The sequence below is a fragment of the Mauremys mutica genome, chromosome 1, assembly GCF_020497125.1.
Source record: "Mauremys mutica isolate MM-2020 ecotype Southern chromosome 1, ASM2049712v1, whole genome shotgun sequence".
Taxonomy (NCBI): domain Eukaryota; kingdom Metazoa; phylum Chordata; order Testudines; family Geoemydidae; genus Mauremys; species Mauremys mutica.
The window spans coordinates 78511790-78583878 of record NC_059072.1 but is presented as its reverse complement, the minus strand read 5'-3'; the positions used below and the strand labels follow the sequence as shown (position 1 = coordinate 78583878).

At 41.0% G+C, this 72089-nt stretch overlaps 1 long non-coding RNA gene across 2 annotated transcripts; it reads right to left on the bottom strand.

The window, feature by feature from the left end:
* Positions 1-15649: 15649 nt before the first annotated feature.
* Positions 15650-70730, bottom strand: LOC123355573. 2 transcript variants are annotated; one of them, XR_006575154.1, is made up of 4 exons: positions 70634-70730; positions 58322-58423; positions 44720-44826; positions 15650-15798 (listed from the first exon to the last, which is right to left on the bottom strand). It is a non-coding gene; the product is annotated as an uncharacterized LOC123355573 (long non-coding RNA). The 2 variants fall into 2 exon arrangements; XR_006575164.1 differs by lacking the exon at positions 15650-15798 and adding an exon at positions 25988-26177.
* Between the last annotated feature and the right edge of the window lie 1359 nt (positions 70731-72089).

Here is a 72089-nt window from a genome sequence, read left to right as displayed (position 1 = left end):
ACCCTGGAGGATAAAGATACAAAGGACTTACAGGAGTGTGAGGAAAGTGAGGGAGGGTCAGAGCTGTTTGTTTTTCCATAGATCTGTATTCCTCTTGTGCGTCATCTATGAGTAAAGGTTGATTAATTTAGAAATTATTTTTCAAAGCCTCTGTGCCTTCTAATTTTAATTGTCAAAGAGTTAAATGATAAAGCAGGGTACTCATGAAGGTGAAGCTCTGGAGAAGACATGTGTGAGCTACTGAGAAGACTTGGTGGGTCCACACTGACCTTGAGGCACAGGGCAGCTGGACTTTAGGGGGGCTCAGATCCCAAGAATGAGTACCGGGTACTAGCTTTGCAATCTATACGCCAAATGTGTGTGTGAAATGTTGGACTTAGTAAGCTTAAACATATAGAATCTAACGACTGGGTCCCATACAGTGGCCTGGTGACTGACCAGAGAGGGGAGCTCATCCAGGTTCTTTTTCCTGCAAATTAGTCATCAAACCCACCTTCTGTGCTTCTTTTCACAAAGAGGCTTAAGATTCCACAGTGAGGTTTGATGTTTTCTTGGACAGTGTGTTGTATGGTGCTACAGACCTTGGGATTGTGCATCTGGGCTTTGCATTTAAGCAAGTTGGTGAGATTTAGGATGGAGACTTTGGGATCTGAGCAGCAAAATGGAGACAGGCTAGTGGCAGTTCAGTGTGGCTTCTGTTTTCGTCCTTCAGTGTGTCTGGAATAGGTTGTCTTTAGGAGTTGTTTTATTTGGTGATGAGCTGTAGTGTTGTGTCCACTTAGACAAAATGTAATGCTGGCATCCATCCTTATTGGCACCTGCCATTCATAAATATTAGTTCTAGTCCTGATGTACATTTCAAATGTGCTTTGATGTCTGGTGCTGTAGCTTTTTTTCCTTATGAATGGAAAGTGTATTTTTGACCAACATTCACACTTTCAGGTGTTCTACAGAAGAGGGAACAATGGAAGCCATCAAATTAATAATGTGTTATCACCTGGTAACATGAAATAGGTGTTGCGTTTTTAACAGCAAAGACTAGATTAATGTAATTTCAGCCACAAAAAGCTTGGAATCAATTTCAATGCTAATCAGTGGTTGAAAGAATAGATTAGTAGTGCAATGAATGCCATTAACCTTTCAAGCACTGCCATTATATGAAGCTTCCTGCAGAGGCATATAGTAATGTGGAAATGTTATACAACCAGGCAAAATACTGTAGAAACAAATGTTGCCTACAAAATTTTACAGATGGCATTAAAGTAAGATACTCCTAATAATTCTTGTTTTGCAAATCGGAATAACAATCATCCTGACAATAAAAAAATTACATTTTCTTTAAAGAAATAAAGACATAAATTTTTATGGCACTTGAACATTCTCAGGTATGGACCACCACTTAATCTAAACACTTGGTTTAAATTGGATGATTCCTATAATTTTGCAGTTTGCTTTTTATACAAATATCATTTTTAAGAATTTAATTTTTAATAGTGCATGTTGCAAAATGCATACTGCCCTTTGAAGCCCTTAAGTTGACATGATTGCTGGGAGATATTATTCTAACACAATATTGATATATTTGTTCTTCTGCGTTAATGAAGGAATTCTGATCAGTATACATTATTCACAATATTCTTCTAGATGACATATTTGATAGAAAAGCATTATGGCCCTGAAGCTAAAATCAGATTCCTGTTGTATAGACTCCTGAGTTCCACTGTCTTCACCAGTGATGGGTTTTAGGGGGGTTATATTCTGACCTTACACTACAGGAATAGACAAAGGCCCAGATCCTCCAAGGTATTTAGGCTCCTAACTTACATTGTCCTTAATTCTTTACACAATTGGAAAGGGGAAATATCAAGCTCAAAATCAGCTCAGGAAGGTCCCATGGTATTTGGCCTTAAATTGTGATTTGCTTAGGTTTGGAAAAGCTGTTTTCCATTTTTTTGTCCAGTGTAACTTTATAAAAACTCTTTTGCTCCACCTAGATAACCATGAACATTTTGAAGCTGCTGTTCATTGATGAATTTTGAGTTTGAAATGTGTTACTGGAAAAATTCATGAGACAAATCACATGGTGTTTTCCAATATGTTCATTGGTCCAAGTTCCTGTTCTAGGAAAACCTATGCAAAAAAATGTCCATAAACTACTTCTGACACACAAAATTTGAAGCAAACCTAGAAACATTTGCATACCTCCATTTAGACTCATTTGCGAAAATTCTTCACTGATAGAAATGGGTGCAACTCCATAGAAGTTATTAGCATTGTGTCCTTGTGAATCAGTGGACTGATTTTTTAGACTGATTTAAATCATGATTTTTTCAAGCATTCTAAATAATTATCACAGGTTTTTAAATGTAGCACTGTACTAGCACTTTATTTTTAATCCATAAAAATGTAGATTCACAGAAGTGTTTTGCAAGAACATATATTTTGTGAGCAAGAAAAATGTTGTGACCTTGTTCAAAACATTTGGGAATAGAACCTTTAATTGCTGCTATTCTTTTATTCTTTTTTAAATGTTCAATCAAATTTCTGAGATGATGATGCATGATCCCCAAGTTGTTTTAGTCCTGATATTCCATCATTTTGGAAACATTGTTGTTACAATCGATGATGATAAATGATTCATGTCACTTAATTAGGCTGAGGAAGAAGTGAGATTTCATACAAAATGGTTAAAGAAATTTTTGATGTCCATAGCTTTCTAGTTTTGTGCATTCTGGGCTATATTTGCTTTTTCTTCTATCTTGATCCCCATAAGGGTGGATGTACTAATAATAGGTATCCTTAAGGAAAAAGACTAAGGTTCTAAACTACAAATTATTTCATTCCATTTCACAACATAGACATTAGGTGAACAAACGCTACATTCTTTCATCTGCAGCTAGAAATAAAAAAACACATTTGCTATGTCAGGAAATATTATACACAGATATGATTGTATATGCTCTTTATTCATTCTTGTTAAGCATCCTATATATTCAATAAATCATGTTTTAGTCATATAGATTCTCATAACCCATCCCTCACAGTGTCAAAGTTAGTATGAATAAGCATTTGGAGATATTTGCATTTAGGAGAAAAAATATTATTTTAATATATATTAAAAGGTCCTTTAAGATGTTATATTCAGATACAAACAGGACACTAGTTTCTTTTGACAGTCAAATATGAATAAATTATTAGATGCCAACCACAGTACTGCAGCAGGTTATATACGGAATGGATCCCTTACTTAACGGCAGTACTGCCAGTTCTGCACCATTATAAATTTAATGCATTTTATAGCTGTCTACTATTACTGGAAGATTATAAACTTCAAGAAGGGAGAGAAACTGTTAGGTGATACAAATGGGTGTAGCAAGGAATAATTTGATTAAATTAAGCAATTGAAAATGTAGACTGAATTCCTAATAATCATATATATTGGGCCCTTTTCTGCACTCCCTACTAATACTTTACTCAGGAAAAACTCTCATTTCACTGAGTTTAACAGAAGTATGGAGTGCTGAGTAAAGCCCTTGGAATGTGAAATGTAAACCCTACAAGGAATCTTGTAATTTTACACTAATCTTGGAGAGGAAGAACAAGCATGTATTTAAGGCACTGGACTGGGATTCTGGGTCAATTGCCAGTTCTGCCATGTACTTCTGTGTGAATGCAGACAAATCATTTGATTTGTCTATGCCTTCATTTTCTCATCCGTAAAATGGGGCTATTAATATTCATTCCTCCTACCCTTTGTTTTGTCTGTTTAGATGGTAAACTCTTTGGGGCAGGAACTGTCTCTTACTATGTGTATGTACAGCACCCTGATCTTGGTTGGGGCTTCTGGATGCTGTTGTAATACAAAGTCATGTCTTCTCCTGAGACATTTTAAATCAGCTGAATAAAGCACAATAAAAATATATATATTTTTATAGAAAGCTTAGGGTGAAAGGGATGAACTAAATGCCCTAGGTAAAGGTCTTGAAAGATTTAGGTGGCCTTCCCTTCTTTCCAACCCCTGCTACTGCCACATGACTTTCTGCACAAAATGTCCTGGTCTCGCCAACCTTTACATGTTTTCAGGCTAGCGACCATATACTGGGGCATGTGACCAGGGAGTCATAACTCTTTGAAGGCACTTCCTTTCCTTGCACTGAGTGAATTTCAGCCACAGAAGAGAATCTGGTTCACAGTTTCCAAAGAAAATAAATAATAGTGTAGCTAATAAAACTGTAAAGAAACAGCTAAAACAATGCTTGCTTTGTATTCAGACCATGAAAATAGTGCAGATAGCTGTTATAACTTATTTTGAAAACTAGTATTGCTTTGTATATTTCTGAACAGTAACGGTAGGTATACTGCCTATGGTAAGATCAGAATCTGGTTAACCATTAAGTTAGTTAAAGACGTGTTGCTGTAAATGCCATAAAACTGCATACATTAAGCTTAGAGGAGCATACAGGGAGAAATCTCAGATGCTATCCTAGGTGAGCATCCTCTGGAGAGAATAACACATTAAGATAGACAAATCAATCACTTCAATTATCCATCCCCCAAGAGGAATTCTACTTTCCCCTCAACAGATAAAGAAAGATCTTACCTTTGATGATTTCAAAAAGCTAAGAGTTATTGAAACGTTGGTGCAAACTCCGACTGTTAGTTCAGTAGCTGTAATATAAAAGCCAAATAAAATATGGATATGCACAGATCCCAAGATTTCAGTAAAACCCTAAGGCATGAAAACATCCCATGAAAACTGTTGAAGTAGAAGCTAAGCTTTCAGAAGCAAAAAATATTCTCAATATTAAATGCAAGACATGCATTTTGGTTGGAGGAGTCAAGCTATGTTAGGATTTTTAATGCACCATCTGAATGTTAAAAGTACAAGTGAATCAGTTCTCTTCCTAAGATATTGAAATGAATAGTGTCAAATATTTAAGACATTATAACATGCAGAGGTTATAATGCAGAATGTTTCCTTTTTCAATAGGGATGTTTGTTGTGACAATGGAATAACCTACTGCCATCTTAAAGACATATAGTGAAAAACTTGTGAACATTTTATAGAGAACAAGAGAAAGACCACTTACACTGAACTTAAATAAGATTGGTATAATAGCAATGATCTATATTGGACATAAATTAAGAGAAGATGACTTAATTCCTGATTAACATAAAATAAAAGCAATAGTTGAAATGCCCACTTCACAATGTAAACTAGATCCTCAGAGATTTAAAATGACAAAAATCTATTTGACAAAATTCATTGTAAATCTAACTATGATCATGAGGCTCTTAAGAGAATTGCTGGAAAATGACATTTCCTGGCATGAGAGGAAGGATGATCTTGTTAAGATATGAAAGTAGATCTCAAGAGATCTGTGTTCAGTTTCTGGCTATACCTAAAACTTGCTGTGTGACCTTCAGTGAATCATGTAATCTCTCAGTGCCTTGGTTCCAAATCAATAAAATGGAGATAATAGAGCCCTGCCAATCCCTGGATATCTGTTTTATATCCATGGATATCTGCCTCTGTGGATGTGGATGCAGTCATATCCTTTACCATCTTTGTGAATTGGATGCGGATCCAAACTTTTGTATCTGCACAGGTCTCTGACAGCGAGATACGGTGCTGGTGTGGGTGCACATGCAGACACATATAAAAAATGGAGTGCAGATTGAGGATCTCATACAAGTTAATCAAACTGCAGGTTGGATGCATATCCACATTTTTGGATCTGCACAGGGTTCTAATAATAGTACTTCCTTTGTCTGTCTTGTCAATTTAGATTGTAAATTCTTTAGGGCGGGGACTGTATTTATACTGTGCCTAGCACAATGGGGCCCTGATTCCAGCTGAGGCCAATAGACAGTAAAATAATACAAATAACTTAAAAGACTATTGCCAAAAACAGGCATCAGAGCAATTAATTTATCAGTTATAAAATATTATGCTTTAACTAAGCCTACTGCGATACCAGTACCTATTCTAATGAGGTAGGATCCTGATTCAAAATCTACTTAAATCAGTGGCAGTCTTAATGTTGATTTAAGGGGGCCTTGGATCATGAGCTGGGTGCCCACCTTATGCAGGAAGAGAAGTCAGATGCATCCATGACTGGATTTTCTGAACAAGGCAGAAAGAAACTGCGATGTGTTAGAATATCTTAGATTCCATCAATATAGAGATAGGAGAGAAAAAAAATACAGAGGCCCTTTTCGCCAACCACTAGAAAGTTATTTGCTTGAGTCAAAGTAGCTATGTCAGTTTACACCAGCTGAAGATCTGGCCTTTTAACTTTTAATGGCTAGTACTATACCTTAAAGATTTGTATTATAAGGAGTGTATAAAATCTAACCTTTATATTAACTTGTAGTAAGTATCTTGTAAGAGTTCTATTAAACTAAGCAGAACACTAGAACACTTTCGTTAACTATCTGAATGTCCTCCTAAAGAGTGTTTGTGGTCTATCTGGGAGTCTGAATGCTTTCATATCTGCAGTGCTACTCAGAAACTTTGAATCCACTCTAAAAAGTTTTGTAGACAATTTAATCTCATTTGCTCCAAAAATAAGGAATAATGGAAAGATCTTAAACTACAGCATTTTAACAACTGGCTCAAAGACATGTGTGCAGTAGTTAGAGTTAATGGCTGCAGGAAAGAAAGTCTACATTAAATGGTTTGATAATGGTCTTGTATTTCAGAACACTTTAAGTTGCACACTACTCATATATGGAGCAAATGTATTCTACTACTATCTAAGGCCTGGTCTACACTACGGGGGGGGCGGGGGGGTGTCGAACAAAGGTACGCGACTTCAGTTACGCGAATAGCGTAGCTGAAGTCGAACTACCTTAGTTCGACTGACTTACCCGTCCAGACGCCATGGGGTCGAACTCCGCGGCTCCAAGGTTGACTCCGCCACCGCCGTTCACGGTGGTGGAGTTCCAGAGTTGACCAGAGCGCGTGGGGAATTCGAACTATCGCGTCTTGATTAGACGCGATAGTTCGAACTCCGAGAAGTCGAACTCTCCGCGTCAACCCGCGCGGTAAGTATGGACCTACCCTAAGTCATTATACAGCATTCTAAACTCTTCTAAAGAAAAAGCTGGAAAATGTATGTGGTTTCTGATATACTGTACTTCTTGTTGCCTTTAGTCCATCCATTCCAGCCATGTCTGCTATATTTTTTTTCTCTACAAAGCTTTTAGTTACTTGTATAAGAATTTGATAAAATGCATGAACAGACCAAAATAAATAAAAATGATGCAGGCTACCCTGGGCCTGGAGAATCAGAGGAGGTAGGGAAGGACCAGTGTAGGAGTTATGATGATCAGCGAGAACCTTTAGAAGGTTTTAATTTTTAACTCATTTTTCACTGTTGTAATCATAACTGCAGTTTGGGTTCAGGATTCCATTGCCAACAATTTGGTTGTGTGTGTTTTATACCAAGCAAGAAATTACACACTCAAAAAGAAAAATAGTTGTTGTTTAAAGATTTTGGGTGAGATCCTCACCTTTTGTGATAGCCATTTACAGCTGACAAAAGGGCTTTAGTGGCAAACAGAGGTCCTAAAAACCCTGGATCTAAGCATGGGGAGGGCTCCCTGGTGGAGGCAGTATAGAGATAGTTGCAAGACTGTCCTCTGACAACCACTTTGCAAGCCTTTCATAGGGAGCATGCCATAAGAGGGGCTGAGGGAAAGAGCCATGTTAGGTGAAGAGCTGCAACACCTAGCGCTGCAGATATTCTGAGCAGTGCTGCAGCCCATACGACAGCCCCACTGTAACTTAAATAGGGCCCTAGCATTCTCTAAGTTAGTGATTCTCAACCTTTCCAGACTACTGTACCCCTTTCAGGAGTCTGTGATTTGTCTTGTGTGCCTCCAATTTCACCTCACTTAAAATCTACTTCCTTACAAAATCAGACATAAAAATACAAAAGTGTCACAGCACATTACTACTGAAAAAATTGCTTACGTTCTCATTTTTACCATAAAATAAATCGATTGGAATATAAATATTGTACTTACATTTCAGTGTGATACTTGAGCCTGTTTTTCACTTGTGAGCCTTGTCATTCTGGCAACAGAAACAGTTAATTTTTTCTCCACATTGAGTTTATTTCTAGTTTTTGTCTTGATGGCAGTCATAGCAGAAAATGAGACTTCACAAAGATATGTTGACCCAAAAGGTAACCGAATATCCAAAGCACGGTTCCCAAGGTCAGTGTACTCTTTCTGTACTAAACACCAGAATTGGGTTAGCATGGAGTCATTAAACTTAATTGGCAGATCATGGTCTGAGGACAGCTCAAGAAGATTTTCTTGCTGACTGGCAGAGAGGTTACTGCTGCTAATATCTGACAAAATGAATGGGTTTCTTATCCGGCTGAGCTGAGTTGAGTTGTGTTGAATGTTGGGGGAATATGACTTGAACTCAGATGTCAAGTGGGCCAAATGATCTACATATGAAACTTCAAGTGCTTTTGTAGAAATAGCTGAAGCTTTTTTTCATTTTAACCTGGCAAGTCTGGAACTCAGAAACCTTTCTTTGAAAAAAAAATCTACTGGTTTAGCCTCATGCACAAGGCGTTTTGTTTTCAAATGTTGTTGCAAATACGCTGGCTTTATACTGTTATTTGATAGTTTTCCAGCAAAGGAAACACAAAGCTTGAGGTGGATCACTATTTGTAGATGTGAATCCAAAAGCAATATATTTCTCACAGAACTGACTGCTTTTTCAGTCATTTTCAATTTCTTACAATTTTTACTATCACCACTATCACCACTTCCAGCTCCTTCTTTTAAAAATCTATTCATTTTTACAACACAACCAGACACACAGCATGATAACTTCAACATCATTAACATGTTTGCATGCAGCAGTAAATGACATAAAATGCATGTGTAATACAGTGTGCATATGCATGTTGTTTCCATATAATATATAGAGCAATAGAAACAAGTCATTCTTTGTATGAAACTTTAGTTTATACTGACTTCGCTAGTGCTTTTTTGTAACCTGTTGTAAAACTAAGCAAATCTCTAGATAAGTTGATTAAGACCTCTGCGTACCCCCAGAGGTACATATACTGCTAGCTGAGAACCACTGCTGTAAGTAATACTGGGGGTCTGTCCAGTCCCTGTAACAGTCAAGGATTGGGATGAGGCAAAGATGTTCTAAAGTTACCTTAACCCCAGCCCTTCTTCTGGGCTGAGAGTTCTGTGCTATGCCCCTTAGAGGCAAAGCACATACTTTCACCCTTAAAACTTAAAATGAAAAACAGAAAAACAAGAAAAGGCCAGTCTACTTTTAACAAATGTCACTAGACAAGTCACTTCACTTATGTCACTCAGTTTCCCCATCTTAGTAAGGAGGATGTTGGATATTATCATGAAATCTAGTAATCTGGCTGTACAATTTATGAATTCTGGTTGACATTATGGAGTTATTGGGAAATGTTACTCTGAAAACTGCCGTATCACAAATGCCTCTGTGTGCGTATCCACCATGTCTTACCAGCCTAATCAGCTAAAAGGAAATGAACTCCTTAGCAGATCAGAAACAGTGACCGGATAAATGGCTTGGAAAAGGACTTTAAAAGGAGGGGAATAGAGGGGGAGGTTGGAGACTCCTATGATTGGTACGGAAGGGAGCCAACCCCCCTTTCTTATTGCCCAAGAGAGAGGGGGTGGATGGTAAGGTCCCAACAATGGATTGGCTGGGAGCACGTGGATGGAAAAAAGAGGGGGACCTAGCAGAAGCACCCCCAGGGTAATTATGGAATGAACATGGGGTTACCTGCATTGTACACTTTAATCTGTTGGGTAGCCCCCAACATCTAATAATAAAGTTGTAGCTTGATTAAACCCATATCAAATGTCTTTTGTCCTTCTTTTAGTATAACCGGACAAGCAGCTTTTATGTGAAACTTCATGCTTTTGAGATTTCCAGGAAAGGTGGGATCCAGGCAAGTTTTAACACTTATTTCCTAGGTTGTTACTTGTAAGTGAAGAGAGAATATTGGAAAGAGAGACGTTGTTTTATGTATTCTCCATACATATACATTCTCATATATACTCATTTTGAAAAAAGATCTCTGTGCCACATATTTATATATAAAGACACACACACACACACACACACACACACTTTGCTTAAGATTTTTAGCAACATGAGTTTGCAATGTTCATTTACACAGGAAGGGACAATGCCCTCCAATCCCCCCTAAAAAAAGTTATAGCTCAGCAGGGTTGAAATTCTCACCAGGGTAGGGTTGAAATTCTCCTCTGCCCCCTTTAGAGTATGTCTACACTACAGCTGGAGGTGTAATTTATATCTTGGCTAGATATTACCAGATGTCCTGATATTATCGGGAATGTCACAACATTCAGGGCTTTGTCTTACACCCCTCTACCTCCAAAAAAGAAAGAATCCCGATTTTTTACACTTGCTATCTGGTCACTCTGATAAATGAACATGTGCTAGCTTTGATTTGAGCTAGCATGCTAAAAATAGGAAGGTAGCTGCAGTGATTCGGATGGTGGGATGAGCTAGCCGCCAAAGTATAATCATGTCCAGGACCCTGGGTAAGTACTTTGTTGCCTAGCCCATGCTGCCGCTGCAAGTACACTGATACTTCAAAGCTACCATGTGTATATCTACCCTAGCTGGAAATTATGCCTCCAGCTGTAGTGTAGTCTTAGTTGTAGAGAGACAGCATAGAAGTCACATCCCAGGGGCTGAAGGTTAAAGGTAATTTTAAGCATCACTATGCTCTCTGGCCCAGCACACTCTCACCATGATGCTACCCAACAACACATCCCCACATTGAGGCTTGCATGACAATCCTAGAAAAACAGCCTATGACTGTTCATCAGTCCCTGCCTCTGGAGATTCGCTAATAGCCAGAGCTGGAGAACTTAGAGCCACTTTACACTCCGGCAGCCATTTTACACCGCATACAGGAGCTGCAACATGGCTGAGAATCTCACTCCAGATGTCCTAGTTACCATGAGTTTGGGTGTGCAGGGATGAGAGGGAATCACAAAACTTTTGGAAAGACTAAGGCTTTGTCTACATTAGCACTTTTGTCAGCAAAATTTTTGTCGGTCAGGGGTGTGAAAAAACATCCCCGTAACATTGTACGTTTCACCAACAAAAGTGGCGATATGGACAGGGCTATGTTGGTGGGAGAGCTGACACAGCTACCGCCGCTTGTTGCCATCATAGACTCGCTACACAGACCTTAGAGTAATGCAGCTGTACTATGCTGCTGTAAGATCCATAGAGTAGAAAGAGCCTAAATGTAGAAAAAATGGTCATGATGATGTTCACTGGGTTACCCCCAGAGTATTATGGGATAGACCTATGCATCACCCCTCCCTTAGTTCCTGTTTAATCAGTGGGAGTTTCCCTTCCTCCAGCACCACACTGTTGTGATGCAGTGAAATAAAGCAGTAAGTACCCAGCTGGCAGTTCTGTAAGTAGACATATTTTTGTTGAACTGAGTGGTCCCTTTAAAACAGTAAAAATAGCTTTTTGATACCTAAAAATGTGAGATATTCCAAGGGGAAAATGGATAGTGGGCATAGTTCCTGATAACTGCAGATGCATATTAACTTTTATTTCCCCTAAGGTTCTGCTATTGAATTTATGTCTATCACCACCACACTTATAACTAGATGTGTGGGTGTATTTATGTAGCCAAAAATACATATCTGGTCAGCTGCAATGTACTAAGTTGCACACAGAGTGTACATTTGATTACCTCTTCTAACACTGACCACTAATCCACAGCACCAAAACTATTCTAACATCTAACCCCTCTACATAGCCCAAACAGCCACAATTCTAAAAACAAAAATATCCCTCAGTCTGACAGAGGAATGTTCCTTTATCTTCCCTCCCACCTGCCCATCCCAGCCCACATCAATGCAAGGGAATAATTTACTTGTCCTGGGCCTCAGACTAGTCGAATTATTGAAATATCAGTCCTGGACTGATGACATGCAAAGAATCTAATAGCTCATGATTCATGGGGGCTTTATATTATTAAAAAGCCAGCAATCCCCCACTGCCATCTACAGTGTTGAGACATTTGTTGCTAGCTCTGTTAGACAAAAACATCTCTGACCATAACATTCTGATGTTATAATGTATTGAACAGATGTATTAGGTAAATATTATAATTTTTCTGCCTCTGATGCCTGGATATTGGGACTCATGGTGCAAAGGGATCCTAGCTTTACAGGATGATGGAAAACAAAATCAGAAAGCACCACCAGCGAATGTCTAAATCTCTACAACATTTCTAAAATAGCTTTTCTGTAAAATGTGGCATATATGAAGTGCATGATCATGAGGGATTGTATAAAATTTGGCTTTATTGACATACATTTGGAATTGCTTTCATCAGCTATGGTACTGCTATCCCAAATTCATACCGATAAAACATTTCTACCACAACATATTGCTTAAGGGCTTTCCCCTTTCTCGGGTTCAATAATGTACCACTTAGGCACAGGCCTGTGTCGGATGCAGTGCAGCGGGAGCTAGAGGAGGGAATGAACACCAGAAAGAGGTAATCATCTCTGAGCTCCCACATGGACCTGAGAAGTGCACAGGATGCATCACTCATTAGGATGTACCACCACCAATTGCCTCATTCCCTTTGGAGTGATTTATGCATAGGAAAGCACATACAGGGAACAGACCTTGCATTCCCTGGAGCATGGGTATACAATTGTATACAACAAGGGGTGTGGGAAGGGTTCTTACACCCTTCTCCCCTTTCCCTTCCTCTGCACAATGCCAAAAATCTAGCCCTTTCTGGTTATTTAGATTAAAAAGAATTGTGTGTAACACACTAAAGCAAGATTTACATTAATCTGTATCAATGATTGCAATTTCTGGACTTCTTGTTAATTTAGGTTTCTCAGATGTAGACCTAACTGGGGCTAGAACATGTGGATCTTGCTTCAGAAAATGAGTCCGTCTTCATTTATGTTATAATATTATAATTTCTTGAATTTTCAGTCTCTGCTAGATGTGAAAGCAGGACAGCCTAGACATTCATAACAAAGGAAATTAATTGAAAACATGCAAAGATTTAACAGGAAAACAATTTTTATCTCCAATTTTATGTATTGAGGTCATCATTTTCAAAAACGATCAGGAGTAATGCTATGCATTTGTGTGCTGGAATTCTAGCCTTTAACTTGCAAATCTCTCTCCCAGAATATTCATTGTATTTAATTTGCTGATCTTATTTCCAGTCTGAAAACCCTGACTTATTTTTAAAGAATGATCTAGTCTCATTAAAAATTCAGAATAAGTTCTTTCTTGATTTACCTAATTTTCTTTTAAAAATATAAATGACTAACTCAACTATAACACGTGTTTGACAGAAATAATTTGAAAGTAATTATACAGAGCCAAGCATTTGGACTCATGGGTAATTTGAATGCAACTTCTTTCACCCTTTTATAATTATATACCCTTTGGTGTTGTGCTATTGAATGAACATCATCCTTTAAAAAAAATGGAGAAAAAGATGTGACTATTCAGTATTCACCCCACAGTTCAAAACTTCAAGTTATCATTGTGCAGAAGAAAAGTGCAGCATAAAGAAAGCCCTTCAACGAGTCCTGTGTCATCTCCATTAGGAGCTTAAAATCCTAGCAAAAGTTATGTAAAGATGCTTTTTTCTTCCCTCTCTTATTCAAATACATTTCAACCCTTGGATAGGGAACTGCATAAAAAAACGTGAAACCAGTTACCAATGAATGAGATAGCTATCACCATATTATTACTTGCTTTTGTTAACACTACCTAGATTCTGATCCTTGCTAAATTATTTAACCCAGAGTTGTCTCAGAAGTCAGTGGATTTACACCCAACATGAGATCAGAATCTGGATCTATTCCAGTCTCTTTCAGATGAGATTTCAGTATGGCACAGAGACCGCATTAGTCTCATTGGTTGAACTGAGATAGTCTCTGAGATAGTCTCACTGTACAGTCTGCAGCACCATCAGAATGCAGATTACATGCAACTCAGCCTGATTTTTCATCTCACCCAGAAGAGGTTGGGTGTCTTTTTTCCTAGTGTCTAATTGAGAATGGGATTTGGTGGAGGGCAAGGTGGTTGAAGCTTAATCCCCAACAAGATGGAGGTGAAGTTAGTGGGTTAGGGGAAGGATCTATAGGGAAAGACAGTTGTGATGGTGGCAGCACTTTCTCTGCCCCATTAGTGAGGGGATCCATCCCTCCCTTCTGCCAAGAGCTGTGCCATATGGGTGTGCTTCTGGGTCCCTACTTGGTACTGAATTATAAGTGGCATCAGTGCCCAAAAGTGCTGGGGTTTTCTTGTGATAGCTACATTTGACTGGCTGCTGGTGCCCTTTTCTTTCTCACTGTTGCCATCTGACTTCTAGACTAATCTATTGCAACCCAGTCCACAGTATGTGGAGCAACCTGAAGACAACATGGGAACAACAGCTGGTGCAAAATACAGATGCTCATTTTGGTTAGAGAAGTTAATCATGGGGGAAAATATTATTTCCGTTCTCCAATAATTTCATCAACTCCCCATTTCTTTCTGGGTGCTAGTCAAGATGTTGATTTTGATTTAAAAAGCCCTACAGGGCATAGATCATGGCTGTGTGACAGACCGTCCCTCTCCCTGTGAGGTGCCAAAGCAGGTATTGAGGTACACTACTGTGCCCAAGGAAATAGGCCTCAGATTTAAATGTTTGAATAATTTCTGAAGTTCACTTCCTAATTGCATCAACACAGACAGAATTTGTTAATCTCTAGGACAAAATTTGGGTCCATCTAATCTGGTATCATGATGTCTCCAACAATGGTAGGTACCAGATACTTCAGATGAAAGTGCAAGAAACCCAATAGTGAGCAATTTTGGAATAACAATTCCAATATGAAGATTTTACTCTAATACCCACCACATACATCACCATTAGAATGTGGCTCAGACCCTGAAGTGTCAGTGAGTATTCCACGTTTTAAACAAATCCTATCCATCACAACTGTGAATGTTCTTGTTACTCAGATACATGGCTAGTCCCTGTTGAATGCTGCTACACCCTTGGACTCAATGATACCTTATGCCAGTGAGTTCCACAGAATATCTGAAGCCTGACATTTGGAAGTCCGAATTCTGTTCTTGGATCTATGCAGGCATGTTTGTGACCTTTGAGTATATCATTTACCCTCTCTATAGATCAGTTTCTCCATCTAGAAAATAAGGTTTATATATCCCTACATCACAGAGGTGTTGTGAGGCTTAGTTCACTAATATTTATAAATTGGTTTGCATGTATATAAGTGCCTTACTTTTGAAGATCTCAAAGTATTGTTACTGGATGATAGTGAATTTTGTGGCTGATATCCCTAGTTTAAACTGAAATTTAAATAGTGCAGCAAAGAGGGATCAATGAGAATGTGCTAAAATTCCTATTTCTGTGAAAACTCATCTTTAATTGCAAAGGGAAATGAAAGGAAAACTGAGCCATCTTCCTCTCCAGCTCCTGGAGCTGAGGGGGGAGTGGGGTAGGCAGGAAGGCTGAGTGTCCCAAGCTCTGTCTCTCAGCCCCAGAGCAGGGAAGAGGAGTAGGGATGCTGAGTGACCATGGTCTCTGCTGCCTGGAGATGGGAGTGGGGATTCTGAGCAAGCAGGCTGGCAGCTCTTATGAGTTTCACAGATGGGCTCCTGAGAAGCCAAAAACTTGTGTTTTGCCTCTCCCAAACCAGAATCTTTCTTGGGGACCCTTCCTGTGGAAAAACAAAACAAGAACACATTTTAAATGTTGAAACAGTCTAATTACGATTTGTGTTAACAGGTGGAGCTCTCAAGTCAATTAAGATACTGTACTGGGAATAACCCTTTGTCTGAATTCATAGGAACAAAAACAATCACACAGATGAGGCCTTCAGGATGAACATTTGTTTTTTCAGAAATGAAATTTTTCACGGGAAGGGATTTCCATTTCTGGGCCAGTTCTAGCACTGAGGAAGGATGGTCTTGCAGTCAAGACACTGGCCTGGTACTAAGTAGATCTGGTTTAATATGTTCAGCTCTGCCACAAACTGTCAGTGTGACTTTGGGCGAGTTGCTCTTTTTTGTGCTTGAGGTTCCCCATCTGTAAAATGGGAATAATACTTTCTTTCTCCTATCTTGTCCATTTAGAATGTAAGAAACATTCCCTGGCATGAAAAGCTTACAATGTGTTTTCTACAGCACCTCGCACAATGGGGTGTTGATCTCACATGGACCTTTAGGTGCCACTGGAATACAGATGATCATAGAACAGAACGGAGTCATGGAGCTACTGAAGGGCCACAGAGTATGAAAATAAATCTGGGGGAAAGAGACAATGGGTAGATAGAAAGGATTTAGGGAGGGAATGAGCATGGTAAGAAGGAAAGTAAAATTTATCCTAAACTGAAACAAGGTTTGAGTGAAGGGGATGTACTCATCTGTCTGATTTTCATTTTCCTAAAATAAGTGTGTCCCTCCCTAATTCAGGGTTTCAGATGGTAACTGTTTAACAAAGGAATTGCCCTTTCCCCTTGTGCTCTGTATAGCATATTGAACAACTTATGTTAACATGGGGAACTGTCAAGCTCCTCATGAAACCTTTTCTTGATTACTATTTGTTTGTAGTGAGACTGCTGATGGACAGTAATGGAACGAGGCAATCCAGTGGAAGTGAAATGTACAGGGGATTTTAATTGGAAGACAGCAATACTGGAGAAAACATTCTGGTTTTGTTCCCTTGAATTCAGACAATCATATAGATGAAACCTCTGCCCCTTCAAATTAAAATTTTGGCTTCAGGACAGGCTGCACTATATTGTCTACACTAACAAGTTGCATTATTGTAGCTGTGGTAGCATGGCGTAAAAAGTATTTTTGTTCATTGTTTCAAGACTATTGGAATAAAAGGAAGAGTGAATCTAGGAATTTAAATATGTAAGGAAAGAAGGAAGGTCACAGACGTGATATGCCTTAATACGTTCCAACAGAATGCCCTGGCAATGCATGTATTAATCCTCTACAGTACAGTTGCCTTAATTATTACTGTTTCTGTAACTTGAGATGGTAAAATAAGTCTGAATAACAAAACTTTATTCTTCTGTAGCAATCTTCACCCAAGAATTGCAAAGCGTTCAAAAAAACTAAATCTCACCTATTTTATGCCCATTACACAGATGGTAAGTTGAGACAGTCTATTAAAATTTGTGTCAGTAGCTAGAGCTCTCCAGTCAATTATGATGTTGTACTGAGATTAGGGCTTGTTGTTCCCACTCTTATATGCTGATAAAGCCAACTCTCTCCCCCACAAATTGGTCTAGAATTTATATGAAAACATGTTTCTGCTCCTGAAAAGCCACTAGTTGCAACATGGGATTCATACTGTCTCAGTGGTTTCTGTTTCAAACGTGCTGTGGCTATGAAGCAAAGCAGATGGACCTCAATTATACCTATGGTACACACAGTTTGATCAGAGTTATGTGGTGTTCCCATCCCAGGCTGACAGCTAGGAAAGACAACAGGTGAAATCCTGTCCACAGTGCAATAAGTGGTGTAATTCCTATTGATTCCATGAGGTGAGGATTTCACCAAACACCACATTTTTATTGTTATGGATCTCTGTTGAAATCAATGGGGAATTTTGCCATTAATTTCAAGAAGAGCAGCACTAAGCTCAAACTGAGCAAGTTTGCTCTGGAAGTTATTGACAGACAAACATGGAACTCCATAATCCCACTTTCAGAATAGGGATTTTATGTCTAAAATAGTTTTTTAGAACTACAATTTAAAAAAAAGTACATCCTGTTACTCTAAGTATCCACACATGACTGATATAACAGCTTAATACACTCATCCCTGGGATAGGGAAAACTCTTCAATCTTCCAAAGGACTGTTAACACAAATCTCCAACAAGGCTAAGTAGTATTTCTTGGAGTGAATATACATTAACTCGTCTATTGTCCCTATTCATAGGCCTTACTTCAGTGGTATGCATTATCCAGTGCAAGTTTTTATTGTCACAAAAATGATCAGCCAATACTTGTCAAGCTGCTAACCCATCAGGCAACCTGGGGTTGAATTTGACCTGCTAATCCAAGTTAAATGCTGAGTTGCTGGGTCTTCAGCTGCTATTTTAACCCATGTTAGCTAACCCAAGTTAAGAAAACAGCATTTTTTGGTGTTGTGCCATACCCTTAGAATAGGCCTTAGATGCACTACCCCACGTATACAAAGACCTTATCATCCTTTAGGTCCAAGGAGGTTTGGGGCACCTGCATGTCTTCTGTTCAGGAACTTGCCACCACTGATAGGCAACAGCCTTCTAAAAGCAAAGTATCATAGAATCATAGAATCATAGAATTCAAGATCAGAAGGGACCATTATGATCATCTAGTCTGACCTCCTGCAAGATGCAGGCCACATAAGCCGATCTACCCACTCCTTTAGCAAGCGACCCCTGCCCCATGCTTCGGAGGAAGGCGAAAAACCTCCAGGGCCACTGCCAATCTACCCTGGAGGAAAATTCCTTCCCGACCCCAAATATGGCGGTCAGCTGAACCCCGAGCATGCGGGCAAGACTCTCCAGCCATACCCTCTGGAAAAAGGTTAAGAATATCATATCATTGATCCATTGTACTATTTACCAGTGTGGCACTTAATTGACCTATTGACTAAGCCCGTTATCCTATCATACCATCTCCTCCATAAACTTATCTAGCTTAATCTTAAAGTCATGGAGGTCCTTCGCCCCTACTGTTTCCCTCGGTAGGCTGTTCCAGTATTGCACTCCCCTGATGGTTAGAAACCTTCGTCTAATTTCAAGCCTAAATTTCCTGACTGACAATTTATATCCGTTTGTCCTCGTGTCTACATTAGCACTGAGCTGAAATAATTCCTCTCCTTCCCTGGTATTTATCCCTCTGATATATTTAAAGAGTGCAATCATATCTCCTCTTATCCTTCTTTTGGTTAAGGAAAACAAACCGAGCTCCTCAAGTCTCCTTTCATACGACAGGCCTTCCATTCCTAGGATCATTCTAGTGGCCCTTCTTTGTACCCGTTCCAGTTTTAATTCATCCTTCTTAAACATGGGAGACCAAAACTGCACACAATACTCCAAATGAGGTCTCACCAACGCCTTATATAACGGGACTAGCACTTCCTTATCCCTACTAGAAATACCTCGCCTAATGCAACCCAAGACCGCATTAGCTTTTTTAACGGCCACATCACATTGCCTACTCATAGTCATCCTACGATCAACCAGGACTCCCAGGTCCTTCTCCTCCTCCGTTACTTCCAACTGGTGCGTCCCTAGCTTATAACTAAAATTCTTGTTAGTCATCCCTAAATGCATAACCTTACACTTCTCACTATTGAATTTCATCCTGTTACTAATACTCCAGTTTACAAGGTCATCCAAATCTCCCTGGAGGATATCCCGATCCTTCTCCGAATTGGCAATACCTCCCAACTTGGTGTCATCCGCAAACTTTATCAGCCCACTCCTACTCTTGGTTCCCAGGTCAGCAATAAATAGATTGAATAAAATAGGACCCAAAGCCGAACCTTGAGGAACTCCACTGGTAACCCCCCTCCAACCCGACAGTTCCCCTTTCAGTACTACCCTCTGCAGTCTCCTCTTTAACCAGCTCCTTATCCACCTCTGGATTTTCATTTCGATCCCCATCTTTTCCAATTTAACCAATAATTCCTCATGCGGTACCGTATCAAACGCCTTACTGAAATCCAGATATATTAGATCCACCGCATTTCCCTTGTCTAAAAAATCTGTTACTTTCTCAAAGAAGGAGATCAGATTGGTTTGGCACGATCTACCTTTCGTAAATCCATGCTGTAATCTATCCCAGTTGCCATCGGCCTCCTGCTCCGTAACCACTCTCTCTTTTAAAAATTTTTCCATTACTTTGCATACTACAGATGTTAAACTAACAGGCCTGTAGTTACCCGGGTCACTTTTTTTCCCCTTCTTGAATATAGGAACTACATTGGCTAATCTCCAGTCAAACGGTACAATCCCCGAATTTAGAGATTTATTAAAAATCATCACTAACGGGCTAGCAATATCACTCGCCAATTCCCTTAATATTCTAGGATGAAGATTATCCGGGCCCCCCGATTTACTTCCGTTAAGCTGTTCAAGTTTGGCCTCCACCTCAGATACCGTAATGTCTACCCCCATATCTTCATTCCCATCGGTCCCTCTATCACTATTCCTTAGCCCTTCATTAGCCTCATTAAAGACCGAGGCAAAATATTCATTCAGATATTGTGCCATTCCAAGATTATCCCTAATCTCCACTCCGTTTAAAGTTTTAAGCGGTCCCACTTCTTCCTTCTTGGTTTTCTTCCTATTTATATGGCTAAAAAACCTTTTGCTATTGGTTTTAATCCCCTTCGCTAGGTCCATCTCCACCCGTCGCTTTGCCTTTCTCACTGCATCCCTACACCCTCTGACCTCAATAAGGTAGGTTTCTTTGCTGATCCCTCCCATTTTCCACTCCTGGTATGCTTTCTGTTTTTTCTTAATGACCCCTCTAAGACGCTTGGTCATCCAGCTCGGTCTAAAACTGCTACCTACGAGCCGTTTTCCCTTTCTCGGGATACATGCCTCTGACAACTCCTGCAATTTCAACCTGAAGTAACCCCAGGCGTCATCTGCCTTTAGATTCCTAAATATGTTGGTCCAGTCCACTTCCCTAACTAGTCGCCTTAATTTAGTAAAGTTAGCCCTTTTGAAATCGTAAACCCTAGTCTCAGATGCAATATTGATTATCCTCTCATTAATTTTGAAACGAATTAGCTCATGATCACTCGAGCCAAGGTTGTCCCCTACAACTATTTCCTCAACAAGGTCCTCATTACTCACCAAAATCAGATCTAAAATGGCATCCCCCCTCGTCGGTTCAGCAACTACTTGATGGAGGAATTCATCAGCTATTACCTCTAGGAAAAGCTGAGCCCTATTGTTATTACTAGCATTTGTTTCCCAATCTATATCTGGGAAGTTAAAGTCTCCCATGATCAAGCAGTTCCTATTAGTGTTTACCTCCTTAAAAACATTAAAGAGCTCTCTATCCGTCTCCAAGCTAGATCCCGGCGGTCTATAGCACACCCCAATCACTATCCCGGGTGAGGCTCTGGTAGTTTTCTTCCCCAATGTGACCATTGCCCACACAGACTCCGTATTATCCATTGCATTGCTAGTTATTTCATTACATTTCACCTCATTATTGATATACAATGCTACTCCCCCACCTTTACCTTTGCATCGGTCTTTTCTAAACAGCACATACCCTTCCATACCTGTACTCCAGTGTATCTTTATTTAGCAGTTGGAATAAACTATTAGTGAAAAGGGGATTTTAAAACGGATGGCCTACATGCATATTTGGTCTTATTTCATCTTATACTTCTCTATAAGATAAATTAGGAACACAACAGAACCAAATAACATTCTCCTTGCGAGCCCAGATCCTCCTGTGTATCACTTGGTATGTCTTCACTGAAGAGTTAGCTGGGTCTCTTACTTGTTTGTTGCCCCTAATCCCCCTTCCATCTACACACACACACACACACACCTTTCACCTGAGTTTAGTGGTACATTGAACCTGGGCTAGTTGGTATGGCTGGGGAAAGAGTTAGGGTTTGGCTACACTTGCAGGTGTGCAGTGCTGGGAGTTAAAGCTGTCTTTGTACAGCTGTGTAGGGAAAACGCTGGAGTGTGGCCACATTTGCAGAATTTGCAGCGGTGTTGGGAGTGGTGCATTATGGGCAGCTATCCCACAGAGCACCTCGTCCCAATTTGGCACCATGGGTTGTGGGAAGGGGGCGGAGGGTGCGGGTCATTCTGCTTCCTGTCCCAACGCCCCGTGATGCATTGCTTCACATCCCAGCAATCCCTGTTTTTCCGTCCACGTTCGGTGCCATCTTGACTCTCTGAATGGTTTCTGTGCAGCGCAATTTCTGTGGGAAATGGAGCCCGAACTGCTGATGAGTATGCTGATGAGTCTCGCCAGCAGATCACGTTTGGCAGTTGAGCTATTCCTTAAGATCCAAAGTGATGAGGAGTCCGACAATGACAGCGAGTCGCCTGACGCGTATGACACGAAATTGCTTCTGGCATTCACGGAAATGCTCAGCACCGTGGAATGGCGCTTTTGGGCTCGGGAAACAAGCACTGCATGGTGGGATCACATCGTCATGGAAGTCTGGGATGACGAGCAGTGGCTGCAGAACTTTCAGATGAGGAAAGCCACTTTCATGGGACTGTGTGCTGAGCTCGCCCCCACCCTGTGGCGCAAGGACATGAGATTGAGAGCTGCCCTGCCGGTGGAGAAGCGGGTGGCTATTGCAATCTGGAAGCTGGCAACTCCAGACAGCTACCGATCGGTCGGGAACCAGTTTGGAGTGGGGAAAGTCGACCGTTGGAATCGTGTTGATGCAAGTTTGCAGGGCCATTAATCGCATCCTGCTAAGAAGAACCGTGACTCTGGGGAACGTGCAGGACATTGTGGATGGCTTTGCACAAATGGGTTTCCCTAACTGTGGAGGGACGATAGATGGGATGCATATTCCTATTCTGGCACCACCCCACCTAGCATCAGAGTACGTTAATTGGAAGGGGTATTTCTCTATGGTTCTCCAGGCACTTGTGGATCACTGTGGGCGTTTCATTGACATTAACACAGGCTGGCCTGGAAAGGTGCATGACGCAAGCATCTTTCGGAACATTGGCCTGTTCAGGAAGCTGCAGGCAGGAACTTTTTTCCCAGACCAGAAGATCACAGTAGGGGACGTCGAAATGCTTCAGGGCTGTACTGTCCTCGGGGTTTCTGTGCATTGGGGAAAGCAAACAGCTGCAGGGGGCTCCTACACTGAACACTCTCCCAACATTTTCCACAAGAGTTGATCCTGGAAGATATCTCGCTGCTGCGGGTCACCTGGGAAGAGAGGGAAGGTCTTCTACAGCAATGCAGATTCCGCCCTGGCCCCTATGCAGCTTGCCTGTTTCTTGAAATGGTCCCTCCACCCCTCGCGGCACAGTGGCACGGACGCGTTAACCTGACTGGGACAAGGACCACAGTGGCTCTCCCAATAAACTTGTGCAAGCGCATTGCCCACGCTATTCCACATCTAGGCATGCATGCAGCCCTAACCCTCCCTCCTCTCCCGAAAAATTTCCATCCTGAAAATAAAAGCCGCTTACTGGGAACCCGCTCCTCTGTTTGTCCTCCACCAAGTACCGGCTGCTGCGAATGGCTACCTTCCTCCTGGCTTGAGAAAAGCTCCTGGCTGCATGCCTCCAGGGACTCTGGGGTGTCTCCCCCCACCCCAGTACCCTCACTCTCGGTTTCCTCCTCCCGCCTCCTCCTCTTCCCACCCCTCGCTCTGAAGTGTCTATCGTGGTCCTCGGATTGGTGGTGGGGTCACCCCCAAGTATCGCGTCCAGCTCTTTGTAAAAACGGCAGGTCGTGGGTGCAGCACTGAAGCGGCGGTTTCCCTTGCGGGCTTTGCAATAGGCACTCCGCAGCTCCTTCACTTTAACCCTGCACTGCAGCGCGTCCCGGTCATAGCCCCTTTCCAGCATGGCCCTTAATATCTGCCCATAGGTATCGTAATTCCTATGGCTGGAGCGCAGCTGGGACTGCACAGCTTCCTCCCCCCAAACACTGATGAGGTCCAGCAACTCACCATTGCTCCATGCTGGGGCTCGTTTGGCACATGGAGCCATGGTCACCTGGAAAGATTCACTGATTGCACTCCACACCTGGCTGAGCAAACAGGAAGGGGATTTTTAAAATTTCCGGGGCATTTAAAGGGCGGGTCACCTGAGGCCAGGGCAGTAGAGTTCGAACTGATGCGCAGAGTGGCTGAACAGGCATTCTGGGATACCTCCGAATACCTCTGGAGGCCAATAACAGCGCTTTTGGTGGCCACACTGGCGGAGCAGCGCTGCATCAGCAGCACTATAGTCGTTATTCCCCAGGCCGAGGTAGAGTACAACCAGCGCTGTAGCCAGGGAGATACAGTGCTGTATGTGCCTTGCAAGTGTGGATGGTGAGTGAGTTGCAGCGCTGTAAAGCCACTACCAGCGCTGCAACTCTCCAGTGTAGCCAAGCCCTTAGAGCCTGGGTTCCACCTCCACTTCGGCTTGTAACTCTCCCACTTTAGACTGGGCACTCTTTCTATAAAATATGATGTAGGAGGCGTTTTTTGGGGAAAGTAGATAAACATGATATCTTCCATAACTTGAATGCACTGAATCTGGGGGCGGGGGGGAAATTACCAATCTGAATTTTGAATATTTCACCTCCTAAATTGGAGTTCAAAATGTAAGAAAACTTTAATAAAATAGTAAGTGTCTATGGTTTTTATTCTACTACAAATAGTTACTATTTGTCCTGCATGCTGTTTAGACAAGCATAATTTAACAGTTCCTACATGTGCCGATACCCCACTTGCATTTACCAGTCCCATGCATGCCAATGTGGCGTTTCTGCAGCTAAAGCATTGTGATTTTCAGTTGCTCCTGCCAAATATTTCTGCATTCAGCAGAGCTCCCTGAATGGCTTCATCAACATAACCATGCACCTTTTGTGCTGGTGTGGATTCATTGCACATCATTCAGTCATCCAGTCCAAGACTGAACAATTTTCTGGTTTGGGCTGCAATTTGATCAAGTAGATTATAGGAGATAGCCCATCTGCTGAGTGCTGAGGCCTTTGTTTTTATACCTATAATTCCTCCTCTTTTTACCAGTGGCATTGAGCCACTCTTGGAAGTGGTCTTGATCTACCTGATTGGATCTGTAGTTGGAACATTTCACAACCCAATTGCCTCTATGGAACTCTTCAAGTAACACCAGAGGGAATTGGTTCATTTTTGCTAAGCACACAGATCCCATTTAACATAATTTGTGTGGTCATATCGGTGAAAGAAAGAGGCATTCTTTTGAAGACATACAGATGTAGCTCCCAAATTCCATCCCGTTGAACTCCAGTGAAAAGTATGAAGAAACACACCACATCCATGTTCTGCCACCAAATGTTTATCTGTGTTGTTCAAAACAAATTATGCCCCCGGTCATGAAAATTTGCCAATTGTAATTTTCTCCAGCATCAGAGTTTGCAAACACTGAGAGCAATTCATCTTCCAGCTCAGTCTTGTAAACTGGAATGGTTGGTAAATTTTCTTCTCCTGCACTGACAAACAATTTAGAGAAAGGTATGTGACAGAATTCTCTCTCCAAAGGAGGTTGATCACATAAAACAATGAACTCATAAGCACCATCAAGATGTAGAATAAGTATTTATTGAAGGTTGCCATACCATTCTCTAATGAAACTGGGGGAGATGTTTCACGTTCATTTGTGAGAAAACAATGACTGTGAAAGTTCCAAAACACTGACTTCTTCTGCACAATGTTTAACTCATTACTAAGCCAGACTTAGTAATGTCAAGTCAGTACTACTATGAGTGGTTTCATGCTTAGTTTTTGTTCCTTTTCTCAAGAAATATTTATAATGATTAATGTTATTTCTCTTCTGAGGCTATACAGTCACTTACACCAGCTACACGTACACTAAGCTCATGTTCATATTTTGTTGTCTCGAGTATTTGTTCATTGTGAATGTTGTTACTGAAGAAAGTACTTGTCTGAAACTTCCATTCTGGCAGAAAATGAAAAGACTCTAGTTCACTGTGGGGACCTTGCTCCAAAACACTGTTGAGATTTTGGCGACTGTAACACAAGACTGGGTTTGGAGTTCCCCCTTACCAGTTGATTAAAGTTCCTTCAAATCAATTTATGAATTCTGCTAATTTTACCTTTATCTGTGTACATTGCATAACAGTTTTTATATCAAAGTAATGGTTGTCTACATTCAGATTGAAGAGCTGTTAGAATTCTTTTATCGATTGCATTCATATTTTGGAAATCCCTGTTTCTGTCTTGTGTTGTAGCCAGTCCTTGTTAACTGGAAGCAAAAATGGTGTCCTTTTTCATTTGTTAGCAAATAATGCATTGTTCATAACATACTGTTGGGAGAATCTTCAAGTGCAAGACTGCCTCCATGTTTTGTCTGTGGAATACCTGACAATAACAATAAATATTAACTACCACATGAATATTGAATAAATAACAAATATTTATTGGTATGTAGCTTATGCCATGGAACAGGTATCCAAATAAATACTCAAATTGCTGACATTATAAGTAAAAGTTAGCTTTAGGTTAGGTTAGTGATTAAGTCTAATAACCAGCTAATAATTTATATTTTTGAAAGAGGAGAACTTATGGAAATCAACTATATTCTATTATATTGTATATTATACTTTGTGTAATGCATAATAGTGCATTTAACTCCTTCACATATCAAAAATACCTGAAAAATACTTTGTTTACTGAATTTTAAATGTCATCCTTACTGCAAAACCAACAAAATTCAAGTACATATCCTCATGTGACTAGAGGAAGCAGAGAGTTTGATCTTGAACAAGAATTGCTCCCTGCATTTTCTGATAGCCCAGTATCTCAAATTAGGGATATATTCCATATGTTTCTCTCCTTTATTTTTATTTATTTTTAAAGTTACAAATGATAGCCATTTTCTTTTTTTTTTATTTAAAGTTCAAAATTCCGCTTAGTAAACACCATTTTCAGATTCAGCACGTTCAAATTATGAAAAAAACCCACCCATTTATGAACTTTTTCCAGAAATGCTTTCTGTTTCATTAATATGAACATATCTGGGAATTTTGGCCTACTCTATGTTGCTATGAGGACACGAGCTAAATTATCCAAGTGCTGACAGACCTCCAATGCCTCCCCATAATTACTCTTATGTGCCCTGAAAGACAGACAAATTCTCCCAGAAATCACTGGGAAAGAACCATAGATCAACTCTGCTTACTGCAGCACAAAGAAGCCTTTGATATGCCATAACTTGGGTAGGGTTTTGTAGTGTAGCTGCTCACACATGGGCATTGATTACCTAGGCTAACACTGGTGTGCTGGTACCACTGCCTATCATGTTGACTAGTATTGGCCCATTGTTTCCTTTTACTCCCCATCTGCCGACCTGTATCCATCTGTTGTCTCTTGTCTTAGACTGTAAGGTTTTTGGGGCAGAGACTGTCTTTGTTCTGTGTTTTGTACAGAGCCTAGCACAATGGGGTCCTGATCTATAACTAGGGCTCCCAGGCTCCATGGGTCTCTCAGACTACTTCACTGGAAATGCTACAGTAGTGCCACAGTGTAGATACTTGCTACAGCAATGGGAGAGTTCTTCTCTTGCTGTACTTAATCCACATCTCAAGGTGGTGGTAACTAGGTTGACAGAAGAATTCTTCCATTGATCTAGTGATGTCTATACTGGGAGTTAGTTTGGCTTAATTACATGATTCAGGGGTGTGGATTTTTTACACCCTTGAGTGACATAGCTAACTTGACTTAACTTTTTAGTGTAGATCTGGCCTCAGCGTGGCTCCCTTTGACCATTCTGTGGTGATCCCCTGTAACTGTAGTGACCACCACAAGCTACAGCCATTAAGGCTATGGTCTTTGGCATAGTCATTTAATGACCCTTAAGTGACCCTGGTAGGTGACTAGTAGAAAGGCCTCCTCCCTCTTTCCCTAGTGGGACTGATCTCCAGAGTGAAATATCCACCAACACTTGAAACACAGCTTGTAGCAGAAGACCCAAATGCTATATTCATGATCACCAAAGAGCAGCCCACACATCTCACAGACACTGTTCTCTCTTTCCCCCTTCCCTTCCATCCCAGTAGGTAAATCAAATCATATAGAGCATAGCATAATATCTGCCTTTTAAAGGGACACCTTCATGCAGAAAGATTCCTTGAATAGCCCATGCTGTTATTTTCAAAAGATTATATAGTCTACAACGTACGGATAAAAGTGGACTGAAAACTTGACCAACAATCTTCAATAGTTGCTTAGTCTGTCATTAAATGGCTAGTAATAATCAAGCCCAAACAACTTCCAGATAAAGGCTGAATAGCCATGAATATGGCAACTTTTAAAATAACTACTGTATTAGGAAATGTAACTTTGTAAAAACTCAGACGTAATTGCATTTACTTACAATCTAATTACTGTCACTTAATCTTGCACTATTGACAGTTTTTGGTTATGGGCCTTATTAACAGAGGCAGTATAATTTAGCAGCTACAGCACTGCTTACAGTACAGTAGTTATTGTTTTTGGCTTCAGAATGTAGTTGCGAGAGCATTTAGTCAGTCAGCGTGTAAATAAATTAACAGGATTAATATGTGACTTAATGCCCCCGGACATCTCTGCCATCATACAATATGACCTTGTAGGTTATAAGTAATTACTAGTTGAATGTTAATGTAATGATTATTGTGTTGGTGAAATAATTACATAGGGTGAAATGAAAGGCAGCACATTCAAATTTCAATTAATTTTTCAAGCTTTGAAGAAAAATCCTGTTACATAAAAGTACAGTCTGTTTTACATTAAGATTTTAACTGACCCTCTGAAAAAGTTACAACAATTCCTCTGGTGCACAAAAGAAAAGACTGTTTGAGATTCACAAAGTGGGATTTTAAATGGGGGTGAGAAAGGAGTACACTGAAATACTTTTTTTAACAGGGTGGTCTGTCCCCTTTAAAGGGTCAGCCTACCTCTGTTCCATGGCATGGCTCTATAAAGTCTGGGGAATTTTGAGATACACAAGGGCCCAGGAAATAGCACAGGCAGATACGAGTGGAGAGGAAGTGATCCCAGGGAATAATTAGTGTGTGTGTGGAAACTCATCCTACTGTTCCATTAGAATATGTCCATCCAGCAATTAAACACCTACAATTAGCCCTGGTCAGCAGATTCTGGCTCACAAGGCTCAGGCTTCATGGCTGTAAAATTTCAGTGTAGACATTCGGGCCTGGGCTGGAGCCGGACTATGGGACTCTTCCCACTTGGGCCCTGTGAGTAGGAAGTTTTCCAGAATCCTGGCTCCACCCAAGCCCAAACATCTACACAGCAATTTTATAGCCCTGTGAGCCTGAGTCAGCTGACCAGGGCCAGTTGCAGATGTTAATTGCTTGGTAGACATAGACCTGGGACCAGGACCTTTGTAGGGCAGGTTGGGGCAAAGCTCCCCTGTCTCCCTGCCAACCATGATGAGCCCTGGGAAGGAAGGCTGTATATGCTGCCTTCTCCCTCATAAAAAGAAGATACTAGCAGCAGGAACAATGCTTGCTTCCCTCTATTGGCCCAGAAACAAAAGGATTGAGTTAAGAGGGGACAGTCTGGTAGTAAATTACTGTAATGAACCAAGAGGGAACTGAGGGTAGCCTGCCTGCATGGTCGCTGTACCAGAAGGTAGTGTGCTTTTAAGACAGCACCTGGTCACATTCCTGTATAAAAATTACATTATATCCTCCTCCCCTCCCCCCATCATGCTGAAACATAATACACTTTTCCCCTTAAGACAGATTGCTGTTATCTCAGAGAAGATCAAGACATGGAGGTGACAAATGAAGATTTAAATAAGGTGCTGACAGAGAATAAACTGATGGGCACAGCTGATACCAATTCATTGACTGGTATCCTTTTCCGTAGCGACTGTCCAGTTTGGATAAATGGACACAAATCAGGTATTAGGAATGGCAATATACAAAAACCTGTAGGAGAACACTTCAACCTCCCTGGACACACAATAGCAGATTTAAAGGTAGCCATCCTGCAGCAAAAAAACTTCAGGACCAGACTTCAAAGAGAAACTGCTGAGCTTCAGTTCATCTGCAAATTTGACACCATCAGCTCAGGATTAAACAAAGACTGTGAATGGCTAGCCAACTACAAAAGCAGTTTCTCCTCCCTTGGTTTTCACACTTCAACTGCTAGAAGAGGGCCTCATCCTCCTTGATTGAACTAACCTCGTTATCTCTAGCCTGCTTCTTGCTTGCATATATATACCTGCCCCTGGAAATTTCCACTACATGCATCCGACGAAGTGAGTATTCACCCACGAAAGCTCATGCTCCAATACGTCTGTTAGTCTATAAGGTGCCACAGGACTCTTTGCTGCTTTTACAGATCCAGACTAACATGGCCACCCCTCTGATACTTTTCTCCTCTGGATCTTGTTTGGGTGACTGCTTTTTTTAATCTGCTTCACTGAAGATATTTTGCTTGCCGGGGACTCTTCTGCTGCTTTTAACAGTCAACTACCTACTTCTCCTTGAGATACTCTCTTCCTCAGGCTTCTGAGACTGCCCTTTCTTAATACTTAATCCCATTCACATGATTTGATGCTGCTTTTTTCTCTCCCTCCCACTCTGTTATCCCAGGGGGTGGTTCTTGATTTTTTTTTAAAACCTTCCATAATCATCCTCCAAGTGACCTCATTCATTTGCTTGGTCTCTAACTCTGATTCTCAAATCTACCTATTCTCTCCTTATCTCTGTAGTGAAAATTTAACTGACCAAAATTAGAGATGACTAATCTTTTCCTACTGGACATTTTATCCATCTTCCTGCCAATGCAGCATGGAGCACCCTTCCTGTGCAATAAAATCTGTTTATGTTGCTAAAGAACTGTAGTGCATAATTTTATTTATTTTATACTTTGCTGTCAAAGGTACAGAACTTAATCAAATCAAGATCACAACTGGTTCATTAGTCACCTGGTTAATCATTTTAACAATCTAAGAAACTGTGCCTAAAAATGTTAAATACAAAAAAAGCTTAGTATGCATTAGTAGCTCTGAATCTATTTTACTGGTTGTGACGTTATCTGATTAAAATATAATTATGCAAACCATTGTTGCTACCACTGCTATATAATTGCAGCAAATCTTATACAAAATATAACTCGTTGCCAGAAAGGGTTAAACAGCTTGCAGACTGAATGACCCAGAGCTCACCTTTAAAGTCATGTTAGAAATGGTGATTAAGGCTATTCAATGCTTAATTCAATGCTAGAACTTTGAAATGCAAACCTATGTTGTTAGAAATTAGAGGTAATATTAATTGTGTGTATCTTTGATGCTAACCATGTAAACAGACAGTTCCTGTCTGTCACTATAACTATTAATTCAGAGATCAAAAGGGAATATTAACATTTAGATGAATCTTGGGTGAAGTAATATCATTGTCTATATGTCTCTTTGAAGTTTGTGATAGACTGCCTAATGAATAAATTGCCCTATGTTAATTTGTGTAATTGATTACTGGTGGTGTTTAGGAAACAGAAGGTTACTATTGTTTACCCAGGACTGTATGATCAAGTGGCTGCTAGAAAACTGTATAAAAGACCATTGGGTCCTGATTCTGCCATCTCAGATCTGATTAAGCTTCATCAGGGGAAGTTTGTTGCCAGATTGAGATCCCACTTATGTTGGTACTCCCTGAAGGTGATATTGGCCATTGGACTATAATCTATGGACTAAATTCTAAAGAAACTCTTTGCAACTATAAAGCTCACTATCTCTGCTATGTAACTAAACCTCAAGAATTGAACTCATTTCTGTATGTATATTGATCTTTTAACCATACCCTCTCTTTTTTTTTTTTAAATAAATTTTAGTTTAGTTAATAAGAATTGGTTGTAAGCATGTATTTGGGTAAGATCTGGAAAATTCTATAATTTGGAAGGTAATGTGTCCAATCCTTTGGGATTGGTAGAACTTTTTTTTTTTTTTTTATATTATGGAACAAGATTTTTCAGAAATCTTCATCATATTTGAGTGGGGTACCTGGATGGAGGCCTGAGGCTGGATCACTTAAAGGGAACTCTGTTGCTGGTTTCTGGGCAACCAGGGAGGTATTAAAGAAGCTGTTTTGTGCTGACTTGGTAAATCTCAGTATTGAAAAATCCACCAGCTTGGGGATTGTCTGCCCCATTTTTTGCCGTTCACCATAATTGAGCGACCTCAGCTGGCCCCCACTGGGATCCCAGTCATACTAGTCAAAGTGAATAGTTGCAGTTCTGCAGTGCAATAGTTGATGAGTTGCACCTCAAACTCATTGTCACTATGCAGAATTCACAATATAAAAACTATTTTAATTTCACTTCAGAGAATCAGTCATATCACAAACTGTAATATTTACCAATTTTGATTTCCCATTAGAGCATAACCTGTTTTAAGGATCTTCAGGAACATTTGATTATGAGACTTGAATATACTACTAATCATCAGCTTTCTCTCCTTCTGAATAATCTTTCCTGTTTGTTCTCTAAGAATGAATCCTGGTCCCAGTGAAGCTAGTGGAAAAATTCCCACTGACTTCGATAGGGCCAGTATTTCAACCAGTCTACAATTCAGTTTTGATATATCTTCTTATTTTAAAGGCGATGATATTCAGTATTATTCTGCAAGGATGATAAATTTAATCCTTATTGCTGAATAGTTTCTTTTCAGACTGTCATTATAATACTGTATAGATGGGGAAAACACAAACTGACAAAGATAGCACTGAGTTGTTCAAGTCAATATTTCTATAATGATAAACCAAAATCCCATTTCTTGTGCTAAGATTCAATTATGGCTTATTTTGGCAAGGTTTCTTTTAAAGAAAAGACATTGGAATGGTCTGCAGTATGAACAGCTAATCACTTCATTGCATACCATGTTTCTATGATACGTTTAACAAAATGTATGAGAGTGTGATATGATCTGATTCTGAAATAAATTAGCAATTGATTCTATTTTATGCTATGCTTTATAAGATATTAAAATGCCAGTGAAACGTTCACAAAATCATACAAGATATTAACAATGAGTCATTTTTATAAGATGTACATGGTAGTAAAGTTAGGAAGTCATACTGGGTGTAATCCATGCCCTGTTGAAGTCAAAGGGGTTTTGCCATTGACTTCAATGGGCCAGGATTTCACCCATTGCTCCTTCAGAAATCTAAAAAGAGGTAGGGATGAATTCATACATTTTATATTGCTGCTACATTTTATGCTGCTTTATCATATGAACATAAGAATTGTCATTCCAGATTAGTCCAACAATCCATCTAGTTCAGTATCCAGTCACTTAGTGGTCAGTACCAGATGCATCGGAGAAGGATTCCCAAAACCATTCTTGCATCTGAAGAAGTGGGTATTCACCCACGAAAACTCATGCTGCAAAATGTCTGTTAGTCTATAAGGTGCCACAGGATTCTTTGCTGCTTCTACAGAACCAGACTAACACGGCTACCCCTCTGATACTTAAAACCATTAAATAAGCAATTATGGAATATGGGAAGTTAATACCTGCAGAACTCTCATGCACCAATTTATGCCTAAAGCATGATGGTTTGTACCTCTTCCAAACATCTTTAAAAAAAATCTTGCCTCGTGAAGCTGTGGGATGTGCTTTTAGCCATATGCAGATTTCTGAATCCTGCTAAGCTCTCACCTCAATGATACCCTGTAGTAATTTATTTCACTGGTTAGCTATGTATTTCCTTTTTCAGTTTTACATTTGCTGCCTTTCAATTTAATTCAATGTCTCCTTGTCTTGGATTATGAGAAAAGATCGATAGGATTGCCTGATTTACTTGTCAATTTCATTCTAACAATTGAATAAAATTAACAAAGAAAGGCAAATAATTGGCAATGACAAGAACTTTTGTATTATGCCTCTTAGCATAGAAGTTCGGTTTTCATTTTTAACATGAGCTTGTTTCTAAAGATGGGTAAGGGCATCGTTCAGGGCTCCAACATATACATTAACATATCTGCCAAAGGCCAGTCATAATTAACATTACAGTACATTTCTAGATAAACTTTCAAACAAATTTCTAAGACATCCAGTTAATATATAAATCATAGCTGTGGAAGGGTAAAACATTTATAAAATTCTAAAGTTTGAACTATACTCAAATCTAATATGTATGTTTGGGATAGGAATTCTGAGTAGTAGACATTTTTGAAGAGTCTATGTGCTACAGGTGTCCTGCATATTTTAAAGAACAGCATTTTTTTGGAAGCCTCCAGTTCCAAAAATTGGTCCAAGTGAGTGCTATTCTTCAAAAGCAAATGGGCAGAGAGGAACCTGTGTATATATTTGACTTAAAAAGGAAAAAAAAACCCTCAGGTCATTGTTTATTTTAAGCACAGAGTTATTTAATCAGTTCTCCATGGAAGTAAATAGGCTGCCACAATACTTGTCTGTATTGTTACAAAAAGTGCTCTCCTGTGCTGCCAACCTCACCGCACTGCCTCTATCTAGCATTGAAGCACTATCTTTTGCTGCCATGCAGTCTGCATTCTGTGATAAAGTGCAGTTCTGCACTGCCTTGCTGATTATCTACTCTGCTATGGAAAGTGCTCCCTTGTGCTGCAGTATTCCATTTTAAAGTGCTCTTCTCTGCTGCTTGTCTCCCTTCCGAAACACTCATCACAATCGCTTTATTTTACTGCTTTCAGTTACAGTTTCATTCTAGAGCATATTCTTTCTGTGCACTCTTTGGAGATTTTTTTTTCTGCATTTGAACATGGGGAAATTTGTAGACTGAGAGTGGGTGAGGAATTGAAACAGTACATTTTAATTACTCACCGACTGTAAATTACTCATAGCCATGTTTTCCACAGAGATGTTAACAAGACAAAATGTAAACTATGCTGAATCATCCCAGCACACACAGTTTTTTCAAGCTTCCACTGGGAACAATGCATGCACTGACAACAATTGTATTAGCTGTTAAGCAAAGAGTATGTGTAACATGAATCAATTCATTTTGGATGCAATTCACCCCGGGCAGAAGGCCAGCACAAGGCCTATTTACTATGGAAGTGGGACTTAAGTTATGCTAGCCACTCTGGAGGAATGAGTTTCACCCTCTGTTAATTTGATGAGCATGAAACTTGAGTATAGGGAACTTCATATGACTTCCATATCTCCTTTCATCTCCCTGTATCCAAAACTAGTAAGCTACAGTACTAACAGGTAAGAGGAGTACCCTAAAGCACAACTTCGCCATCTCAATGTCCCTCCTTGAGGACAAAGTGACCTCAGCTACACTGAGGAAAATTCTTATGTAGACCCTCCCCTGAGATGTGGCTTAACCCTCCTTCTTTTTCTCTCCCTGGTGCTTGCTATCCCATTTGTAGCAGCTTCTTCCCTCTCCTCATGTGGGTCAGGTTTTAGATTCAGATATGCAATCAGCAATGATACTGCTAGATGCCAAGGAGAGTACAGCACACTATACAGGAGATAAAGTACCTGAGACAAAGTCCAGCAAAAGAACAGGAGTACTTGCAGTACCTTAGAGACTAACAAATTTATTTGAGCATAAGCTTTCGTGGGCTACAGTCCACTTCATCGGATGCATAGACTGGAATATACAGCAAGAAGATATTTATACATGAAAAATATCAGCATGATAGAGGGGGTGACTTTATTGAGAACAGGAAAATTGGATCTGGGGAAGGAAGGAGTTAAAGATAACTAACAATTATTAAACATAAATAAGACAATTTCTTGCCTTTATAACAATCAAACTCCAATTCCTTCTCTAGCACCTCCCCTCCCTCAAGTCTGCTCTTGACTCAGAGTATCATATTACTACCTCCTTCTGTAACCTGGATATTTGATTTGACCTTGTAATCGTCAATTTCTGCAAAGTGGCCATCAGTTTAAAAACAGCCAAAATATATTCTCCACCACACTACTGAAGAATCTGATTATGTTTAGGACAACAAACATAATTTTGTGTATTATCAACCCAGAATCCCAACAACATTAGTGGTCTGGTTATATTTCTGTACTTACAGACCTTCTGACTGACCCCACTTTATATATGTTAGTGTTTGGCATACCACAGGTTTGGAGGCAAGCTTTGTAGGTGCTCCAAGCATGAGGCTCCACAGGCTCTGAACCTCAATGGGTCCCTTTAAACACACATTTTAAATAAGTATTGTGATTTCTTTACTAGGGCTGGCCAGAATAAAAGAGACAGATACTCTAGGTACAAAGATGTCAGCATTTACAACGATCGATCAGCCTGGCAGATCCTAACTTACAACCACAGAGACAGTCCAGAAGAGGGGCATGAGGCTAACTGCTTCTTGGTGGGATCCCTCCACATTGTTCTACTGCCTTCCCCATGTGTTGTCATCCCATGCCCCTTGCTTGCAGGCTATTCCCTGCACAACTTTCAGACTACCTGTTACCCAGCCTTCCTCCCACTGCCAGCGCCCAAGTAGCTGTCCACACTGCTTACTGTTCCTGCTTACACACATCCTCCAGCTCTCTAGTCAGCCTGATATCCCTGAAACCTCCTTACTCCTTTTTCCTATACTATGAAGATTAGGGAAACCTCTACTGACCTGTTGATTTATAACACCGTGCTTTCTTTTAGGTAGGTTCTTTTACCTCCACCTCATCCAGAGTTGGGGGGAAAGAACCTAGTTATAAATCAGAAGGTTCTTTACACACCATTCTCTTCCTATCATCAAGCTGGAACATTGTCTTGATTTATTTATCTTTGGCTTATTTTTCTTCCTTTCCACATTAAGTTGCATAATGAATATGGTGTCAAATGTTCATTTGCAGTTCTGTTTCCATTATTCTTGGAGCATTGTGCCACCATTCTTTATCATTCATCTTCTCACATTAAGGTAGTTTCTCCTATTATTAAAGAAAACAGGCCTGATTCTGATCCTGTACATTTATTCAATAGAATGTGACTCCTTCTATTACTGTCTATGATTTAACGTTCTTAATTGGAGCAAACAACTTTTCAAAAATATTAGCTTGCATTCCCACTAGCATGCTTAGAGAGAGCTTGAGTCACAAGTTGGGGTGGCCCTTTCAGAGTATGGGGCTTTACCCCCACCTGTGACTAATCGACTGTCTTCCAGCTGGTGAGACAAAAACAGCTACCTTAAAGGAGTGAATCATAGATGGACTCTTATAGGAGACCCTTGTTCAGGGCAAGACCTGGAAAGCAGGTTTGTCACACTAGCTAGATGGAAGAACTGACTGAGGATACCTGCTGAGTAGATAGCAGCAGAAATCCACTGAGGAACAGGTTCAGGTAGGTTCAGGCTTATTTGTTTTCACTGATGTTGAACAATGTGGGAACAATAAACATGTCTTTAGGGGGAAGGGATTGAAATATTGATGCTAATGGGAGTATTATTGATATACTAGCTTGTGAGTTAGCCTGCCAGCTTGTACAAGAGTGGGGAAACTGAGGCAGGAGCAGGGTCTGATAATGAGAATGGATGGGAAGACTTCCACAAAGCTAAATAAAGAGTTGCTTTGATTATCTTTAAATACTTTCACATTGTGATGTATGAAGCTGAAATGCTATTAGGTGTTGACCTCCTTAAATTCCTGTTGAAGTCAATAGAAGCTGAGTGTGCTTGTCACTTCACAGGATTGAGGTCCATTTGAATAATCTTTGTTTGCTAATAGAGACTATAATTTTGTCTGAGAGAAAAGGAAACATGTGCCTGGAAACATAAACTAGAGCTGGCTGGAAAATGATAAATACTCCAGTGAAAACTTTTTTAAAGAATTGGGTTCTTTCTAAAAAAGAAAAAAGGAAAAGAAACTTCCAAATTTTCATTTCTAAGAAATGCCATTTTCTTGTTGTTTAAACTTTGTTTCAAATGCAAAATTCCAACCTGCTCCAATTTAAAGACTAGTATGAACCAATACAGGCATTCTTGATTTACAGTAACACACCTAGAAAGTGACTGGATCACCTACCCTCCATATAGGGATGAGGGGAAGCTCCCTGTATGAACCATGGACTAAGGAAATAAAGTCTGATACTCTGCTCAGAGAGATCAGAATTATCTCATACATTTTCCCGCTATGCAGAGGCCCAGCACCACTTAAGAACCATTTAAAACAAAATAGTGTAATTTAGAGTATTTTCTCCCATGTCCTCTTGCCAATCCTGAGTCCAAGTTTAATACGTGTTTGATGTTTGTCACAACTTTTTCGGGAGGCACTGTAGTGTTTGGTTCTGTAGACTCCATTAACAGTTGATAGTTAATTAAACTCAGATTTGTGACTAGGTCTGGGATATGAATCTCAATGATCTACCATAGGCTGATTCCTCTCATTTGTGTCTCCAACGCTCACATGAGGAAGGAGTTATAGAGAAATTAGACTGCAGGGTCTCATTCTTTATTATGTTTATAGGATGGCTGGATAGCCTCCCCCCAGTTTTGATTATTGCTCATGAGATTCTGGCATTGTTAAGTTTCAATATTGAGATTCCCCACTGGACAAGTTCCTGTTGGGAGAAGTGAGACAAACCGAACAATGACACTCTACAGGCCAAAGGGTTTGCCTGCATGGATCCAATTGCAGGAGATGGGGCTTTCTACTTGGTCCCAGTTTTTATAACAATGTAAAAAAAAGTTCTGTCTCTGAATATGCCTGATATTTGTGGAGGTTTAGATTTGCATGCATCTCTTTTGGTTAAATCCCACTTTGCATCTAACTCTTTCCTATAATCCAGCTGTAGCAACTGGACGAGTGAGCATTCAGACCAAGTACTCCCTGTCCCAGACTTCCAGTTTAGTAATATTAGTATCCATTTTATTAATCCTAGCTGTTTATTGTTCAAAATTCACACAAAGGAAATATGATCTGTAATACTTTCTTTTCATATTTAACAGCCTAGCTCACTTTTATTTCACCCCAGGTGCAAACTACTGCCAGTCAGAACAGTATCACAGCTGCATCCATTTAGCACTCCCTAAACTGCAAGAATTCCAGAATCAAAACATATTGAATCACAACAGCTGGGCTTTATACCGGAGCTAGATTTCCCATGAGCTTTAGTAGTGCAAACAAATCAATATTTGTATATTATAGTTTAATTATTTTAATGGTCTTAAAAGCCTAACTTAAGACTGAATCCCTTTTACATGAGAAAACAATGTAAAATGATCCCAACAATCTTTCAAAATAGCTCCTCCCCACTCACTGAAAGTCACTAGTGCTTAGGGCTGTTTGCACCCTTAGCAAAAGAGCAAAGTCAGGGCACCAGTTTGCAGGTGTTACTTCACTGAAGTAGTTTCCTTTGATAAAGTAGTCTATTGTCCTAGGGCTTGTAGCAAGGAACCTGATGAAATAGTAATGACAAAGAGAAAGAAAGGACTTCTTTTTCTTTACTAGGCAAAAAATCAAGTATAAAGTTGCTTATGCCCTGCTTAACATTTTTATATTATTGTAGTCATATTTTTTTATATTAGGTTTATAACCACTATTGGAAGTGGAGAGAGAAAAACACATTAGTTGTAACGAAAAGGCAAAAGAAGTGCTAGCTCTTTTATAAAAGATGTATAAGGTGTAAACCTTAGACAATGGCAAATGATACTCAATGGATGGAGGCTCAGATGAAGTTCAGAGTACATGTTCTTTCTGAGAGCATATTGATCTTTTTTCTGCCAATATTGTTTTCTAACATTAAAAAAACAAAAGAAGGGATGGTACCCATTGTGTTATGGTTTGCTGAGAGTTACAGAGGATATTGCAGGAGAGCCATATGGTTATGCATTTATCAAGTGAGAGATCTCTGCCATATTTCAACCTGAGAGAGACAAGGTGGGTGAGGGAATCATTTATTGGACCAACTTCTGTTAATGAGAGAGACAAGCTTACTGCTTACCTCACCCACCTTGTCTCTCTAATATCCTGGGGCCAATATGGCTACAACACTGCATACAACATTTCTACCTTATCAGTTGGTGTATTGGTTCATCTCAGCTATGTAGTAATAAATTGGGGGGAAAAAACACTCCAATGCATTTTTTAAAAAGGGGGCCAAATTTCCAAATACTTGTGCACATGCTTAGATTAACTAACATGAAAAGTCTCACTGGATTCCATGAGGTCACACTTAAGTGTATACAGGCTCTGGACTTTAGTTTGTGTAAGGTTTGGATGAGTGGTGGGGCAACTGCCCCACCCAGATAGAAAAAAAGGGTTAAAGCAGTCTTGGGAAGACTGTACAGAACACAGCCAATTAGAAGAGGGCTTATTGAGCCAGCCAATAGGGATAAGGCTTAGTGGAGCAGCCAATCAGGGCCAGGCTGGCTCATATAAGATGGTCTGCTGAGCAGAACAGAGGCAGTCTTTCCCTGGAGGCCAAGGAACGAGAACTGGATACCCTGTAGGAGGGTTGAGAGACAGAGCAGTACTGGACAGGATTAGGGGAGTAAGAGAGAGCTTGAGCCTGTTTTCTGTTGCACTGAGGGCCCGCTACAAGGGCAGAGAAGGTGCTAGGGCTGTGGGGAATTGGCCCAAGGAAATAGATGGTAGCGTAAGAGGAGGGGCAGTATGTGTCTGCTAGCTATAGGGTCCCTGGGTTGGGATTTCCCACTTGCCCCCAAGGGGAGTAGCCAGTATATGGACCTCAGTTTGCCACTGAGGTGAGTGGCTAGACCGGAGACTGCAGTTTGCTGCTGAGGCAAGTGGCTGGACTGAGAACTGTCAGGTCCCCCAGAAGGGAGGCTAGAGAACCTAGTGGGGTACAGCTGGAGGCTTGTGTCCAGAAGAGTATGCTATGGTCTGGGGAGCAACATGGGTCCTAAAGGTGGAGGTGAGAGTGGTAACGGGCGAGATACCAGTAGATCAGGGTACTCTGGTGAAATGAGAGCTAATTCCCAGGATGGCCAGCAGGAGGTGCTGCAGTGGTGAGTCCTGCTCCATTACAGGATGTATTTCTAAATTTAATTAAAAGATAATACAAGAGCTTTATTTAATAGCTAAATACACAACTGAAAAGATGGACATCTGTATCTGGTTAGATATTGCTGAATGGTTTCAGTGCATTGACAAACATAGGGGTAGCTATTAACATAAGAATAGCCACACTGGGTCATACTGATGGTCCATCTTGCCCAGTATCCTGTCTTCTGACATTAGTTAGTTCCAGATGCTTCAGAGGAAGTTAGTGGAACAGGGCAATTATCAAGTGATCCATCACCTGTCATCCAGTCCCAGTTTCTGGCAATTCCCCACCAATGTGTGGTAGTATGTGCTATTCCCAGGTAAATATGGTTGGGAAGTGCACAAGATGATGAAATGGTGGTTACACATCATGTTGTTGGCTGCTAGCAGTTAATTGTTTTATTTTAAATATGTACATAAATTGCAGCCAGAGAGCAGAGTGACTGACTAGAATAGGGGGCTGAGTTAAGGAGTCACTGCTGTATGTGACATAGTCCCACAGCAACCACCCATAACCTATGTGATTGTTGACTAAGTCAGTGCTATTTGTTTCAGTACTAATTCCTTCTGATTGGCTTTTGCTTGTGTCATAAACAGATAGTTAAGGGTTAATGCCTCTTTTACCTGCAAAGGGTTAAGAAGTTCACCTAGCCTAGATGACACCTGACCAGAGAAACCAATGTGGGGACAAGATATTTCAAAAGAAAGGAGGGAAGTTTCCTTTGTTTAGAGTCAATTTCAGCTGGAGTGAAAAAGATCAAGGAACCAGCCTCTTATCAGAGTAGTAAGTTTTAGAAAAGAATAAATAGGTTTATGTTTATATTCTTTTGTAACTTGTCTTTGTGCAATTAGGGGAATAATCAAATTTGGGTATTCTTGTGTGTACTAAGGTTTTTGCCCAGGGGAACATCCTGTGTTTTAAATCTGTCTGTGAGATCAGCTTGTATGCTGTCTCCTAGAGGTTTTTTCTTTTACCTTTCTTTTCTTTAATTAAAAGCCTTCTTTTTAAGAACCTGATTGATTCCCCCCCCCCCACTTTTTAGATCCAAGGGAATTGGATCTGGACTCACCAGGGAGCTGGTGGAGGAGTCTCTCAAGGCTACCCAGGGAGGGGAAGGTTTTTTGGGGGGAGGAGACAGAGTTTTCCATATGACTCAGACATCTGGATGGTGGCAGCAAAACCAGATCTAAGCTGGTAATTAAGCTTAGGGCTTCTCATGCAGGTCCTGATAGCTGTACTCTAAAGTTCAGAGTGGGGGTGAAACCTATGACAGCTTGTCATTGGGGAGTGTACAGCTAAGGGGAAAGTTTCTATACTAAAGGATTTTATCTGAAAATAAATTGTTGGTAGCAATGGTGAGAGTGCTAGTGTAGACTGGGTTCCAGGTGACACCAGTGGCTAAAGGAACCTTGTTCTCTAACCATGCTCAGAGCAGGTGTAAACCACATGGAAACAAAGCACGAGTACCTTATCAAAAACAGTGCTCAAACCCTTGCTACAAGAGCTGGAGCTGACCTATTTGTAACAAAATGCTGACAAAATTCAGGTGAAAATCTTGTGTAGGGACAGCACAGCAAAGAGCCAGGTCTTCTTTTTCTTTTGTATGATTGGTGTAGAGCAGCAACTACAATTTGACTTGAACTTGATTGAGTAGCAGGAGTAGCAGAACTTATTTCAGTAATGCCTTCATATTTATAAATTTGGCAGTAGGTAGTGATATGTTTAATGGTCTATCATGGGGAACCACACTCTCACACTGGGGAGTCCTTGACTTTCCATTCAGATATCTGCATCTACAATGGTGGGTTCAAATTCTGTTTGGAGTCGACCAAGATGACTGTGGAAGGCCAAACCCAGGAACCTTCTGCATGAGATCTGGCACAAGATGCTTATTTTTTAATTCTTGTTTAGCCCAATCTGCCTTCCAATCCTCCTCCTGATCATAGCCTGATTGCATGAGGCCAAACAAATGTTCCCAGAAAGGCTTGCAGGACTTAAGACGTTGCAGGGGGGCATTGTCAAGGTCTTGGTGAATAGGAAGGTACGTTTTCCTGGATTTGCTGAGCTTCGCAGAATGTTGCAGCAGTTCGACACATTGGTGGTGGAGCAATGTTAGACTGGACAGGTAGCCATGGTGTTGGAGTCAACTTAAGGGTTCCTGTAATGCACTGCATCACTGTATTCAGCTGATATCCACAAGTCGTATGTGACTGCATCTGCTCCATACCAGTGCACAATATTCAGCTACTCAATATACAAGTGCTATTGCAGATGTTAGCAACACTGATGCTGATGCACCACAGATTGTATCTGCTAGTTTCTGGATTATGTTGGCTCCCATTTTTATCTTTGCAGCTACCTTCTCAAGATGATCATGGAAGAAGAGGATGTGATCAAGTTTCACTCCAAGATATGTTGGCATGTAATCATATTGCACATTTTACCACAGAAAGCTACTTTCAGTGTGTTTTTTGGCTCTTTTTTATTATCAAGAGAAAATGTGCTTACTATTGTTTTTCCAGGGTTTGGTTTGAGCCTCCATTTCCTGAAATATTCTTCCATATTTTAGAGGTCCTTAGTTAATGCTTTCTGAATGTCATGGAGGTTTGATGCTTGGATTGACATTGCAAGATCATCTGCATATCCACATTTTCATGATTTAGAGCATGTCATTTATGTAAATATTCAAAAGGTTGGCGCAAGTACAGAGCCTTGTAGTAGCCCATTGTTTATGGCACGGGGTGAGTTAGTCTTATTACTCAGGTACACTTATAAGTGTCTGTTACTCAGCACGGTCCTCAGCAGGCCCAAGTGTGTTTGGTAGCAAGGTATAATTTTAGCAAGTTTCAGCATCAAGCCCTTAATCCATACAGCATCATATGCAGATGACAGGTCAACAAATGCTCTGCCAGTCTTTATTTTATTTATTTATTTATTTATTTTATTTTGATAGCCAACCTCAGTGTGAGTTGTGAGTGCCAAACTTAATCACAACAACTATGTTTTGGCCAGAAGCCTGCCTATTCGACAGGAATAATTGGCTCAGTAAAAGGGCATATTCTTTTGAGGATATGTTCAAGAAGTTTCTAAGTTCTAAATAGTAGAGAAATTGGCCTATAGCTTCCTCCTTCATGAGGGGTCTTTCCAGGCTTTGGAATGGCAATTACCATTGCCTCAAACCATATTTCAGGGATCCGTACTGTCCTTAAGGTAGCAGAGTACAATGTTGCTAGGCATTATAGTCCTTTGGGGCCAAAACGGTGGAGGAATTCTGGCGGAATACCATCAAGGCCTGCAGCCTTCTCTCTTTTCACTGTGGCAAGTCTTTCTTTTACTTAATGCTGACAGTGGCAGGTTCTCTTTGGGGGATTGATGCAAGTGTTCAGTAGAGTTGTTGATACACGTCTCCTCTTGTTTGTTTTTTTATTAAGTGGTCCTTTTGTGTTCTCCATTAGTTTAGAGGCTATTGAGTTTGGCTGGATTTTTGGTGGCAGGCACTCTGTGGGATGAGTGGCCCCAAGACATCATAGAAGTTTCCACGCTTGCCCACTTGACTGTAAAATCAAGGTTTTTGCACACAATCAAGCCAGTGTTGGCATATGTTGTGTGTATGTTTTGCTTTTTGTTTAAACATGCATTAGAAGAGAAATTCTCCCCTCTTACTTCAATGGCAACAAAAATATTCTAAATGTAAAAAATCGAGTGAGGAGTCCTTTCTGTGAAACTCTTTCCAATTAACAATTAGCGATAGCACTTTTATTTCATTCTGACACATTTAACAGAGATCACTGCCAAAATCATCATCATATTATTATTTAGAAATTAGCCAAGTAATTAGAATAAAATATGGTTTGTTTAAACAAAATATCCCTAGAGTCTTTTCTGTCACTTGCTTTCCTACTTCTCTTAACTTTCCTTAATAAATCAAGCTTAATTACTTCTGCTTACCTAATAGCTCTGATTGAAGTCTAATTGCCAAGCCTTGCTTGAGTTCTGAAATTCAGAGTCTGCCACCATGTTGGATGATCTCCTTCCTATTCACTGGAGCGATATTGCTGCCAAAATTGCAAAAAACATAGGCTATTTATGCTGTTCTTGAATACAGCAAAAAGATTCTTCAAGGCCGTGTGTGTTGGACCCTTACCAGAATGGCCTCTATAGGCCTCAGTAATTTTGATAAATTCTGGAAATATTCAAAGTTAAATGAACACTTATGACACATGCTGTGGGAACACCCAGTTGTATGTGGCTTCTTGGTCTGCAACTTGAAAATAAATTGTTCTTGGATTCTAGTCTTCTTGGTAACCCATACATCTTCTCTATGATAAATAGTTTATGCACAAAGTTAAAGTTCTCTTTCCCTAGAGGAGGCAGTTTCTTGGACCCATCATAACTGAATATCTAATAAGCTAGCAGCGAACACCCTGGTAGCCCCAGAAAGTGAGTGAGAGGCTAAATAGTTTAATGAATTTGGCTTTTGGGGGGAACATTGAGTAAAATATTTGGCTAAGCTTTTTTTATGAACCATGCACTCAGCAGTGCTGCATACTTTGCTCAGTGCAAATGAAGAAGATGTAGAGAGAGACTTTCGGACACTTTGCTTTTCCCACCTCTTTCTTCCCACCCCTCAATTCCAGGTGGAGAATGTGGGCACTTGATTGGATGTTATGTAATTTAGGACTGCTTTAATATCTGGCTTGCTTTAATTCTGTAAGCTGGTAATGTTTCCACAGGGTTGCTATGCTAGCTGGGATCACTCTAGTGCAGTGTGGATTGGTTATACTCATACTACCCTAGTACACCCAGTGTACTGGGTGGGCTGAAGGGGGAAGGTAGTGAGCCTGGTACACCAGCTCTGTGATAGCTGAAGCTCTCACATGCAAGAGGACACAACATCTGCTAATTTAGGGTTTTATTGCTCTTTGTGCGATTTTGGCAGATTAGATTTGGAGGTAGTTAAAATTACTGCTCTTTTCATAAAGTGATTCTATAATTTACTCTAAAATACAATAGATCTACAGATTATAATGGGAGGAGGGTTAATCTGGAATCTACCCTTTGTCCAATATAATATTACGTTGAAGTTCATTTTCACTTTTTCTCTTTTGTAAAAACTGGTACATATGTTCAAGTATTACAAATAGCATGTTTAAATTATGTACTGGCCAACTGAAGTAGACCTGCAGTGTGCTTTAAGCATCCATAGTTATTGATTAGGGAATGGGAAGCCTGCAATGGCTCCTAAACTTTACTGGTTCACATGCCACATTCTTAAATTGTTCCATCCATTCACTTCACAACGGCAAGCTCATGTTACATGGTTTATGAACCTCTGGACTCAAGGGAATTTTGTAGGCATGGGGATATCCCTGTTCCTAAACAAAACAACTCATTTGCTTTAAAATCTGATGAGGCTGACAATAACAATGTAGCTATGTGTAGATACAAATGCCAAGTACTTAAAAGCCGGTAAATGAGTTGTACAGTAACATGTCCTTAACATCTTACACTGCCCACATAATCATAGTCTAAACAGGTATAAAAATCATATTTCACCAAAACAAATCTTAAATCTTCTCCGTGAAGAGTGCCAGATGGATGTAATGGAGCAGAGGGCAATAAGACTGGGAAAATGCCCAACTTAACAAAACATTGTCAATGTAAATCTAATTGCCCCATACATTTGTGTTAAGCGGAGTCAGCTGATACGTCATGTAGTGTTTTGCTGCCTAGTTTTTTTGTGTGTGGTTTTTTTTATTTAAACAAGTTGTTGTTGCAAGTTTCTTGCTAAGTTCCCAAAGTATCAGTCTAGGTAGGAAGTATGGTCCCATATACCACTGTATTGCAATTTTCCTGCCACCTAAATGTGCATGCACAATTAAATGATTTTTGTTTTTAAAGGCAACCCTACTTGTTTGCCAGGATTTGAATATTGTGTGTGTGTGGGAGGGGGGTGTTTGGTTTTTTCGGTGGGGGAGTGGAGTGGTGGAGATGGGGGAGCAGCCATGGCAAGGTCACTTATTTTTGTGACTGCAAACAGGTCTAATTCAATGCATTTGAACCTGTGCACCAGGTTATTTAACACTATGTGATTAGTTACTGTGCATCAGTCTTTTGCATATTATTTGGATATGTGACTGCGTTGGGTCCATCTATAAGAAAGCACTTAGTCTAAATCCCTTCACTGTTTTGCTAGAGAAACAGTCACAGGATAATAGCTGCAAATGTGTTATTAAATGAATCCATTTCAGGCAAGAAGGCTGATGTGGGTTGAAAAGAGATTAGCAGCTTTGAAAGAACTGATAAATCAGATACATCAACTTCCACCATCAGAGTGTTAATGTATGGGCCTCCCACACAACATACCAAGCTAGCATGTAGTAAAGGGAAAAATTGTTTGAAAAAGTTACCCAAACCATTAAGTATGTTGGAAATACCATTGTGCATGTATATTCACTTTTATGTTACAGTATGTGGTGTAACGTTTCAGAACAATGAAAGCTAGCCAATTAAACAAAATGAATATAACCACATTGATTATTAAAGTGTTTTGCAAGTCTGACCTATTTGCCTTAAATATTTTAAAAGGGATTGATTTTATTAGCTTTCATAAAATATTAGTTTTCATAAAATTTTAAAATGTTCTCATGTGTGTTGGTAACAGGAGCCATATGCGGGGGAGGAAAACAATTCTCTATTCATTTTAATTAGGATGGACAAACTTCTTCAGATTGGATTTGGTACAAAACAGGTTAACTTCTGCATTTTTGAAGATACCTGGTTAACTCTGGGAGTTGGATAAATATGCTATTAACATTGGTTCATACTTAAAAATGAATTCCTCTTGGCTGCTCACTCAGGGAAGTGAATTTTAAGACTTGTGCAACAAATCACCTACAGAGTGCACACTTTAAACTCACACAGGGATTGTAGGAAAATGTGGGTGGGTGTAGGGGAGAAAATCCGTTTACAGAGGAAGAGCTGTAGGGGGGAGGCGGAGCCTGTTCAAACTGGTTCTGGAGCTGCCACCACTAATGCCTTGTAGCAGTGCCACAGGGGCCAATTGCTTGCCAGGTATGGAAGAACATATGTGGTGAAGTAGAGGGAGCCAGTGCTGCCACTGTGGGTCAGCCTTCACATTTTTGATAAGCAAAACAGACTAAGTTCCTTGAGTCTCTTGCTCTAATGCATATTTTCCAATCCTTAAATCATTCTTGTGGCTCATGTCTGAACCCTCTCCAGTTTTACAACATTCTTTTTCAAGTATGATTTAGAGATGAGCAAATAACTGGTTTTTCAGGCCAGACAGTTATGAAAAATAAAATTAAAGAAAAACTTGACTTCATCTAAACCAGAACCAAAATTTTTGGCAAATCAAAACAGTCTTTTTTTGGCGGGGAGGGGGGGAGAGGGGACAGCAGCAAATGCAGTGCTTTGTTCAACCTGAAATGAAACACTTCATTTAGTTTCCAGACACTCTTTAAAAATAAAAGCAAAGGATTCATAAGTTCCAAGACTAAACAGGTCCAGTGTGATCATCTAGTCTGCCCTTCTGTATAACACATGCCACAGAACTCCACAAAAATAAATCTTGTATGTCTCTTGAAAAAAACATCAATCTTGGTTTTAAAAACGGTCAGTGATGGAGAATCCACCACAGCCTTTGGTAACTTGTTCCAATGGTTAATTACCCTCATCATTAAAAAACATTCCTTGTCCCAGTCTGATTTGTCTGGTTTCAACTTCTAGCCATTGGATCATGTTGTACCTTTCTCTACTAGTCTGAACAAGGATCTGCCACCTTTCCAGTGAGTGACCTCATCTATTCTGGTGGGAGGCTCCATCAGTCTCTTCCATTGAAGCTGTTCTACTTTGGATATGTGATTAAAAGTCATTGGGTGAAAGAGAGCATACATACATGACAATAACTCAGTGGCCTGGTGGCTAGAGCATTCACCTACGAGGTGGAAAACCTAGGATCCTGTCCACCTATTCCAGCACCTTCTTTACATTATTTATTCAGAGTGGAACAGCTTCAGCAGGAGTAATTGAGGGACCTCTACCTCAACTGTCTCATAGCCTTATGGTCAGGGCACTCACCTAAGAGTTAAAGATCCCAGTTTAAATCCCTTCTCCCCCTCAGGTACAGAGGTGACTTGAACCTGAGTTCTCGCACAACCCAGGTAAGTAACCTAGCCACTGGGCCAAATGTTATGAGGAAGTTGGCCTTGCCTCTGCCCTGGCTTCTTGCAAAACAACATAGCTAGGACCCTACCAAATTCACAACCATGGAAAAATGTATCACGGACCATAAAATCTGGTCTCCCACCATAAAATATGGGCTTTTAGCCTAATAAGATTTCACAGGGCAGACCAGTATTTCTCAAATTGAGGGTTCTGATCCAAGAGGGAGTTTCAGGGGGAGTCACAAAGTTATTTGGTGGGGGGGGGTGAGGTCACAGTATTGCCATCCTTACTTCTGCACTGCTGCTGGCAGTGTGTCTGCCTTCAGAGCTGGGCTCCCGGCCAGCAGTCCCCGTTCTCCAGCTGAACAGCTGGAGAAGGCAGCATCACCGCAAGTAGCAGTGTAGCCGTACTGCACCCCCCCCCTTACAATAACCTTGTGATCTCCCCACACCACAACTCCTTTTTGGTCAGGACCCCTATAATTACAGCACCATGAAATTTCAGATTTAAATAGCAGAAATAATTAAACTTACATCTAAAAAAAAAAATCCTATGACTGTGAAATTGACCAACATGGACTGTGAATTTGGTAGGGCACTAAACATAGGTACTTAAAGTTAAGATTTTTGTCACTGAAAATCCCAAGTAGAGGGAGGTACCTCCCTGCAGCTTGGGCTTGGGTGCCTCTCTCTGAAAGAGTAGGGTTTATCACACACTCCTTGCCTTGGCATCTCCCCTCAGTTAGTTTAGGTGAGACACCGCCTGATGTGCTGACATTTGTGAAGCCCGTTCTGAGGGTCCTATCTCTTCCCATTCATTGTTTAGGGAACTTAGGCGCCAAACTCAGGCTTTGTGAATGCCAGTGTGTGGTTTTTTTGTTTTTGTTTTTTTTCTAGGCATCTAAAAGTTGGGTGTGGTGATTTTCAGCATCATCAGCCTAAGGTCTTTTGTGCTTGTAGACTCTTGCCACCTACCATTATACCTCTTCATAACTTCATATAAAAACAAAGGTAAGACAAAATATTGGCAATAAGTCCTTTCTGAGTACCCAATTCTGCAATGATGCATTTTACAATATCTGTGCTGTATGTAAAATAAAACAAAAAATACTATTTGAAAAGTTGGACCGAAGTACAAAAGTTCTGATGTGTGATGTATCTGTATGTTTTATAATGCAGCCTCCTTTGTTCGCAAACCTCTGCTTGGGGGCGAAAAAAAGCAGGATTCATCTTTTTTCTGTATGCCTTGTCCTGTCACTACTTAACATCTTAGCAGGAGATTTCCTCCTGCTAACATCTTATTCGCAGGATAATCTTGAACTTATATTAAATGTGACTTGAACAAATAACACATGGCTTTTTTACTGTGATGTACAGTACAAAACCCACTCACAACTACTTCATAGCTCTGCTGACGTTTGTGCTTTCTGAACACACTAAAAGGTTTGGACATGCTTTTTCGTGCTCTGAATTCTACAGTGTTGCTATATGATGGTTGGTAATATAGTTTAGTACTCCCCCCTTCTCAATACGCTCTTTCTTCAGTTAACTATTTATTTGTATTGCAGTAGTGCCCAGATGTCCCAATTAGAGTCATAACGAATTCCTGGAATTGTCAAACTTTTTTTTTTTCTATTATCCTTCTAATCAGGATCCTTTGAATCCACATATAACAACTGAGGGGAAACAAATATGTAGCTAAAACTCTGGCAGCCGGAAGGTTGAAGGCCCTTTCACCACTGATTGCTGAGATTTTCTGAGAGCGTGCACCTCCCTGTAGTCCAGTTAGTGGAGGAAGGAAGTCTTTAAACAAGTCTGACTAAATAAGACACACAAATTTCACAGTGATGGCATTATAATTCAGCCACCATCCTCCACAGCACAAACCCAACTCAATGGAGGTGCCCTGTTATAATTGTCTGTAACTTTCTTTCCCATGAAAATTCACACCACTCATGACCTTCAGCTACAGGGAAAACAAACCCACATGAAGCCATGTTGCCCCTGAAGTATGTGCCAGTATTCTGGCATGCACAACTTCTGGCAAGGCACAGGGTGTGAGGATGTCCCTTGGTACGGGCAGATGGTACAGCAAACACAAAGGATGACAAGCTGTGTGCATATTTGGTGCATATCCCTGACTTTTTTTTTCCCCCTACCTGCTAGGAACCAGAACTAGTGTGCACGTGGATGGGTCTCTCAGGGTTTGAGGAACACTCCAGACCAGATAGAGGCTGTCAAGTATCAGAGGGGTAGCCGTGTTAGTCTGGATCTGTAAAAGCAGCAAAGAATCCTGTGGCACCTTATAGACTAACAGACGTTTTGCAGCATGAGCTTCCGTGGGTGAATACCCACTTCGTCGGATGCATCCGACGAAGTGGGTATTCACCCATGGAAGCTCATGCTGCAAAACGTCTGTTAGTCTATAAGGTGCCACAGGATTCTTTGCTGCTTTTACAGATAGAGGCTGTGTCACCACTTGCCCTGAAACTCCGGGTGCATTAAAATGTTCTGCTGCTGTAGCTCCCAACCTGGGATGCTCATAGCCAATCTACAAGCACACAGGCCACACCCTGTGTCTGTGTTCTAGACAACCCTGGTTCAGCCACTCTCACCCCAGCAGCCTGCCCCCAGCTCCTCTCTGGCGGCTTCCACCTGCCATGGTTACAAGCAGGAAAGTGACCCCAACACAGTTCCAGTCCTGAATTTCTCTAAAATTGTGTGCTCTGCAGTGTCCAGCCCTCTCCTGGACAGTTCATAGAAATAATAAGATTTCTTTAGTCCTCTAAAGACCCAAAAGCACATCACAGCTTATTAACTTAATACACCTTACATTTTAAACCAACTCAGTGCTGTGTTTTAGTAAAAATAAAACAAATTTATTAGTAATAAGACAGGTTAAGTGATGTCAAGTGAAAAGAATAAAGTTAGAAAGGGTTACAAGCAAGTAAAAGTGGAAAACATGCATCTAAAACTAAATATAGCAAAATACAGGCTTTGTTCAAGATAGTTTCTCTCACCAGTCACTCTTCTTCCCAGCCATGGCTGACTTTCCCTCCGTCATGACCTTCTATAGAAGTACAAGATATTGGTTTCCCTTGTTTTTCTAGGTGAAAGATCTTGTCCTATGCAGATTTCTCACCTACATTCAATTCCCAAAGACTTCAACCCCCTTGTTCAGCTTACAAGTTCTCTGTCCCCTTGTGTCTGTCTAGTGATGGATAACTTAGGGGTTTCTCTGCCCTGCCCTTTATTAGTCAGTAAACCTTTGAAAAGTATATTTATCAAAGTCCATTGATCTTTCTTCAAGAGGAAGGATGACCTCATGCAATTACTCTCTTTCTGTGATCTTCCCATTGCTCTGCATATTCTTTGTAAATAGGGCTTCTGCTGTTTTTTGTCACACCTCACTTAATTTCTTTGGAGACAGGTAAATACTTGTGACATTCCCTTCTGTGTGAGAGAGGTCTGTTCTTCCCTTTGTTTGAGTTACAGGCTGTAAAGCATAATAACGGATCCATAATTCATGGATAAAATATTGAATCAAATTATTTTTATACAACATTACTGTGTACAATTGCTTATCACTTGAAGTTCAGCCCCTATCTTTATAGACCAGTTAAACCTTTGCAATGTATTATTTGAAAAGTAAAAACTCAGACTCAAACATCTCTCTCCTGTGGGGTGTATACACCATGCTGTCTTCTCCCCCACTTGTTTGCTTAATTGCTTTGTTTACACTATGTAAAAATGGACCTTCATTAACTTGTGCCTGAAGATCGGGCTGGTCAGAGGATCAAATGTGCATTCCTTTGTCTAAGGCAGACCTGTCTACCAACTCCCCTGAGAAGCATGATGTAAACACCCTTAAGTCATAATTCCAGCATATATCCATAACTCCTAATACACACATCACACAAGAATATAACTCACTGATCATAAGTAATATTCAAATGAAACCTCACAAGGCATATTTTGTACAAAGATTATTAAGATAGGGTGTGAATACAGGGGTGCTTATGGTCACGGTGGGATCTGGCTGCTTGTATGCAGTTTGTAAACCAGACTTTTCTGGATCTAGGGTGACCAGATTGCAAGAGTGAAATATCAGGACACATTGGGCGAGTGGGGGGAGGGGGGCAGAAGAGAGCCACAGGTGCACAGCCCTGACTGGAGCCATGAGAGGGGGCACAGCCCTAGGAAGCTGCAAGAGGGATATACGGCCCCTGCTACAGCTTGCACCACAAGCCACAGGTCAAGGACTCATGGCCCCAGCTCCAGCAGAAGCCACGGGGCCAGGGGCACAGGGCTTCAGCTCCAGCCCCCAGCTAAAGCTGCAGGACAGGGGCACAGGATCCTGGTTGCAAAGTCAGATCCAATTGCTAGGGCAGAGGAATGAAGGGTCGCAGTTCTAGCCCCGGCTCCAGCCCCAGCCGCAGTCACAGAGTGAGGCCCACAGTCCTGCCTTCAGCCCCAGCTTCAGCCACTGACAGCTGACACAAACTAAGTCACAGAGGTCTGGAATCAGTGAGTGTCATGCCCCCCCCTCCATGACTAAATTATAGACTTACGGTTAATCCATATTTAAACATACAGATTTATTTGTACACTAAACAAACAGGGGTAAAGGGCTGGGCTTTTTATTCAGTCAATAAATCAACTTCCCAATTTGCATACCTCTCAGACATGCCAGAAGTCTAGTACTGCTTGGATGACTTTGCCATAGTCACAACTTGCTTCTGGGCAATCACAAAGCTGTAGAAGTCCTTGCAACTCATCCAGAAATTCATTTTGACAAGGGTTTCACTCCACACCAAGTCTATGCTGCTTCGATTCCGGGTGTCAATCCATACACCTTTCATGATTGAAAATACACACACTGTGTATGCGTTGCTTACTGGTATACTGAGCACGTATGACACCAGCTTTGTCATGTTCAGGAATTCAGTGCTACTGTCCTTGTTTCTCAGCACTTGAGACCAGAGTTCCCTAACTGAGTAGTTTACAGGCTCCAACTTGGAGTTGATGTCTTTGATACAGTACTCATCACAGTACTCCCATGCATCCAACGAAGTGGGTATTCACCCACGAAAGCTCATGCTTCAATACTTCTGTTTAGTCTATAAGGTGCCACAGGACTCTTTGCTGCTTTTACTCATAATAGAGTTGATCAAGATCCACTGTTTTCTGGAGGTTTACAGCTGTCACAACCGCAGACAGATCCTTGTGTTTGAATGCCCTATTAACTTTGATGTTCAAGCACTGGGTATTGAACAGCTAGTGAGTTGTTGAAAAATCAAACCATTTCTCCAAATATAGGATTGAAACATCATAAAATTTCATGAAGTCTTTCTGGAGACATGCAGCAGTGACAGGCAGCATCTCAGTTAATGCATTTTCAACTCTGAAGCCAAAGAATGTGTCATTTTTCCATTGCTGAAGTTTAATTCTCAGAGTATTCATTATGGCATACACTTCACATGCTGTCATACTCTCGTTTTTCCCAACAGAGCACAGTACCACTGAAGATTTTCAGGACGTTCTGGAGGAAAAACAGATGAACCTCAACTTTGCTAGGCCCCTCACCTTGTTCACTATTTTCCATGTCCAAGAACAATCTCCATAGAGATTTTTGGGCACTTCTCACTGCCCAAAGAAACAAAGTAGCACTTAACAGCTTGCCACGTATTTACAAGCCTGTTTACAGCTGGGAAAAGACTCAACCAGCGTGTCGAAACGTGGCGCAATAAAGTGGCATACTCCATATCCACAAAGTCAAACATATCCTTCGATGCTGCTACTCTCTTAGCGGAACTGCTTAAATGATTGAATGTTTAATCTAACCAGAGTCTCAATGTCAACTTGTAGGGTATTGCTAGCATGTTTCACAGCATTATGCACAACATGGGCAGGGCAGTTTGCAGGCAAGATATTTTAGTTTTATTTTATAAATTCTGGTACACTGATTCTCGCTTTCCATAATTCACGTTTGCATTATCAGCACAGTAGGAAGACACTTTGTTAAGGTCTAGTTTGTGTGTTGCAAGTTTTCCAAGTAATGTGTTTGCTTATTGCCACTGCAGTTTCTTTGCTTTGCTCATAGAAGACTAACAATTTATCTTGGACCCCATGTTCCAGTGTCCAGTATCTCAGCGATAACGGGAAAGTTTTCACATTGCCCTTGTTAGATGCATCTGTGGCAACTGAGAAATAGGGACCATCTGGCTTGCTGAGGTCTTTTAAAAATTCTGTTGAGAGCAGTGACAGCACATTTTTGATCAATGCCTCTGCTTTAGTCTGGCCACAGCTGACATATTTCACAATCATTGAATCTGGATACAAGGTAGGCACCAGTTTAAGTTCACAGTCACACGAGCGATAGGAGTGTTGATGGACTACTGTGTGGTAAACTTGAATTAGATCAACAGCGATAACCTTGTTATTGAAGAATTCATTTGGCCTGCTGAAAAAATGTGATACCAGAGTATTGCTCTTGTGAATCTTGGTGTTTTTGTTCATGATTTTTTTTTTTGAATCAGCATGATGCTTAACATCAGACTCACCGCCATAGCAAATGCTAAATTCCTTCTTGCATGCTTTACAAAAGGCTTTTGAATCGCACTCATAGGATTTCCAAATCCAGGTGTAAGTGGCTTCCCATTCTGTCCTGTATCAGCACTGTCTTTTTTGTTTTTTTTGGTAGTTGGCTCCTCCCTTGCTGTTACCATTTCGGGTGAGATTTTCGGCTGAAGACCATTAGCTAGCTAGCTAGCCACTGACAAGAACCGCACAGTCTGTGCTTCTTACACGTTATTTCATGCCCACTGTAGTTTGTCCTATGGTATGAACTGTGGTTCAGAACTGTAAACTACATATCCCTACTGTAAATTTTATTACACCTGAAAACAACCTGAAAAACCAAAATTGCCAGTAGATAACAGATCACAATTGGGTTTAATGGGACATTCCCAATTGACTAATTTTCTATTTCACTATCAAATTTTACCTGACTATCGGGACAAATGGTATCTCGGCTGTACATCAAGCAGATATACGCCACCAGGTGCAATCCCTGCTTGCCAATGTGGGTAAGTGAACTGGGCAGCAGCTTAGCAGTGCTCAGCCCTGGCCTGCCCTAGGTGGAATCAGCATGTGCAGAGGCAGGTGTCTCCTTTCCTTGGCTGTACCATGAGCTAGGTGGACCAGTCTGCACACACTTTGCTGGGGGAGCCCGGGCCACACTGCTGGCTCAGCCCAGCTGACACTCACCTTGAGGACCTGCCGGCCGCTTCCCAGGAGCCGCCCCAGGTGAGCGCTGTCAGGACCCACCCCTGCACCCCCTACCCCATTTTCAGTTGAGGAGTTGAGCAGTGGGAAGGGCAGGGCCAGCCAGGGGCAATGGGGTACACTGGTCTGCCTAGCCCTGTGCTACCAGCATGCCCCTTCCTGTTGGGGGTGGGCCCATGCTGCATCACACAGGTCCCCTGCCCAGCGCCCCCTGGATGCACTGTGCTCAGAGCCCCCCACAACCGCCCACATTTCCACCACAAATACACAGTGCTGTGCACACCACCACCCCTGGCCAGTGCTCCCTGCTCACAGCCTCACCACAGCTGCCCAGCACCCCGCACAGAACCCCTCCCCCACTCGCTAGTTTCCCAATACACACAGATTTCTCCTCCCTCCCTCCCTGTGCCCTTTCCCACAGCCCCCCACCACAACTAAACAATGTCCCACACAGACCCCCAGTGCCCTGACACACACACACATCTCCCCCACTGCTCAGCACCCCCAACAGGCCCCCACTGCCTAGCACCCCAAAACCCACAAACCTCCCCCACTTCCCAGCGCCCTCCACACCCTCAGAGCCCAGTACCCCACACACACCCCCCAGACATTCACTCCATCACACCCTGCCCCCTTCCCCGGCCGCACTCACCAGCCCTGCTGGGAGGTCTCTGGTCCTAGGGTCAGAGCAGCGAGGGGGGTCTCTAGACTCTCCACATGCTGTGCCCACCACAAGCACAAGCTCCGTGGCTCCCATTGGCCAGGAAAAGCGCCAATGGGAGCTGCTGGAGCCATGGTGCGGGGCTTGCAGGTGGGAGCAGCCCGCAGAGCCCCCTACCCCCCTGTCCCTAAGAGCTAGAGGGACCTTCCGGGAGTCCTGGTGGTGCTTACCTGGGGCAGCTCCTGGGAAGCATCCTGCAGGTCCTTCTGCCTCCTTGGGTCAAGTAGGTTGGGGGGGGCAGGGCGGAGGGCTCTCTGCCCACTGCTGGCACCTGCAAGCACACCCCAGCTCCGATTGGGCAGGAGAGAGCTGGTGCAGCATGCGGAGACCCCCTCTGCCTCTGTGTCTAGGGGCCGCCCCCACTGCAGGTTCCTGCCAACAGGTGGGTGTGCTGCTGGGAGCTGTCGCAGGAAGTGCCGCCACACCATCCCTGGGACTTTGGCGGTGACTCATGGTGAGCGGTCCCTGATTATCGGGACAAAGGGCGTCCCAACTGATGTGCGGTCAGGACACGGGACAACTGTCTTAAAATCGGGACTGTCTCAATAATATCGGGACGTCTGGTCACCCTATCTGGATCCCAATGGACTGGAAGGCTGGAATCACTCCCCCTTACCCTCACAAATGTTATGGAGTGCGCAGCAAACAATGATTAGATGAACAGTGTTTGCCATATTGACAGATGTGTAGGCAGTGCCAATGAGATTTCAGCATACCAAATGTGCACTTTGTGACCATTCTACAGTTAAGTTTGTAATTGAATTCCCTTTTTGCAGAGTCATTGATGTCAGTGTATGTTTTCATGAGCCAAGTTAGAAGCAGGTATTCCATTTCTCCCAAAATAACAATGAGCCTAGACACACCCTACAGGACAATACCTTTCTGAGGAATCAAGTCCCTTCTTCCTCCTCCACTTACAATACCAATCTCCTCAGCACACTTTTATCATGAACCTTTCTAGTGTTTCCTATGTTGCTATTCATGATTCTGCTTCTGTGGTCCACTAAACCTTGCAGAATGAGTGAAAAGTAACCTTTTAGGTTCACGTATTCACTCATCCCTTTTGATGGGCAAAGTATTGGGATGTGGGTGCCAACAATGGCCCCTACACTGTTCAGAAACCCCATCCTCTGAAATCCAGCTATTTCTGGAACTTTTCTTAAGGCAGCCACTTTTTAGCTACCTTGCAAACATGCATGACACTAATAGTGGATTTTGCCACCCCAAAGTGGCTTGCAACAGACAATAGCTGTCTGTTGCCAGCTTCCACAGGACAATAGCCCCTCATTCTTCACCAGTATGGCTTGCCTGAATTGAGTGTTCTGATGCTGGTGGTTTGGTGCAAGCTTCTCTCACCGCTCCATGAAGGTCTGTTTCCTCATTCAAAAGTTCTGAAACTGTTGCTGGTCATCCCAGGGTTCCAAAATGATGTGATCCCACAACACTGTGCTGGTTCTCCTGCAACAGAAATTATGGTCCAGCTTAGAGAGATGCTGTGGCAATAGAGGCATTCACCATATCTGTACCATGGGAATCAAATGAATTGTCATTAACCCTCCAGGACACTCATCTTTGTGTGAGAAAGTTCTGCCCAAATTCCATCCACCAATTTTCCAATCACATTTTCTGCTTCACATTTGTCCCGTGACAAGGTGCCAAACCTGAACCACTTATCATAGGACTGGAAGGGACCTTGAAAGGACATCTAGTCCAGTCCCTTGCAATCATGTAAGGATTAAATATTATCTAGGGGCTAGTCTACACTTACCGCGCGGGTCGACGCGGTGAGTTCGACTTTCCGGAGTTCGAACTATCGCGTCTGATCTAGACGCGATAGTTCGAACTCCGGAAGCGCTAGTTCGAACTCCGGTACTCCACCTCGGCAGCTGGAGTTAGCAGAGTCGACCTTGGAGCCGCGGAGTTCGGTTCCGCGGCGTCTGGACGGGTACGTAGTTCGAACTAGGGTAGTTCGAATTCAGCTACGCTATTCACGTAGCTGAATTTGCGTACCCTAGTTCGACCCCCATTCTTAGTGTAGACCAGGCCTAGATCAGTGATTCTCAAACTCTTTTTTCGAAGACCACTTGAACATTGCTGAGGGTCTGAGCGAACCACTTAATGATCTCTCCAAATGTTGTTTGTCCCATTAGCTAACTATTATAAAGCGCTTTGGATAAAAGCACTATATATATTTTAAAAAAACCCTTAATTATTAACTTTTTTTGTTCTACAAATAAAAGGAAACAACTCATATTTTAATATCATTAGTCTTACCTTTCTAATGTGATGATGTACCCTCTTCCCTCCCCCATCACAGCAACCCCTGAGCAGGGACTGGGAAGGGCGGGGGGGTCTCTCCCCCACCACAGAGCTGGGGCTGGGAAGGAGAGCTGTCTCTCCCTGGCAGCCATAGCCCTGGAGCTGGGGAAAGTCATCTTTCTCTTGCCGCTGCAGCCCTGCATGTTCCAAATTTCACCCCCCCACCTCCTCTTCTCACCCCACTTCCCCCTCCCACCTACCCACTATACCCCCAAGGCCAGCACCTCACCTTACATGTGCATCCTCTCCAGGGTCCAGGCACCTAATTAGTGGAGCTATACCTGCACAGCTGCACTAATTAGGTGGGTGGCCCATAATTCCCAGGCATGCACCTTAGATGGAACTATCCACGGACCACCTGAATGGAGCTCGTGGTAATAAAGGTAATAATTGGAGATATACCAATCTCCTAGAACTGGAAGGGACCTCAAAAGGTCATTGAGTCCAGCCCCCTGCCTTCACTAGCAGGACCAATTTTTTTGCCCCAGATCCCTAAGTGGCCTCCTCAAGGATTGAACTCATAACCCTGGGTTTAGCAGGCCAATGCTCAAACCACTGAGCTATCCTTCCCCCTGGTCATCCATGGACCACAGTTTGAGAACCTCTGACCTAGGCAATTTCTGACAGGTTTGTCTAATCTGCTCTTAAATCTCCAATGATGGAGATTCCACAACCTCCCTAGGCAATTTATTAGAGTGCTTAACCACCCTGACAGTTAGGAAGTTTTTCCTACTGTCCAACCTAAACCACCCTTGCTGCAATTTAAACATTACTTCTTGTCCTATACTCCAAGATTAAGGAGAACCATTTTTTTTCTTCCTGCTTCTTGTAACAAACTTTTATGTACTTGAAAACTTATGTCTCCTCTCATTCGTCTTTTATTTTTCCCCCCAATATTCCCTCCTAGGTCATGTTTTCTAGATCTTTAATCATTTTTGTTGCTCTTCTCTGGAGTTTCTCCAATTTGTCTACATCTTTCCTGAAATGTGGCGCCCAGAACTGGACACAATACTTCAGCTGAGACCTAATCAGTGTGGAGTTGAGCAGAATAATTACTTCTCATATCTTACTTACCATCCCAGAATGATGTTTGCGTTTTTTGCAACAATGTTACCATGTTGTCTCATATTTAGCTTGTGATCCAACTATGACCCTCAGATCCATTTCTGCAGTACTCCTTCCTAGGCAGTCATTTCCCATTTTGTAAATGTGCAGCTGATTGTTCCTTCCTAAGTGGAGTATTTTGCATTTATCCTTATTGAATTTCATCCTATTTTCTTCACACCGTTTGTCCAATTTGTCAAGATCATTTTGAATTTTAATCCTATCCTCCAAAGCACTTGCAACACCTCCCATCTCAGTATTGTCCTCAATTATGATAAATGTACTCTCTATGGCATTATCTAAATCATTGACCAAGATATTGAACAAAACTAGACCCAGAACTGATGCCTGCAGAACCCCACTTGATATGCCCTTCCAGGTTGACTATGAACCACTGATAACTGCTTTTTAGGAACAATTTTCCAACTAGTTATGCACTCCCCTTATAGTAGCTCCATATAGGTTGTGTTTACCTAATTTGTTTGTGACGGTCATGCGAGATAGTATCAAAAGGCTTACTAAAGTCAAGATATACCATATCTACAGCTTCCTCCTTATCCAGAAGGCTTGTTACCTGTAGCACTTTGGCACTAACCTGAATTCTGAAGAATTTCAATTGCAATTTTATTCCAATTGCAAAGACTGTGTAATCAGTGTCTGTGACCCTCTGTCACAAAGGATTTTTTTAAACCAGACTTTCTAAGAGTACAGCAAAATGGCCATCAGATGTTTTCTTGGACCAGCATCTCTTAAGGTTTCAAGGTGCAAAATGTCCTGATTTCCAGCTATCACTTCAATTTTTGTCAGCTAGAAGAAAACCCTGCCAAACTCTATACTAAAGCATTTCAAAATGCAGATAATTATTGGCATAATGATTATTAAGACCAAGAGAGCAGGAACAGGAATGGAAAAATAACTTGAACAAGCAGGTAACATTAGGAAATATATCACTGGTTAACATAGTCTAAGTGTAGGCAATTTTTCTATTGGACAAAGCTATAACAAGAACCAGGTTATCATTTGTTAACTAAAAAGTTTCTTTCAGATAGAAATGTATCAACTGATAGTATGTGTTTTGACATGTAGCATGAAGGAAAGCAATAGTAAAAATGAATTTCATGCTAGTAGATACTCTTAAAACTAGACTTAGCTGCAGTCACATTAGCTTAGATAATGGGAGAATTTTTCTTCATTGAAAATGCTCCCTGTCGCTTAAGAAGAACTCACTGAGGCAGCCTGCCATCTAGCTTTTTCACAGCAAAACAGGCTTGCAGACTGCAGATGAGAGACTCAGGAGCAAAGACAATTTTAACTTAGCCAGCCCTAATTTATCTCAAGCTTTTTCAATTCATCTTCACTGCTCTATGCTCACTGGAACACCAGATTGTCATCCCTTGGGAACAGCATGCAACCAGGGATCTAGAGAGCTGTCACATCACAAGAAATATTTAAATTGTGCTGATTTTCTTCTGGAGTACTGAGCAGAGGGAATGAAACTCTCCATCAAGTCATAGCTTTGCGGGCAATAGATCAGAGGATACTGCCAGTTTTCTAATGGATTATTGTTATCGGGCAGGTTCTTCCTGAAGGTATGCAGTTGCTCTCAATTCATTACCCAGGCTGTTTATAAGGTAATGAGCTAGTGAGCCAAATATATTAGGAAAAATGTTAACTAAGTAATCTGTAGCCATGGAATGATATCACTTTATTGCAGCATGTTTACAGATAAAATACTCTAATCCACTTACTGTAGCACCTACTGCTAAGTGCTCTGCCAGCTGCGGGGGTGGGGGGGGGACCCTCACTGTGCTGCAGACCACATTATCATAAGTTAGTATTGATTGCCCTGAGGGTTTTGCTTTTGTGAAACAATGAATTGTGAAGGGCAAAATCATACTTCTGAAGCAGTCAACCATTTACGTTCCTGGGAATTGACAATATTTTATTTTGCAAAAGAGAATGTTTTCACAGGGATGGAGAGGGTGGAGAGGAAAACTTTCCTTGAAGTAGCATAAATTAATTTTGGAGTTGACTTTTTTTTTTGCTATGATATTACATGCTCTTATATAGGGGATGAAGGTATTTAAATCTGAAAAGCTCCAGTGTGAGATGTGTGATGGAAGCATGTTGTTGCATTTGTATTCCTGACTTGAGGAGTATCTTGATAAAACATCAGGATTACAGAACACAAACAGGAATATTTAAAATAAAATGAACCTATGGAGAGGAATATGTTGTCTTTAAAATTTTGTGAGTTCTAAATGAGCCCTCTCTATGCTCAAAAGCTTATGTTAATGTGCTTTGTAGTGAAGTGTGAGCCAAAATAAAAGGATCTCACTAAATTGCAGAGCAGTCAAAAATTTTCAAACTATTCCAAGCGCGGGAGTCACTGGAGCTGTGGAATTACAATGCCACATTTAAGCTAACCTCATGATATCATTCCTGATGTGACATTCTCTGCTCCAGCATGTGTATCAGCTGTGACACTTCAGTGTCTGCAGAAATAGGGGAAATACATGAACTAAACCCTCAAGATTAACCTGTTCACTTCTGGTTTTCTTCACTTGCTGTGCTGCCATCATTCCACTCAAATGTCATGTTAGGCCATGTTTGGCAGCACAGTGGGTGGCTTAACTGTATGCATGCTCACAAGTGACAGAGCCTAGTCCTGTTGCTTAAAGCAGTACTGAAAGACACTGGGACACCCCAGTGATGGGTGAACAGGACAGACATAGCATGGGATGTTCAGCACTCAAGGGGTTAAAATAAATGAGACTGAAATGAGAGATGGAAGCATTAATTCAAAAACATTTTTCGCATTGTTTTTAAAAATCTTCCTAAGCTCTTGAAATAATAGTAGAGAAGAGAGCAAGGGAGATCATGTATTCTGCTCCCCTATACAGCACCTTTCGACAGTACTTTTTCTCTTGAGTCTCAGACTGAAAGAAAAAGAAGGAAGAGCAGTATGGATTCAGCCCTGCCCAAATGAACTCTAAAAAACTATTTACTTTTCCATTGACATCAGAGGGACCAAGGCAGAGAGGCTTTAGTTCAGTGATATTCAGACTGAGGCTTGCAAGCCACAAGTGGCTCTTTAATGTGTCTCCTGCGTTTTATTTTCAGCACATGATATTAAAACACTGATTTTAATTATTAACCAACCTAAGTTATTAACAAATTAGGATGCTTTTACTGTGTTAATCAACTGTGGTTGATAACATAAAACTTGGTCAATCATTTTCTTGTGAGAATAATATTGTGTATATATAATAGTAAATGAAACAATGAATTCACATTACTTTGGCTCTCTTGGGTAATGTTGATCACTAATTTGGCCCCAGAATCACTGAGGCCTGAGAATTAAAGCAGTGATAAAACTCTGCCTATAGGATCCTACCTTCAAGTAGCTAATTTTCTGTTTTAAAGGGAGTTCGTGTGCCAGGTTGTTTTTTTCCCAGTCTCTCAAACTTCTTGTTATATTTACAGAGTATTCTTAAAGTGCTGTCACCCTGGGGTGTTTCAGAGTTTTAAAATTCAATGGCTTATGAATATCAGAGGATCAGGAGAGAGAATATGCATTTTAATATTATAACTCTCTAAAGAAAATCTGAGGACATGTTCAGAATAGGATCTTATGTTTTCCCCTTGGGGTAAGTTTTTTGTGTATTTGCTTTCAACAGTTAAAGTAACATAATGCCAGCTGATTAAATGTAATCACCTCCAACATTTGGCCTTGGCAAAGATTTAACCACTTAATGATGTCTCTGAATTTACATTCTTTAAAGTAAGATGATTGAGAAGAGATTAAAGTGGCAAAGGAATGTTAAATGGTCAGAATTCAATGAAGGCTATTACATTAGCACTCTGTCCTAACTTTCACATAATTGTCCTTTCTTCTGCTTACCCTGCTATTCAGCAATTGCCATTTATCTCCTCATCTTTCAGAGAAATTGTGCATTCCATTATGGACTAGGCATCTGGAACTTTCTGCCACCTTATGAAACAGTGTTGTGCTATCTTGTGTGCGTGACACTGTATTACTTTAGTGTTTTATTGTGTGTGGATCAAAATTATCCATCCGGACTATTAATTGAGCTAGCAGTTATTGGCACCTAAGGGGATTTAATTGGGATTTGGGGAGGTGCGGGACATAAATATACTGAAGCACTATCCTCTTTTGACTGCTGGCTCTGTCTTCCTCTTATTGCTATTTTTGCTGTCTACCTGTTCCAGTTCCGACATTATTGTTCCAGCAGCTCTTCTCTTCGGTGGTGTGGACTTCTCTCAGAAGTCCATGTTGACTGCCAGATTTTTTGACAGTCTAGCTGTTCTTGCATTGTCTTAGAACTTTCTCACTCATGCTGAGCCTCTTTCTTAGCTCATCCTTCATCCTCCCCTTTCTTCCAGTTGGAGGAAATTATTTCAGGCAAGTGCACCAGTAAGAAATTGCTTATATGTGGCCTTCCTACTTTCTCAGTTTCAACACCATGTGGCTATGTCTTATTGACTAGAGAAACCTTATCCTCTCTTAGATCACAGTAGATCAAGCAAAGGCTGTTTCAGTGACAATGAAGCTAGGGACCTTCATGATGATTTGAAACCAGTTTAAAGAGATGGAGCAAGAATTATTTTTTTAATTACTTTTTTTTTAAAGGTGCCAGAATTCTTGGTTGCTTAATGGTGAGGTTCTTTTACAAAGCCTGACTTTCTAAAAGAGCTAAGCCCTTACCCACTGAAAAGCAGGGTAAGTTACCTTTTAACATACCCCAAGTTGGATTCCTTAATCACTAGTCATGTTTTACAATATTAGCCACACAGGTCATATCTGATTGGCTGGTATTTTTAACTGTAACTGTAATTTTGAAGGAAGCACACAATCTGACTTAAGATGCAATACAATAATTTTATTTAAATATGTGGGTGGCCTTGAATTTCATATAAAAAAAGAGCAAAAAATACCTTTACATCTATTTTCTGTTTCAATATATTTCATATACCATGCAGAAAACAGGGAGTAAGGATGCCAAATAATTAGAGCCAGAGGAACAAGCAAGACTGCTTCACCTAAAGTACTGCATAATACCATACAATTTTTCTTCCTGACAATGCCCTACATAAAATGGAAATCTTATGAAGTCCTAGTTTTTTTTTTTTAAATTCCATTGCAGTTAAGAAAGACTTAAGCATCCTGGTTACTGCTAGGTAGAATTTTGGATAACATGCCAGCCAAGAGTCTGCTTTCTCATTTAATATATTTGGATACTGTCTCAGTGTGATCTGGCCCTTTAAGAGGTGCCCGCCATCCCAGGTGTTACATGATTCGAACATATGACTTGGAACCAGGCCTGCTGGGAGATATGAAGAGCAGCCTGAAATTAGGAAGATAAAAGGTGCAGGAGGGATATGTGAGCTGCTCTAAATAGAGATTCTCCTTAGCACACAGGCAGAGGGCCTTGGGAGTGCAAGCCTGCAGGGACCAGGAGCCATCTAGGAAGACTGGAGTATAGAGTGCAACTCTGCTAGAGGAAAGCCTCATCAGAGACAAGACTAAGGCCCCTGCAGCAAGAGTTGTGAGCCAACTAGAAAAGCTGGGTATGAGTTCCTATATTAAAGTTGACGATGAATCACCTCTTCTTGGGATCTGGATCTACCTGACTCATGCTAGTTATGATGATGATCCTGAGAAGTCCAAGAGGAGTCCACAGATGGGCCCAAAGCCAGACTGGGAAAGTCCCTGCTACAAATATATTTTGAGCCTCAGTAACCTAATCTTGAAGGAAAATTGAACAGAGTATCAGGGAATTGTAAGTGGCTTCCTGACATAACACCCTGATCTGCTGTGCCTGGTGGGAGTTGACCACAACAGAGAATATGCCCCTCTATCTTGAAAAGTCCCATGTGTGCCTGCATTGTAATAGTATGGTACCTTTACTGTTTAGGGCTGAGCACATTGGCATGATTTGGGCTGTATCTTTTCTGTGCTTGGAGGAAATTAGTTTTCAGGGCTGTCAATTCAGCAGTTATCAGCCGGGCCGGCTCCAGGCACCAGCATTCCAAGCAGGTGCTTGGGGCAGCAATCTGCAAAGGGCGGCAGTCCCTGTGTTTTTTGCCCCCAAGCAGCGCGCTGAATTGCCACTGCGGACGGTGGGGGCAGTCCGTGTGCCATTAGGGCGGCACGTGCGTTTCCGCGGTGGCGGCAATTCACTCTTCCAAGGCCCATTGAAGTCAGACTGCTGAAGACAGAAGCTGCCGCCAAATTGCCGCCACCACGGAAATGCGCGTGCCGGCCTAATGGCACATGGACTGCCCCCGCTGTCAGCGGTGGCAACTCGGCGCGCTGCTTGGGGCGGCAAAAACAGTAGCGCCAGCCCTGGTCATCAGAGGCACTAGATGTGGGGGAGGAGACTTCAAAAGTGAAGAAAAATCCTTCAAAATCTTTGAGACTCAGGAGAATTACTAAAAACATGAAGTGTATTGTTGCTGGCAATCCCGAAAGATAAAGGAAGGGCTAACCCTCCCCACACAGTAATGAAGGATGTGATATCACAACTGCTAAAGTGGACATAGGACGAGTATGCAGTTTCTATTCATTTACAGAATTCCTGTGGAAAAGCCAAACTGAAGAAAGAAATAGAAACCTATTGTGACTGAAGAAGTGGGGAGAAGGTGCTAACAGCACATAGAAGTTACTGTACATTACTTACAAAGACAGCAATGCTTTTTTTCCTTACATACTCCAATGCAGAGAAGAGACTCTGTCCCCATGAAATGGGCTTCTGTGTAGGATAGAGAACAGGTGGTTGTTTTATTGCCTGACTCTTCAGGTGGTATTGAAGGACACAATATGTCTTCGAGACTTACAAGCCACTGCTGGAAAAAGTGTTTAGAACAAAGCTTTGGGTAACAACAGAATGTGAAGAAAAACAAAGATTGCCAGTCTAAACTCTTATTTTTTTTTAATCTTTCTTTCTCGGTTTGATTCTTGACCTCATTGCTATTTTAGAAAATATGGAATGCCACTTGGGGGGGCCTTGCTTTATGCAGCCTCTAACTAGACAACAAAACCAGTTGTTAGGCAGGAATTGTACTAAAATGTTAAGCAGGACTTAGCCTGATGGTATATATTACAGTTGCAATTTGAATATTGGGCAAATAATAACTCGGTGCCTGAGTCTCGTAGTTCAATGAAATGGAAATTTGGTGGCAGTCAGGATTTGTTTTGTAAGTGGATTTGATTAGTTTTGTGTTTGTTCCGCTTGTGGATCTCATCTAGTTACTTATTTGGATGTTGTAAAAATGGTGACAATAAGCAGTGATGGGGAAACCTGGCAAAGTGTATGGGTTTGTGTCATAAATAACTAGTTCAAATTTACAAATATTTTCCAGTAAATGAAACTATATGGTGGGTCAGTTTTGCTTGTATCTGTTTCATTAGGATCCTGATCCAAAGCCTGGTGAAGTTGATGGATACATTCACTCTTCCAAGGCCCATTGAAGTCAGACCCTAGATTCTCCCTCCCATTCCTTCTCATTTCACCACTCTTTCACCCTTCAATGTTGCCTAGTAGGTAGAGCACTGGGTTGGAACTCAGGAGACCTGGGTTTTATTCCCAGCTCTGCCATTGATCTGTTGCATGACCTTGGGCACATCACTTTGTCTCTCTGTACCTCATTTTACCTTTCTTTAAAAATGAGGGATGATACTGTGATCTCGTTTTGTGAAGTGCTTTGAGATGTACTGATGAGTGCTATATAAAAGCTAGATGTTTTTCTGCTCTTGGATTCCTTTCCCCCTTCCTGCACTACATGCTCTCTCTTAACAATGCAAATTCAATTTCAGTTATCACACTTTATATCCTTGAATGTTCCAGTGGGTTCAAAAACAGGCAAAACACCCATCTGAGCCATGCAGGAGATGTTCTCTGAAGTGGCAATACAATGCAGACCTGCATGGTTGGCTATGGGACTGGCATTACGTATTTATATGCATTTGGTAATGTGCCTCCTTTCAGCTTATATCAGTTGTTCTCAAAGCCAGTCCACCGCTTGTTCAGGGAAAGCCCCTAGTGGGCTGGGCCAGTTTGTTTACCTGCCATGTCCGCAGGTTCAGCCAATCGAGGTTCCCACTGGCTGCAGTTTGCTGCTCCAGGCCAATGGCGGCGGCGGGAAATGGCGGCCAGCACATCCCTTGGCCCGCACCGCTTTGTGCAGCCTCCCCCCCCCCCCGCCCCGGTATGATTGGTATGTGTAGTTTTGACCATGTTGTCCCATTAATATTAAAGTCTGTATCCAAATATGGAACAGTGGGCTCAAAATATGTATCTCCTAAACATCTAGGCATGATCACTGTATTTTATGTGTTTAAATTGTGAAACTGAAATATTCTGTACCCTGGTTCCTGACTATATTGATTTTGATAAGTTTTAGCTCCATGAAAAATGTTGGAATTTTGACTTTTAGTTCTGAGTGAAATTAAACTACATTTTGAAATCTCAGAATTTCCTTTGGGATGGAAATTGATTTTTTTTTCCAGCCTGTTCTAATACTGAATTCATTAAACTTGAAAAGAATAGGGTTCTGTGAATGTGTGGCTTCAGGCTAACTTATGAACCTTTTATTGTCCTATTCTCCCCCCCCACACACACACACACCCTGTACTCTTACAGAGCTGTTCTCCAAAGTGAGACCAAATGAATTTTTTCTCTGCTGCTTCTTCTCCCTCCTGCCCTTCTGAATTGTTAGGTTGGGACAATGTAAGGGGTTCTTTTGAGAGATCAGCACTCCTTTCTACTGTTCCTTTCTCAGTCTCTTACAGTTACATAAGTTAGATAGAAAAGCCCTACTAAGTCATCCAGTGTCTCTTCTTGTCAATACAGTTCCCTGCAGTATGTAATGCATTTATTTATTGTCTGTACAATTAGAGGTCCATCTGTTCTGGGAACTCTCAACCTGCCTCTCCTTTCTATCTCTTAGTGTGATTGCCAGAGTCTCTCACATACCAATATAAATAGTATTCCAAAAGAAATTGTGGTACTATATCTTGTTCTGAATGTCAAAAGGGCCCAATTCACTTCTTTATTACACCAGTGGAGGCCAAAAATAATTCTGTTAACGCTAGTGACATTACACTGGTGTAAGGGAGAGGGGAAATCAGGCTTGATATATTTTAGAAGCTCTGTTGGCTACTAGGCTTGGATAAGCTTGAAATTACTGCCAGTAAAATTGTTAATTTTTTTTAAAGGCATAGAAATTTAGATAATTTATTTGGACTTAAATTATTTTTCCAAGCTCCTGCTGAAGAGTAAATACATTTTGTAAACATTAATGTGTTCTTAAGCTTTGAGGAGTATTTTTTTAAACCAAAGCTTTAAACTCCAGCAAATAGTTTGCTGCTGAGATTAAGACTTTTTTAATGTTACTGTGAAGTCCCAAAATACACAATATTTATTTCCAGGATACACAGACTTTAAGGTAATGTAATTAGAGTTGAGTTCTCAAAGAATGCTGCTATTTCCCCCCCCGTCTCTACATAACATACATAGTAAATGTGATGTTGTATCCATGTTGGCCCCAGAGAGACAAAGTGGGTGAAGTAATGTCTTTTGTTGGACCAACTTCTGTTGGCACTCGTTAGCACTGACCCCCCCCCCATTTGGTAAGGCAACTCCCATCTTTTCATGTGCTGTAATGTATATTCTTACTGTATTTTTCTCTCCATGCATCTGATGAAGTGGGCTGTAGCCTACAAAAGCTTATGCCCAAATAAATTTGTTAGTCTCTAAGGTGCCACAAGGGATCCTCATTGTTTTTGCTGATACAGACTAACAGGACTACCACTCTGAAGTATAGTTACAGTTTCTCTTACTATAGATGGAGCTGGTGGTAGTTGTGGTTGCCCACCACTTCACACTCTCTAAGATCCTGTTGTCAGTTGCTTATAACTTTGAAACTTTAACTGTTTTGGCTGAAATTTTCATATCTCTCTCTCTCTGCTGGGCTGGGAAAAAAAATAAAGTTCTATTTTCCAGTTCAAAATGAAGAAAAATGAGATTTCAAAACCTTTCCATTTCTACCTCCCAACAAAACTTTTGAATTTTCCCCTACCACAAAAAGAATTGTAGGTGTGTTACTCTAGAAGCAGAGACTTGAACAAGAAAAAAATATTTCTCAAACTCCCAACCAGCTCTACCACAGAGAGATTGTGTATGCTCCATCATGAGGCTATAGGGGCTGAGCAGAACATACCTTGCAGTTGCTTCTCCCAGACACTGCTGTGGTATCAAAGAACTGATCTGAGAACACTCTAATTACATCACCACATACTTCATTTTGCCAAAGGACTTGTGCCTCATTCACTGCACATGATGGATTGTGTTCAGGGGGATGAATCAGTGTTGAGTAGTATTATTACTGTCACCTGTAGGACCACTACCTCGTTCATTGTAGTAAATGAGCAGGAAGAAAGAAGATTGTCTCATGATTAAGGCACCTTAATGCCATCCTGGAGAACTGGCTTCTATCCCTGTTTCTCACCCAGAGTTTCTAGATCATGCTGGGCAAGTAATTTAAACTAATATGTTCACAGTTAGCCACTAATTCTGTGCTCCTAATTTTCTGAGTGCCTAGCCTGGAACACCTAGAAACACATTTGCAGTAGAGCTGAGCACTCATGACTACAACTGAAGTCAATTGGAGGTGTGCTTTCAAAATATAAAAATCTATAAAATGCTAAATACTCTGGAAAATCAGGGCTTAGGTGTTTGAAGTTGGTCATGTTTGAAAATATTGTCTTGAATCCCTGTGCTTCAGTTTTCCAGCTGTAAAATGGGGATAATATCACCTAATCTCACATCACAGGGATGTGATGCTAAATTTATTAATGTTTGTGAGAATTCAGATACGATATTGAGAGTATCATAGAAACATCCACGAGGAAATTAATCACGTATATTCTGCACTGGGTTTGCATGGTGTGCAGAAAATCAGGCCAGTGCCATACATTGAATGATGAGAATAAAGCAAGATATTGAATAACTACTTACTAATTTAACATCTGTCCCATTGAGGCAGGAGTCCTGTGGAAAAATGGTATATGCTTATGTAAATAAAGACTGTATTGTAATGCATAGGCATAAGGGAGTCAAATTAAGGTTGCAAAGTAATCTTAATTCTAACATTTCTTAACTTGGGAGTGCTTGACTTTGCCACCTTCATGTTATTTAAGAATTTTTTAAAATTTATATACAAAGATTCCATGAATGTTGCTCTGTTTCACTCTGAAACCTACAATGTCTGAATCAATGTGAAGTGATGGAAACAGCTACAAGCAGGGCTGAGAGCTCTTTTTGTTCAGAATATCATCAGGCTGAATCATCACTGGGTTTTGTGGTCTGTTAGCATCTAATAAGTTCTAAACCACTTTCAACTTTTTTACAGATGGCTTTATGAATTACACCTGTGTGACAGCACAGGCTTTCAACTACTTCTTGGAATACCTGTCAAGGAAATTGTATTGCTGTGCCTAGAAAAATGATTGAATTACTGCCATATAACCCTATTTGACACCGAAGGGCCTTTTGCAGAAAGGGGAACTGAATACCTGTATAAAACATGTATATGTTTTTAATATTGCTAATTGGCCAAAAAAAAATCTTATGTTGATTTCCATCCACGCTGTTTTACACAGCTTCTTTAAAATAAA